This window comes from Gymnodraco acuticeps, unplaced genomic scaffold (genome assembly GCF_902827175.1).
Source record: "Gymnodraco acuticeps unplaced genomic scaffold, fGymAcu1.1, whole genome shotgun sequence".
In the NCBI taxonomy this organism is placed as follows: domain Eukaryota; kingdom Metazoa; phylum Chordata; class Actinopteri; order Perciformes; family Bathydraconidae; genus Gymnodraco; species Gymnodraco acuticeps.
The window spans coordinates 8,311,045-8,383,133 of NW_022990295.1; the positions used below are offsets into that span (position 1 = coordinate 8,311,045).

At 41.0% G+C, this 72,089-nt stretch overlaps 3 protein-coding genes across 3 annotated transcripts; 1 reads left to right on the plus strand and 2 right to left on the minus strand.

The window, feature by feature from the left end:
- Positions 1-5,802: 5,802 nt before the first annotated feature.
- rnf144aa (ring finger protein 144aa) lies at positions 5,803-51,404 on the minus strand. Its single transcript, XM_034222254.1, has 8 exons — positions 50,782-51,404; positions 16,923-17,073; positions 15,878-15,982; positions 14,904-14,964; positions 13,029-13,245; positions 11,582-11,729; positions 11,093-11,182; positions 5,803-9,591 (listed from the first exon to the last, which is right to left on the minus strand). Exons 2-8 carry the CDS (start codon positions 17,055-17,057, stop codon positions 9,460-9,462), a joined length of 888 nt encoding a protein of 295 aa, XP_034078145.1. The 5' UTR covers positions 17,058-17,073; positions 50,782-51,404; the 3' UTR covers positions 5,803-9,459.
- A 1,221-nt stretch (positions 51,405-52,625) lies between these two features.
- rsad2 (radical S-adenosyl methionine domain containing 2) lies at positions 52,626-54,788 on the minus strand. Its single transcript, XM_034222358.1, has 6 exons — positions 54,398-54,788; positions 54,143-54,304; positions 53,763-53,992; positions 53,519-53,668; positions 53,146-53,178; positions 52,626-53,020 (listed from the first exon to the last, which is right to left on the minus strand). The coding sequence occupies exons 1-6, from the start codon at positions 54,720-54,722 to the stop codon at positions 52,856-52,858; spliced, it is 1,065 nt and encodes a 354-aa protein (XP_034078249.1). The 5' UTR covers positions 54,723-54,788; the 3' UTR covers positions 52,626-52,855.
- A 600-nt stretch (positions 54,789-55,388) lies between these two features.
- On the plus strand, positions 55,389-59,919 carry cmpk2 (cytidine monophosphate (UMP-CMP) kinase 2, mitochondrial). The gene is made up of 5 exons (XM_034222357.1): positions 55,389-56,051; positions 56,809-56,923; positions 57,316-57,517; positions 57,724-57,957; positions 59,394-59,919. Exons 1-5 carry the CDS (start codon positions 55,467-55,469, stop codon positions 59,512-59,514), a joined length of 1,257 nt encoding a protein of 418 aa, XP_034078248.1. The 5' UTR covers positions 55,389-55,466; the 3' UTR covers positions 59,515-59,919.
- The last annotated feature ends 12,170 nt before the right edge of the window (positions 59,920-72,089 follow it).

Sequence of the window (72,089 nt, forward strand, 5' to 3'; positions counted from 1 at the left end):
GTTAGAAAGAGAGTGGAGGAAAATATATTTGACACTGTGGTGACTTGAAAAAACACGTTTTTGTCTAATATGAACATTATATATTTTTTCTTTTATAAAAGGAATAATTTTAAATGTTTACGAAACATATTTTGCTCGCCTGATTCCACTCCTATCTGTCCGTTTAAAATGAAACTTCAGCTGTAGCTTAGTTTAGCTTTGCAACAAGATTGGAAACCAGAGGCTACAATGTTAACACTTGCCCAGTCTTATCTTCAATGTACTATTATTTCATCCATCAAGCTGGAGGAACACATGTGTTGTTCTATTTAGGTACTAGATTACCGGCACCTCCAAAGCTCAGTATGTTTCTTGGTTACCTCACAAGACCTTGAGACTTAAAATACGTTGTAACTATGTTGTACAGGTGCTGATCGGTGGGCTAGCCTAGTTGTTTTCTTCTCCTTGTAGTTTGTTCTCAGGTAAGCAAACTGTCAGCATGATATTTAATTGACACAAACAAGTGGTATTGATCTGCTCAAGCTTTCAAAACATCAAACTATTCCTTTAATTGGATACAATCTTGCTCTAATAATTTAAAACAATCACACTGCTGTTCTGTGTGCCAGTGCTATTTGCTAGAAATAAGGTTTTTCCGAGTCACATCTCACCAACTAATGGTTAGAACTACAACATCCTTTGTTGTCGGTTTGACAGGTCAGAGTTGTGTCTTGCTGAACCACAGGGAGCTAATGAGAGCTAATAGGTGTCCGTAGGCTTAAGGGACAATGAGCATAACAAAAACGTGCTGTGATTACATAGATCAGAGGCGGTAACCTGTCATCTTATGTCAGTCACTTGCTGATGTACAATGGCCCCTGGTCACAATTAGAGTCCTGGGGGCTGGGCGTGCAAGTATGAGCAAATGCACATGCCCATTATTAACCCTTAACCCCCCACCGAGAGCTCTTAGCTTGAAATGTCAACGTGCGTTTACTTGAATTTTTCCTTTGCAGGGGCTGATGCTGCCCATCAGCGTGACAACTGAGAAAGACCCTCTAGAATGGGCCTCAATGCTCAGTGGGTCAGACAACTGTACTGTACTGCTGTATACTGGGCTGAAGACTGCACTCAGTGACACATGAGCAAACAAATAAGATTCCTTAACCATACAGAATAACCCCTCGATCTGTCTAACCCTAGCTGCTCGCAGTATCTGATGTTCCAAAGTCAGTGTGTGGATTATTATTATTGACAAACAAACTGTCCTGTTTTTACAGCTCTCTAGTTCCCTCTTCTGGCAAGCAGATAACCAATCATGTCACATAAGTTATAATATTACCCAGTACAACTATTTGATGACTTTCAGCTAGTGCTTATGAAAGTTTACCTTAAGAATCCCTGTGGGTATTAAAATGTGTCTCACTTCTGTATTCTACTCAAGGAACAATCATAGAGGCAGCTAACAATACTAGCACACTATTAAAATGAAGCAGAGGCATTGGAACAATACTACATGTTGCAGATAATGAAGCAAAACCTATGCGGAATGTAGACTTGAATAGTTAACTTATAGCATCACAAGCACTGTAGTTACTACAACACTGACGAAGCCATTAATTAAGACTACAACAATAGTATATTTAACTCCATACTCGCTGAATAGATTCCAGGACGAAAGGTGTTTCCGTCTTTCACGGATGTCACTGAATTTGTTATATTATTCTATACAATGTTGTATGTTATTAAATACTGTATCTCTTTGCGCTTCAAAAAAGTAAAATAAAAGAGTCCAGGAAAAATGTGCCTTCATTACAGCTGTAATAAATAGATATTGCTTCATAATAAGGAGTCAATCAAAAATAATTTCTGGAACTACTGGACAAGACCGTAACAGTTTTAACATGCAAGTCCAATCCACTCAAAATGAAAAACCTGCCGTTATGACGTCTGACTGTGATAAGATTTTCTATATTCTCCTGCATTGATGTTGAGGTGTAAGAGTTAAAAGGCTAAGAGTTTGTTTGTTGGATTGTATGTGCAGAGCAGCAGGGGGGGGGGGGGGGGATGCTGATGGGGAGCAGGAGGAGGGTTTGGCAGCAAGGTGTTGGAAGGTAAAGCCAGAGCAGACCATCCTGATCGGCCTGCAGCCAGCACACGTGTGATAGCAGAACCCTGTGTTCTATACCGAGCAGGTGCAAAGGCCTTGTCTCTTCTCTTTTCATCCATCCCTCTCTCAGTTTTGGCTCTTTGTCTTTTAGGCGATACATTCATCCTGGTTTCTCTGTCACATCTCTCCATTTCCGTCCCTACACCTCCTTGCCCCCCCCGCTCCGCCTGTTTAATACTTTATTTGCTCCAGATAACACATCAGCTTCAACGCCCATCCACAAACTCTGTCACCATGATGCCCACAGATGGCAACTTCCTGTGGTCCTGCCCAGTGATTGGTGGAGAGACTTCCAAACAGAGAACAGCTGGTGAGGGATGATATATCACCCAGCGTTTGCACTTTCATTTTCAGGGTTGTCTTGTTAATGCTCCCAATCCAGCATCTGGCAGGAAATAGACACAAAGGCAGAGAGAGGGAGAGAACAACCTGTTCTTTGGCAGACCTTAACAAAAGGCTGACACATGCCTGATGAACACACAGAGCTGCAAGAGAACATACACAACTGCCATGAATATGAACGAAGAGGCTTGAAGCAAGTTTAAAAGAGACTAGATAAGAGGATGTAAACATTTTCTGCAATAGGTCATTGTTAAGAGAAGGACATCATAAATAGACCACCACTACTTTTTATTGACTTTTTATACTATGCTGTTTTCCTGACATTTTTATTGTGATTTTATCTTAAAGCACACGTTATGATTTAAAAAAAAAAACTTTTAGAAAACATTACCACTATGATTTCTTTAATTGACATTTTTAACTGTGACTCTTTCAATACTATGACTTTCTTTTGACTATTTTAAGACTTACTATACTAGTTTTATATTGAAAAAAAAATCATAGTACAGTATGTCGAAAATATTGAAAAAATATCATTGTATAGTATGTCTGAAAAAGTCATAGTATGGTATATCGAAAATATTGATAAATAATCATAGTATAGTATATCGAAAATATTGAAAAAATATCATTGTATAGTATGTCTGAAAAAGTCATAGTATGGTATATCGAAAATATTGATAAATAATCATAGTATAGTATATCGAAATATGTTGAAACAAGTCATAGTATAGTATTCGGAAAAATGTGAAGAAAAGTCATAATATATTGTAAAGTTTGAAAACAGGCCTAGTATGTTGAAAAAAGTCATGACATAGCAGGCCTATGTCGTAAAATAAAGTCATATGAAAAAAGTCAAAATATAGAATGTCGAAAAAAAGTATATTGGATTTTGTTTTTATTGTTATTAAAGATGACCATAACAATAGGGGCCGGTGTGTTAGTGCCATTATTTTTGTTTTTATAAAAAGGGTCACCAAATCGTGACGTCTGTAGTCAACAAAGTATAAAATACTAAAACCCCACAGCGCCTTCTCTAACAGAGACAGAGATGGGCAACCTGTCAGAAAGACGCCGTCGAGGCAGTTTTTAACCGTTCAACTACGGTTTAAGTTACCAATAACGTTATACAAGCCTTAACATAGAAAGAAAGAAAGAATACCTAAGTTGTTTATTATTTTATTTGAGTTTTGCCTCTTTTGTTTGATTTGTTTTGACTATTGTAAAGGCCTGTTTTCTTTATATCTGTGTACAAGTTTGTTATTTTATTTTTTTAATGATGCCCTCCTGCCATTAACAATTAGGGGCCGGTGGGTTGGAGCCATAATGTATTTTGTTTGTGTTATTTGATCTGCACAAGTTGAACGTAACATGCAGTTCAGACATTGAACACAGGATGGAGCATTCATTTGAGAGTGCATATGTAATCACCATAGACTGTATATGGTAATCACCTGGTGGTCAGAATCAGCTGTGTGGGACGGGAAGCAAACAGTTACTGACCGTGTCGAGATAAGCTGTGTGTTAACCTGTTTGTATCCAGCGTGACTGGCATGCATATATTGTTCTCTGAATGGTAATGTGGATACATTCATTAAGGTGAATGTATTGGACACAAAATAAATGGATCAATGGATTCAAAGATATACGACTCATATGGACATTGTTTTATAGTCTGGAACACGCGTCCGAACAAGTTCTCCCGTTCGCATCCCTCAGTGGTTTGAATATAGATTAGGTTTTAAAGTCACTACAGACGTGTTCATGACTTTTTCTATAACATAGCCTACTATACTATTACTATAGTGGTTTTTTAAAAGCTAGACTATAATATTAATCTTTAATGACTTATTTCATTATATCCCTTACTTTGACTTTGGGTCATGATTTATTTTGTGACCTACTATACAATGTTTTTTTGATGGCATACTCGATAAGGACATTTTAAGTGTGACATTATTACTTTTTTGATGACATACTGAAATAAGGGTTCTTAAAGTGTTATGACTGAGAGTAAGGGAGCCTTCATTTAAGGGTGCATTGGTTGTATCTCTCTATCTATATTAATAGTTTAGGTGAAAATGTCGAAGGAGCAACCTTACATTTTTATGTGGACGATACCGTTATGTACTGTGCAGGTCCCTTGATTAACGAGGCTGTTTTTAACATTATTCAGGCTCAGCTCTCTGAGCTTAAGCTTCTTTTAAATGTGGATAAAACCAAGGTAATGCTCTTTTCTAAAGCTAAAGCTAAAAATACACCAGAGACTGCTTTGGATATTGTAACGCAAGGAATACAACTTGAAGTGGTTACCTGTTACAAATACCTGGGTATCTGGCTTGATGATTGTCTCACTTTTAAACTTCATGTCAATAACCTGCTTAAAAAGCTGAGGGTTAGGCGAGGTTTCTTTTTCAGAAACAAGTCCTGTTTCTCGCTTGAGGCCAGGAAAAGGCTAGTCACTGTGACCTTTTTACCTGTGCTGGATTATGGTGATTTGTTATATATGAATGCACCTGCCAATTACCTGAGCAAGTTAGATGCTGCGTATCACAGTGCACTGAGATTTTTGACAAATTGTAAAGCACTTACGCATCACTGTACCCTGTATACCAAGGCGGTTTTGCCATCACTTACTGTACGGAGGCTCAGTCACTGGTACTTTTTCATTTACAAAGCCATGTTGGATAAACTACCATCTTATATCTGCTCCCTGATCTCTCTGCAAATTGAAAGTACTTATTGCCTGAGATCGCATGCTGTGGTTTTATTAAATGTGCCAAGTGCTAGGACTGTCTTAGGGAAGAAAGCTTTTAGATGTGCAGCTCCACTAACATGGAACAGTCTGCAAAAAGAATGGAAATTACCAAGCTAGTACCACTACATGTTTTTAAAGCTCGGTTGGATGCTACTCAATCAGATGCTGTTGGTACCTGTACATGTGGTTAGATATGTAAATTGTAATCCCTGTACATTTTGCTGTATGATGTCCTTTTGTTGTTCTGTTTATGTTTTTATGTCTTCTTGTGGAACCTACTGCTGCAGGTCTCCCTTGAAAAAGAGATCATTGATCTCAATGGGATTTTACCTGGATAAATAAAGGTTTTGAATTGAATTGTAATCGTTTGTAACTGGAAGTGTTAATGAAGTTGTTAAATGTATTTAGGTATTAAATTATCTCCTGCATTTCCATCCTAGGTCTTCCTGTTAATTGAAAGGAAAACGACCCGCATTGAACACCAGAGGGAGCTACTGGACAACCAACTGGACCTCAACGCTTCAGTAAATTGGTATCAATGAAAAGAGCCGACTCACAAAAAAACAACAACCTTTAATACCTGGTGTCACAGTGTTAGTGAAATTGTAGATATAATGAGATGCTGAGTCTAAGTTGTCCAACTTATCCAAATATGCCACTTTACAATGTTGATATCTTTGTCCCAGGTCAATTAATTTTCAATTACTGACTAAACAAGAGACATTGTTTAATATCTCTAAATACAGAAGTCTGGCGTACAGACAGCATTTCCTCTGACAAAAATACACTTACTGATGTGACTGAAATGTCATTGACCATTACACCTGCCAACCCTGCTCTTAAACAGACAATGCATACACAAGAACCTATGACGTAAAACAGGTGTATACAAAAATCAACAAAAAGGTAACAGACAAATGAAGCCAACCTGTTAAATATAGGAAGGCAAACCGCTGTATATCATATGGCTGAACAATACAAATATATTGTTCAAAATTAAATGAAAACCGGACAGCTGAATGATAGTGACAAAGCTACCATTCCAAAGATCTTTAGAGGCTACAATATTGTTATATTTAACATGTAGAAGTCAGAGAAAAATCATGCAGCTTCATCTCTTGACACAACCGGTTATAAAATATAAATTGCTGCTTGTAACCAAACTTGATCTTAGAATAGTTGCAAAGTAGACCTTAAGCTCTTGTAAAACAAACTTTATCTTGCTTCAAGGGCCAAATCCTAGGAACAAGCCATTTACTTGGTCAAAGTGTCCTTTTTCAACACCTGTGCTGATGTTTCACCTGCTCCAGTATAGGGCTTTATATTGAGCCCTTACAAGCTTCTATTGTAGAAAACAATATGCAAATGCAGTGATTGTAAAGTTTGCCGTTTGGCCCTTTTATGTGTGTTGCATAATAATACCTGTCGAGTGGTGCCAGCAAACCTAAGTAAAAGAGAATGTTGTGTACAAAAATGGAAGTGGCCATGATTTTGATCGACTTTAGTTTGTACCTGCTGAAGACTTCGATGGTGGTGAAAGTTGTGTTTAAATTAATATTTTTGTACTTTTGCTATCAGAGCCCTGATGACAATAAAAATGATAAAAACCCTTAAAAAGTATGGTTTCAATCTCTCATATATATTGACTTCTTTTGAGTATTGTTTTCATCTGCTAATCTCCCCTGTTAAACACAGCAGGCACCATACCACGCACATCACAGATCATATCAAGAAAACAATGAAACCCAGATACAGTGAAGCGTTTACATAAAGAAGCATTAAAACGTTTTTTCCACCCTGTAAAATACATTACAAATACATGGTCAAAATGCACATACAGTGGACAGCTGTTTCCTTATCTGTTCCAGGAAATCTGCTTGGCACGATTGTCATTAAAACAACAAAAGCTTGAAGAATTCAACTATAATTTTGGGAAAAGCACCACACTTTAAAAGTAGAAAATTGGACTGGCTTGAATATCAAATGATCATGCTCATACAGTAGGGGAGGTCAGTGAAAGCAACACAGGCTACAGGAAAAGTATTCAAATTGTAAGGCTACTACCAATAAAGAGGATTCTCATACAGAGCAACTTAGTTAAATGTAAAAGGACTGGAACGAGTTGCAGACTGGCTACTCACTGTTCATCGTTTTTTGGTAACTGTAGCTCCATTTCTCATGAAACGCTACATAAAAAAGCAGTAGTAAATGGCTTGTCAGAACATTAAAATGGCTGGTATGAAATGCATGGTAAGAAAAAAACAAGAACACAGGCAGTCGTAGTGAGATAATTGGTTTATAATTAAATGTGTTCACCTTTGTTCCCTTACTTACTTAACATTGTTTTACTGAAGCAATTTCCCCTCACTGAAATGAAGATGACCAAATAAAAAATGGCCAAACCCTGTTCTGGTTTACAAACTTCAAATATAGCGAAAAACAGTAACATAAGACAAGGAAGATGAAAATAAAATGGATATTTTTCTGAATAACTCCCTGATTAAATAAAAGTCATGATATGCAAATATATGGTGACATTCTGCAGCTTTCACTATATAAACCTACTCATGACATAAAGTTGTTTATGATAAATCCATAGCCTTTTAAGAATGTTAATGTACAAACTTGCATAGATAAAGTGATATAGTATAGAGCAGCTTAATAATGACATGCCCAAAAACAGAACATTCTTTTATAGGCTCTTCTGATGCCCCTTGCAGGGAATAGCTGCTTGTTGTTGGAGTACCAACAAAACAAAACATCGACACTTGGACCACTAACATATGCAAGTTTGCAATTTGGGCAGATATTTGTTAAGTCTCAAAGAGTGGGAGCTCTGAGTTAAACTGTGAGTTATTTTGCAGCTCTCCTGCTCAAAAAGACTTAGGAAATACAGGCCATACAGTAGGTCACACAAAACATCAGTTTAGGACAGCTGTTTTTTTTGTCTTCCTTTAGTTTTTTACAGTATGGCTATTAACAGGGTGGCATATGGATGACATCATAGACTCATCTGAATATAAAGGGCTTCACTGACTGTCTGTAATGCTTTTAAACATGCTTTCCCTGGGATTATTTGGACTTTAATTATTTTTAATGCACAGAGGAAATGCCTGATTCTCTGTCCTCAATTTAAGGCTCTTCATTTCTATTTGGCTAAACCACCACCTGGGGACTGAGAATTACAGGAGTGACATCTCTGTTATTGTGGTATTAAAATGGTTCCACAACGCGAGGATACAATGTCCTCGAATAGACTTAACGTTGAACTTAAAGGGGAGTACCACTCAATTTGGGAAATGTCTGGATCTAAGAACAAAACAATCTGTGACAGTTTTGGGAAACACACTCTTTCACAAGCATGTGCATAATGCCTGGAGGTGTGTTCAAGAAAATAGTAGAGATAGTATGAAAAACTTAGTTTTAGATTTGAGTGGCAATCCCCTTCAATAAGTGTACATAACAATTTGGAAAACAATCAAAAAGTACAACACAGACACTACTCTGAGCACAGTTCTATTAAAAGCAACCGGTTATAAAACATTGACATCATCAAGAGGACGTGCTGTACATCGAGTTGAGAGTGATAACAGCCTCCCATCTCCTCTACCTCAGTCGTGAACATGAAGTAGAAATCATGTTCCGTGTGCAAATCGAGTGAACACCAAACATGCGTGGTGCAACTCTAATGCTACTGACTGAATCTGTAGAGCTACATTGAAGTGTGGTGGTGGGGAAAAAAGCTTTTGTTGCGTACGACCAACCGACAAAACAGAGTGATAAAGTAAAAGTTCTTTCTAAGCTGGCTCCTGCATTATATTGTCCATACAAGAGAAAAGCATTTATCTTCTTCGATTCTTCCTTTGTTTGCAGTGACGCGTCAAAATTCCACATCACAGGAAGGACTTCTCGAAGCAGCCCGGACGTTCTCCTCATCCCCAGACCACCAATGTCTGACACACGGACACAGTGGTCCTTAGACAAGTCTGACCTCCTCTGACCTTTAACCGTACAACCTCTCTTCAGCCAGGGTGTAGGTTCGCTTTCCTACCATGCCTCTCTCATGCAGAGCGATGGATCCCGAAGCGGCCGGGGGCTGGAGCGGGCACAGCCAGAAAAAAATGAAGCTGGTGGTAGGAGAGGAACGAAAAGGGATGAAAAGGAAATAAAACATGGCCTATCCATGAAGCATCCGGCTCCGATGGTGTGTTTAGGTTGGCAACGGGTCGTCATCGCCTTTGCTGCACTTGCACTTACAGCACAGGACGATGGGAGTGGCCAGAAGGAGGAAGGGGGAGGCCACCAGCAGGAGAAGGCCGAAACCAGCAAAAATCCCAACAACCTGCAGGGAGAGATCAGAAAGAGTAAATACATATGTAAATACAGTAGTTTAAACAAAAAGACAATGGTATTCCCTTCCATCCTTGAATCCTGCAATTTGCCCAGCTGATGGCACTAAATGCTCAAACGACATATCTTTAAAGCATAGTTGCTTGAAGACGCATCAGAAGCTATTTGAATACTACAGGGGATGTTGGCAATTTTTCACAAATGTATAACTGTATATTCTTTACTTATTGCTTTTTAAAAGCTCTAAATATACCATGTTTGCTGTTACGGCCTCTGTTCCAGCATCAACACTATTAAAACTAATTGGTTTAGTAGACCATATCAAAAATAAAATATATACATTTTTACTGATGGACTACAAAAACACTCAGCAATTCTCAACATTATTAGCTTCAAACTCTTTAATGAAATAAGCATGAATGTTGGTGAATTGCCCACATGGGGGCGCCAGACACCAGCAAGTTCAGAGCCCCAAAATGGAATACATAACATGCAGTCTCATGCAATAGTGACTTATTATAGCACAATGCTTTCCTCACGTTCTGAGGGAACAAATATGCTTTTCTAGGGTATTTTATTGGAAACAGTTTTCTGCTTTTAAGCACACATACCTAACTAACCTTCTCCCAGCTTGTATACAGGCTGTGCTGTATTGGAAAGCACAATGTGCTCTGAATCATTGATGATGCTTACATGTTTCGAACATGACTGTCCTTGTAACTGACGGTAGACATGGTGTAGACAGGGAGAAAATATTTGTTTTGTAAGATAGGTTTGCCCTGGTACATCTTGTAAGTGGATCTTTTAGATGTGGATGAGAGCGGGGAGTGAAATGAGGAGAGCAAGAGAGAGACAAAGACACAGAGCAGTGAAGCTATAGCCGTCTTCCACCAGCTGAACTGTAATCATATGACTCAGCCTGCCCCACTGGGCAACAGATGCCAGTTTATATGCTAATGTTGACAAAATAACAAGTATGTTGGACAAAGGGACGTGCCAACCCATAATAGGTTATTCTGCTAAGGAGGGATACTGAGGAGAAGTGAACACCAGAGTCGGCCTGTGTGGAAGATTTAAAACACATGTCATATCTAATCCCGATCATGTGTAATCCACCATTTTTCATGTGGAAAATTACATGTCATATCCAATCCTTTGTGTAATCCGTCATTTCATTTGCTAACCCATCGGTAAAGAAGGACCTTTGTTATGTAAACGTTTTCTCCTTTTTTTTGTTTGAAAGGTGTACATAATAGGCTTAGCTGAACACAGCAGGACTCCGACCACCAGGCACTTGGCGCTGCACGTGGATCGAGTTGTCCTTTTTCGTATTGTGCAGTCAAGATCATTTTAGCCCGTCACAGAAGGCTAGTGTTTGAGCGAGAAAGAGGCAGAACCCGGGAGCATGTGTGTGGCCACATGCTGCAGTGTGGTGAGTGTGAGAGAAAGGAGGGGGGGAGAGAAAGGAGAAGGGAGGAAGATGGGTTTCTCACCTGTGTTCTGTGCCAGATAACAGACGCCCTGGAGTGGCCTAGTTTGTTTCGACAGGGCCCTTTGTCATAGTGGATCAGGAGAAAGTCGTCCTGTCACACACACAAACACACACACAGTACAGGTAAAGATTGACCATTAGCAGCCTAAAGGACAAGGGCAGCTGTTCTGAGAAAATCGTTTTTTAAATGACCCACGTGGCGCGGTTGTCCGTGCCCACACAATTAAGATGACATAACGTACCACTGCTCATAAGTCATCCTTATCCAAGCTCAATTTCTCGAAAGAAAATCTAAAACATCTCATCCCTTTCTTATCAAGACCATGGTTAAGCTACAATTTCCTGTTAATAAAAGCTATTGCTGTCAATATGCAAATGATGTCTACATTTGCGCTTATCACATTGTGCAAACGGTACAATAATAAACTGTGGGGGCTTTTAGTCACGCTATTGCAGTATACATCAAAGTACAAAGAAGAGCGAAACTCACATCCAGGGACTCCAGACAGTACCAGCAGAAGGCATGTTTGCAGTTCTTGCACATCATCTGTGCACAGCCCTCATCCCTCTCGATGTAAACTTTACATTTAGGACAGCGCTTGATTGGTGCATCATCTTCTTCATTCTTATAAAAAGAGCTGGGAGGAAGAGAGACACAAGCCTGATGGGATTTGTATTCCAAACAACATTGAAAAAAGAAAATCACTCAACATTCGCTTTACCAAAAAGTGCTGGGGATGAGATTGCTTTAACGCAGCAATCAATACTTACAATCTCTGGCCTAACAGGATCGTGTGATCGCTAAAGTGCAGGGGCCGACAACTCTTCTCAAAACCACCAATCACTAAATGGCATCCCTCCAACACTCTTACCCTTCCATCTCTTGGTGTTGGTTTGTCTGTATCTATTTGTCATGTGTCAGTAAGGTGCTGCTGACCCTTGATAATATGGAGGTGAGCAGGTAGCGGTCATTCTAGGCCCTGTCCTAGGACCACGCACAATCCCACTTATTTCTAGTGAAGGATCCAGCTTTGAAAGACTTTGCAGTGAACAAGTGTAGCTCAAACCCTCTTTACAATTTAAGAGTAGACCGGTTAATCCTCTGTCTCTCTCCACGGTGGCCTTTGAGCTCGGTCCTGAACCTGCGCTGACAGAAGAAAGCTCTGCAGAGTTAATGAGGTTTCCAGAGTAAGAGGATATCTCAAAGAAACGGGTCAGCTGCATATGTCTCTACAGCAACTCTCTACTTACCTCACAGGTAGGTCATGTTTCCTTGAAAGGAGTAATAAGCCAGTCTCAAAAGGCTTTTATAGGAGTTTATATATCTGCCTATTAATTTGAGCTTAAACCCTGGTTGATGCACAGCAGAGCAGAGTCTGCAAAACAGCTAGCAGCTGTCGATACATATTAAAGGAGGCCCTGAATGAATCCTCCTGCATATTGACGGGAGGATCAGAGCTCCAGTCAGGCGAGATGAACATGGTTTATGATTCAGTTCTATGGGGTTGCATCTGCAGAAAGTCATATAGCAGCTCATACTGTCACAACATGACAAAACGGGAGAAATTCATATTATTTAATTGTAGAAAGATCATCATACATAAAATGTCAGAAAAAAAAGTATAAAAGCCAGGTTGAAACAATTTCTTTGTTTGATTTGTGCAACTAAGAGTCCAATAACCTAATACTTTTAGTTTGTTAAACATAAGTTCAAGACACCAGCAAACGTTCAAATGAAAGAAGCACAAAATACAGATATCTTGGCAATTGAGATAAAAAAATATATAAATGTTCTTATTAATTAACTGTGTAATATATTAATGCTGAATGCCTCCTTGATAGAAGCGTGTATGCATGCAGAGTATAAGGTATACATTCGGAAAACATGGATTTCAAAAGCAACTGTAAAGTAGATGGTAGAGGGATAAAGGCAGTACCTGTTTTCTCCTGGTAGGAAGGAGGTGATGGGCAGGTTGTGCTCCTGGCAGGCCTGTCCGGGGTGCCAGTTGGCCTTGCAGGCGGAGCAGAACTCCAGGGCACAGACGGCGCACTGGACCAGCTGGGGCAGCGCAGGAGAATCTGCTTCCTTCAGCTGGCACACGGCCTGGCAGGTCGAGGAAGGGCACCACGTCCGGCATGGGTCCAACAGCACCTCTGATGGAACAAAACAAGTGCCAGCGTCATGGAAAGCAGCTCTTTCAAACGGTTAGTTAACCAAAATTGTTTTCATTGGGAGGTTGTTTTCTTTTTGGTAGAAGGTCTTTCAAATAGTTTACCTTTCTTAATAATGTTTGGCCACCATGGTGCCTTGGCCGCTGATGTTTCAGAGTGGGAAAAACCCAGAACAATGTGCACAGAAAACCACAGCATTTCAAGTAAGGGATAATCAATTTACGACTAGAGATGAGCTAACCTTGCAAATCAATAAAAGCCTTTCGTCTAATACATATTTAGTTTAATGTACACTTTTCAAGGTTCAAATGTGTACATACTTATGATGGAAAATAGCTTTAATACAATAGGTAACTTTTGTCTTGATGCCTCTCACTCATTTCCACGACTTCTCCAAATGCTTTTGAATACGTGTGAAAGACACCAGATTTTGTGTTTTGCCAGTTATTTTCTAAGTTGGTAGCGTGATGCACTTGCCCTTGTATCCTCTCCTTCCTTCCCCTCGCCTCTCTGCCAAGAACTCAGAGCCCACATTCCTCATGCACTCTTGGCTCAGGCTGAGAAATATGGAACGGTTACAGCAACTGTTCTGCCCGACTGGACTGGGACATTGATGAGACGGCTGACTGCTCTATTGCAGGGGCTTTCTGAGGATTTGTATTCATCTACAGGACCCCCCAGTGTGTTCTTATGTATATTGTTTTGTTTACATGTATTTGTGCAAGTGAGATCTGCATGTTCTGTATACAAATTGAGCCCGTGTGTAGGTGGAAAACCTGCAGGGCGAGTACCATCTGAAAGCACGGCTTGGTTTCTTCATTCTCTGGTAGCGAGGGAACTCTAATATTGCCGATTAGCACGTCTGCACTGACAGCCAGGAGCGACACAGACACATCATCTATCCACCAACGATATCCAAGCCTATTACCAGTCACTTCACATTTATCCTACAAACAGTGTAAACCGCAGACATTGAATACATAGCGGCACACTGAAGCAGGGATAAAAGGATTTAACTAAAATATCTTGTCATGCTAAGAGACCTGCCGCATCACAGTCAGTCAGACAGTTTACGAGCAGAGAGCCGAACCAATCCAATTAGAATCTCTTTAAACAAAATCTAGGAGGCTTTCCCTTTTATGTATATTTGATGGGAGCTGGGGTTACACTTTGATGAGGATGACAGGGTTGAGTAGGAATACTACAGCAAGGTTTAGTACCTGTTGCAAGAATATTTCTTCCCTGCAGGATTGTTTGTGGTTAAAAGAAAATCAGATTGAATCCATATTTTTGGTATCAAAATCAAATGGAAAGACTTAATTCTAAAGCTGTTCAGTGACATGGACAGGTTTGCTGAACAAACAAGAATACTTTCTATTAGCTCTCCGCAGATGCCCCACAGCGTAATTCAAGAGGAAACATGTCCACATGCGTCAAAGGATATCTGACAGAGCGGCATCTTGGCTGCACTTTGAAGGTGGGATTGTCGTCATTCTTGCGTGTCATAATAATATACAGTCTCCTTAGAGGACAGGAGGGTCGACGTGAGTTTGTATACGACAGCCTTTGCCCACACACCACGCAGTGAGGAACGCTGGAGATAACACTGACACACTGCGGCTGCTTCTGCGTTGACTCACCCCTTTCAAACTGAAGCTTCTTGTATCTCTGCATCATCTCTGTGGCCACCATGCACTCGATCTACGGGGAGAGAAGGGATGAGAAGTGGGAGGGAAATAAGCAGGTCATTGTGCATATTAATAGACAGAAGCTGCAGGAAGCAATTGTGCATTCCGTATGTGAATATCATTTCATGTCAAATTCATATTCCTACAAGATCAGAACTTGCTACTACTTATTACACTTTCAGATGGAAAAAGATAATCCAGTTCTCAGAGTGTATTCAAAGTGCAGACACAGGCCAACCCAAGGTCAAAGGCACTCATTTATTGGGCAATGAAATGAGCATTGAGGGTTTGTAAAATAGCAGTCAATTACAGGGTGAGGACACCGCTGTCAGAGTAGACGGGATGATGCTCTGCCTGACTGGCAGGAGTAGCACGGGTTCCATTAGGGCCAGTGACACTGATTGATTAGAAACATAAGGACGGTGTGTTGAACCATGCGGTGCCTGAGGGCCTCCGTGAGCAAGTGAGAGGCTCGGTGAGTCCATGAAGCAAAGTGCCTGGAGAGCGAGGAACGCTTAGCCCTCAGAATGACCTCAGCTGCTCATTATAAAATAAACACACTGGCAGGTGGAGCACAGTGGTCATCTGGAGCTTTGAAGTATACCAAATGTTAGTTTTACCATTCTTAGCCTTTTATGTGGACCAAAAAAGCAGCAACATTGTAGAACGATTCTGAAATGAAAATAATAACTTTTAGGGATAAGTTTGGCCTATTTCAAGCATCCAGAATTCTGTAGACCATTGTGTGTATATACAAAAGTTTAAAATGTTTCTGGAAATTGCTGCGGTTTTGTCTTTTGGTCCTTGTCCGACATGTTGACAAGCTTGATTGTTCCGATAATGGCAACCAGTCACCACCAAAAGGGCAATTTAATAAAATGATGATCAAAGTAAAAAGCTGACATTTCCTTTTAATCAATCAATACCTCATTTTCCAGCAAGTGTCCTCTTTTGGGACAGGCAGAGTCTGGACAGCTAATTGCAGTTTCAAGGCCTTCTTTGATCAGGAGTTCAACATACTGCTTCAGGCACTGAGGAAAAAACAGACAGGCAGGCAAATAAGACATTGACCCAGTTCAATATCCAGTCAGTTGGATGGCAAAATTGAAAGTCAAATCAAACACAAACAACAAAGTTGGTAAACAAACTATAGCCTTAGTGTCTCGCTCTGTCACTATCTCTGTCTGTTGCATTAGAAAAAAGTAGCTTGTTGGTGAAGAAAATTAAGAATTTAGAGTTTAAGATTGATATATTTGAGTGAATATTTGACTTTCTATGTCAAGAAATACAAAAACAAACACAAAGGATGTTGCTGCCAAGCTGGAAGTTAAAATATACTGTTCAACTTTATAATGTTATACAATGTTGTGTTTATAGATCTTAATTTTTTTTTACATGAAATGAGCATTTGAAGCATATCAGTGAGATATATATGGTTGCAAATGTACAATTATGGAAAAAACAGATACTTAGAAAGGCTGAAAAATCATGAAATGTGTGAAAAAAAACAGCTTGAGATAAAAGTAGCTTGAGTGAGATAAAGGCTGTTTAACCTCTTGTGAAATAAACTGAACCACTTGAACTTTGGTGATTTCTGCCACCGCCCAAACTGAGTTCTAGGAAGTGGCTTCTATTTTTAGCTCTTGGACATTGTTTCCTCATCTCTGGACTAGATTGGATCTGACAGCCAATGAGTGTTATATTGCTTTGTCCCAGCCTTTTCACACGGTACCACCGTAACACAGTAGGAATGGAGATTAGATATAGATCCTGAGGTCATTTCTACATTTTAAATCAGGAAAATCCCGTGTGGCTCTGATTAATTAACTCTACCTCTGAAAAAATCAAGTTGTAACATCTTTCAATATCGCTAGACGGAAAATAGTTTTGACTTTTAATCAAATTGATTTGTAGATCCTATATTTCTAGTATACAGGATATGTGTTACTGTTTCCAGAGCGCCCTCCTCACCAGTGTACAGAAGACACATTGGCACTGTGTGATGGTGGTCATCTGCTCCAGAGGGAACTCTCCAAGGCACAGCTTACACGACACCAGGGGGTCCACGGCCAGCTCCCATGTGGGACGGTACCGTGCCGTGGTCATCTTCACCGCCACTGAGCTGCAACACAGAAAAAAAGAGGGGAAAAAGGTCAGAGGGCTATGGTTAATGAAGCGACACACACACACACACACACACACACACACACACACACACACACACACACACACACACACACACACACACACACACACACACACACACACACACACACACACACACACACACACACACACACACACACACACACACACACACACACACACACACACACACACACACACACACACACACACACACACACACCACACACACCACACACACACACAACACACCACACACACACACACACACACACACACACACACACACACCACACACACACTACACACACACACACACACACACACACACACACACACACACACACACACACACACACACACACACACATCACACACACACACACACACACACACATTTATATCCATTCATTATTCTTCTGGTAAAGACAATAATTACTCCTGAATCTCTTTTGCCTATCAGCTCTCTCAGCTCCTTGTTACATTTCCACTTTTGGATTAAACAACACTTTTTTTTTCTTCTCTACGCTACGTCATGACATTCAGAAAGGGTTATTTTAGGCCTTCTCGTCTCACTCTCCTTCCCTCTGCAGCTGAGAGCGAAGAGCACCCACTCGGCTGTTTACAGGAAGTGGTACCGAGCACACAACGTCAACACCGTCATGCTCCCCCCGTGCTGCTTAGCAACCAGCTGAAGGAGGATTTTCAGAGGTGGAAGGGGCAATGGCTAGGAGGGAGAGAAGCAAGGCCGAGGAGAAGAGACAGGGTGACATTTCCTTTCACTAGTCATGGTATAGTCGGCCTCAATTTGCAGCTGCTTGATCATAGACATACAGGAAGTATGGGAGCAAAGAGGTTGAAGAGTTCACGTGCTGCCTTCATTGACCATTGTGTTGTATATATATGCCACCCAGAGAAGGGAGTGGAGAGAAAAAGAGAGACAGTGTGTTCTGGTTTACCAGTAATTATATCATTTCATACCACAACGCATTTCGAGGGTAGAATAAAAAGCCATCCACCATGGATGAACGTCAATAGGGTGCGAGGTGAAGGCAAGCCACACATACACAAATATACATAAAAATAAAGCAGAGAATAATCTGCTGTGAAAATGAGGCGAATGCAGGGAGCCATGTGATAGGCTGTGGCCTTTGGTGTTAGCCAGATGGTGTGTCTCCATCTAATTTCTTTTATCTCATATCCTATTCTTGCTCCACACCAAATACAGAACAATATTAGGTATTCCATTCAGTAAGGAAGTCTCACTTGTCTTAATGCAGCTCAAGGAGAGAGGAAAGAGGAAGATTCCCAATGGGTACTTCAATGAGGATACATGAGTACATCCTAGTGGGAGTCTATTATTAGACAGACACTCATTGGAAATCTGTGAGCGATCGAATGCTGCAGCTGATGAGGTGAAGCATCACTACACTTCACTGCGGTTAAACTACAGGAAGTGACAGAAGAAATAGCAGCAGAAATGTAGGTATGGGAGGATGTTTCTTATTCATCATTTGGACATTTGCTGGATATATATAGTACGTCAAATGAGAGTTTTAGAAGAAAGATCTGCTTTTTTCACAACATGAATCTTGGCATGGTCAAAGAAATGTAATGTCCACTTATTTTTCCCAGTTTCCCCTATCATTTTGGGCAGAAACAGAATAAACTTTTTTTTCGCTTAAGAGATTCTTCAACACATAATGACAGAGCATCATCACCCACATTTAGCAAGACAGGAAACTATAAATATGTGCGAACAGCAGGTGCGAATATAAAAAGCCAATTAATAGGAACAAATCGGCTTGTCAAAAATCGCTGATTTATCAGATGACATGCAAAGCATTTCATGACATTGTGGTAACAAAAGACGGTACAGAGAAGCTAAAAGCCTATTCTCAGGTGACCCAGCTGTGTTCCCGGTAAATGATCCTTTTAGATCGTGCTTGACCAGGAAAAATGTCCTACTTGATAACATGTGATACCCTCAATTCTTCCTCCTTTGCATCTTTTCATCGTGTCAGGTAGGAGGACAGAGGAGAGTATTGCAAAGTAGGAAAACATGAGATGAACCTCATGTCTGACTCACTCAAATCACCTGGCATTCATCCATCTATCCACCATCCATCACACTGACCAGAGTGCTGAGGAAGCTTTATTATGTAGGTGCGCAGCTCGTTTACAAAGGCTTAAATGGCAATTTGTTATCAGGATGGAGCCACAGATTTAAAAACATGATCCTCTGGGGAGTGAATGTGCTTTGGTGGTCCAAAATATGACATGGAGACGGCCTTTACAACCGAAGAAGTCTAATCACAGTTGGAAAATAGCCATGTTTAGGTATTTCAGTGCAAACAAGTGGCATGTACGATACCATAATACTTTAATGGTCGGATCAAGTCTCAAATTTGACATGCATCACAGCAGCTCCATTTGCAACATCAACATGGACAAATAGCAAGACACAATACATGAACAAACTAACATTTAAAGGTCACATATTATGCAAAATCCACTTTTTCATGTCTTTTATACATAAACATGTGTCCCCTCACTAAGTTCACTCACTTTTTGTCCTGATCCATTTATATAAAAACCTGTCAGATTTTGGCCACTTTATGATGTCATAACGATTTTTTGGGTTGTGTAACCATTAGCCAATAACCAACCAAGGTAACCCCCCCCCCCCATATTATCACCTGAACAATCACCATTGTGTTCTTTTTAACCAAATATCTCTCATCCAAATATTTTCATCTAAAGTAACAGACAGAGAATCAGCACTTTTGAAACAGGGCTGAAACAGAGGGGATTATGGGATGCTACAATACATGATCTGTTTGGTGTTTCAAGCCAAACACTTCAGAGACATGTTTTCTTTATATCTGAGACCTTTTATATATTGATGAAAAACAGTATAATAAGGGACCTTTAACATAACATCACAATCAGTGAGAGAAAACATGCTCAAAGACCCTTTAGCGTGCATTTGATCTGGGATTTAGCTCTGTATTTACTGTGAGGATTGACTGGTGCACAAAGGAGTGCTTCAGTCTGACTTTATTGAATTGTGGAACCCCTGTATCTCAGATTAGATGGTAGCAGTTCATATTCGCTGTTCAGAACATGGTTTGAGTCAGAGATGATGTTGTTGTGACAGCCTCACTAGGTTATTATGATATAGGCTCATCCTCTGACCAACAATCTTTGAGCATATTTTTATCAGGTGGAGCAGTTTTGATTTTAAAGCAGTTGACAAACACATGTACAAGGTAGTATTACAGTACTGTAGAACAGTCAAATTCAGAGATGTAAAGTGGAACAGAAGAATGTGTCTTTTCGTCATGTGTCAGTTTAACACAAGTCTGAGAGGCAAAGCAGCATAAAGGTAGTCACAAAGGGGACAAAGTGCTGGTAACAGGAGCAGCAGTCGTTAAATGTCAAAATGATTGAATGTTAATGATGAAGTTGCAAGTTAAACTTCACTTATGAGGAACGTGACAGACGACATGTGCTGAAAAATACAAATGAAGGCCTGGGGAGCCTCAATAACACAGCAGAGTCTTAACTGACAGCTGACGATTTGACAGACAGCATTTCCACACGGACTGAAATGAGTGTTTCTTTATCTGTGTCCTCATGCCAAAGCCGCCGAACTTCATTAGCCCTGTGGCAGGAAAAATAAACTGACGGTAGAAAGTAATTTGCACTGTACCATGCAGGACTTTCTAATGGACTATCAGTGTGTGCTTTTACATTCAAATCAGTTTCTCTCCCTGCAGACTTTATATTGGCTTTGGCTAATAGTGACAGACCGGGTCGATGAGGACAAATGAAATAGTTTTGTAAGAATGTCCTGAGGAACGATGGGGAAGGGAGAGAGAGAGCGAGAAAGCGAAAATTAGTTTTCATGTGAAAAGGTGGTGCAGTGCATCCACTGCTGCATTATTAACTAGATAGTCCATTATCACTGAGAAACACACACACAAACACGCTCATAGACATTATATTCTGAGCACTGGAGATGTGCATGCAGGTTTCTAATGCTGTGTGCGCTCATTTCAGATATAGCCCTGCAGAATACTATACGTCTAGGAAGGTCAGGTCAGAGAGCTAAAGATGAATAGAGCGGGAGTCATGAATGAGTCACAAGTCTTAGATCCATCCTGAGCAGTGGTCACCATGTGTCAGTCACCAGTCTGAAGGCTCAGAGTTTCACTGGCTACAGCAGCACTTCCGCGATTATGGCTCCATAACTGGCGTATACACTCAGAGACGACCATTAACTCTCCACTGGGGTGGAAATGGGCATGGAGGAGCAGTTGAGGAGAACTACTCCAGTGTGAGAGATTATTTTGCTGCAGTATACATGATACCATCCATTAAGCTTTCTTATTTTTATCTACAGCTACGTCATGTGTTGTATGAAATATAGGTCAGTTACAGCACACATAACATCAAATATTAAAAACACTCATGGCTGCATACGCCAGCAAAACGTATAATTGATTTATTATCACCGCAAATGTCAACTCTAACAATTGTCTATAATCTTTTGAGTACTGAATGATTCACAAATGAAGTCGATAAAAAAAACACTTTTAATCAGCTTTTTGGTAGAACTGAACATATAACGATGTTTTGTGAAGGATTGTTGGTGCTCAAAACTTGGCATACATATTTCAGGCTCTGGACAATAAAATGTCGATTTAAAAATATGTTTATTCAAGTCAATTGAGATCGATACTAGACTGTTATTTAATGCTACATCCTTGTATTGGCTGTTACTCTAACAATGCTTACACAATATACAGCCTCTTCTGCATTCAAATAAATGCTGCTTTCTAACATCCAAAGGAACAAAATGCAAATTCTCACGAGAGTAGACTCAGACAGGGATACAGCAGGAAGCCTCACACTGCAGTGCAGGGTTCACCAGGAACTAAGTGCTCTCACTGCACCAGTGTGTACACTCTATCTCGTCATCTGCTCCTTCAACATATTTGAGAAAGAGGAAAATAAAGAGAGAAACAATCTTCAAGCCCTTAACTTTCACCTGGTCTGGCTTTACCGTTCGTAATTATATAATGTCACATCAAAGCATTGCATAAGTCCTTATATACCTCACCATCTATGGCTGAAAGAAAGATGCAAGCAACTGTTAGCTGATCTGGGAAAGGGAGCAGCCCACATGTTTTTCTATTGCGAACCATTCTTTCAATACGTGCACAAAGCTGTCCTTCAGCAAATTCACAAGAATGTGCTGTCAACCACTTAGAGAAGTTAGAGAGAAAAGAAAGTGAAGGCCGGCTAAAGACGAAGGCAGGGCTTAAAAAAGGACAGACTATGCAGATAATATTCTACGTTAAGTCTGGGGACAAGCCAACCCAGAAGATGTTCGATTGGTTATAATTACTGTAGTGAAAAGTACCATATGATACCAGCTGACTCAAACAAACGTTGTTCCGACAGGCCTTATCAGCGAAACTTAATCTAAAACCAAGTTTACTCTTGTCAACATTTCTGTCAGACATACTGCAAATAGCATTTGCTATGGTTTAACTGGACACACCCCAAAAACACATGTATGTTAATAAAGCATGTGATTTCATTCACCTCAAATTCTACATATTCAATCACCTGAAATCACGGTATGCTGAAGAGCAATTTAATCAGAGCGAGCTCAGGGTCTTTAATAAGCACTTAGTTATCCTGAGGTCTGCTCCCCCTGCCGTTTAGCCCCCCCCCCCCCCCCCCCCCCAACAGCCCAGCCCTGCTCTTCATGGCCAATTAGTAGGGCCTTTAAGTTTCATTTATGTCATATCCTCTTTCTGTCCACTGCTGCAGAGAAAAGAGGAAAGACAGAGTCAAACGGGAGGGGGCAGGGGCAACCTGCCAATTTGGTCCACTTTTTCTGACTCCCTTGGCTCACCTTTACTGCCTGCGAATCATTTGTATCAACTTGTTTTGAAAACTCTCCCTGAGCAGCAGAAAAACAGGCAGGAAAAAAAACATCCATGCAATTCTACAAATTCTACAAAATTCGCAGGGGGTTTTGGATTTATTTGGAAGATATAAAGTATAAGAAAATATGATGGTGCCCTGATGATAATTTGAAATGATGCACTGCGTCGTATTGTAGCATGTTTCTACAGTAGCCCAGAACGATGGGTTACGTATTGTAACCCTAGTTATATATGCACAGGCGGAGCCCTCTACTGGACTCTATGGGTACTGCCCTTGACCTTACTATGCGAGCGTTCACCTACTGAGATATTTATAAACGTAGCCGGCCCCCGGGGGTGGGCTTACCTGAGTGCGCGCGCAGGCCCACAGTATGTAAGGCGGCCTCGCCTCCCGACTGTCATCCTACACCCTCTTCAGCGAGCAGCATAGGACAGACAGGGCCCCTAGTAGAGGGCTCCGCCTGTGCTTATATAATAATAATAATAATAATAATTCCTTACATTTATTATATAACTAGGATTACAATACATAACCCATCGTTATATCTCACAGGCTCCGCCCTCTACTGGACTCTATGGGTACAGTGGGTAGAGCCCTGATGGATACACGCCCCCTGTCGTCCAACAACCCATCACACTGCCCCTGACCGGCTTTCTGGTTAGCAGCCACTGCACCGCAACCTCTCCTCCCTCGGCCATGACCGTGGAGGAGTCGGGGCCGCAGTTTACTTGGCTGATAGAGCACACTCAGACACGCTTACCTCATGAAGAGTGTGCATGGAAAATAGTGAGGAAGGCTCCCCCTATGCCTGCCTATAATCCTTCCGCCCTGTATGGGGCTCACTGCGCACCATGTTTCACAGGTCCCTAAGGAGCATGGGAAACCATAAGTGCATCATGTCTAGGGGGTGGGGTGGGGGGGGTCAGATACCTACTGACCCACAGCCCGCCTCCCCCCCCCCCTCACCAGTCCTGTGTTGCCCCAGCAAGCGCAGACGATGAGAAGGAGCCAGACATGTCAAAGAGATCAAACCTTATGAAGGGGCCTGGCGTGGACCAAGACGCCGCTGTGCATATGTCCTTCACACTCACGGCGCTAAATAAGGCTGTTGACACAGCCATAGCTTGTGTAGAGTGCGCACGGACCCCCGTGGGGAAGGCTCTCCCTGCCTAACCGTAGGCATGTGCAATGCACTCGCAGAGCCATCCTGCCAGGCGTTTCTTGGACAGAGCTTTACCGGCCACACCCCCCCTGAAGCACACAAACAGCTGTTCAGTGCGCCTAATGACAGCCGTGCGCTCCACATAACATGCCAGCGCACGCACCGGGCAGAGGAGGTGCAGTTTAGCCTCCCTGTCCCCAATATGGGGTGGAAGACTAAAGCCGCCCAGCTGTATAGCCCTTGACCTGAACAAACTCCTTAAGTTCTTGGGAACAAAGGAGGGGTTCGGCCCGAGTGTCGCCCCGCTACGGTCACCCCAGATCCACAGGCAACTCACTCTCTTGGCTGAAGTCAAGGTAAGTAGCAACGCTGTCTTCCATGACAGTGCTTTCAGGGAGGAGAGCTCCAGAGGCTTCTGTGACCAGAGTCTCGAGCACCAACGGCAGGTCCCATTGCGGGGAGGAGGCGTGGCCCATCTGTGTCACCTCTGCGTACCACGGCACGGCGACCTGGGCCCACTAGGATGACTGACAGACGTTCTCGCCTCACCCTCTCCAGGAGGGGGAGAATGAGACACAGCGGTGGAAAGGCGTAGAGCAACTATCTTGGCCATGGCTCGTGTGCAAACATGTCCACCCCCAAAGGTGGATTGTCCTGCCGAGCCAGGGAGAACCACCATTCGTCTGGCAGGGGCCCGCCTCTTGACATGAGGCCGGTCGCCCTGTTCTCCAGTCCCGGAATGTGAGGGGCCTTCAGAGATAAAAACATTCTCTGAGGCCCACAACCACAGGTTCTCCGCTGTGCTAAACAAGGCGGCGGAGCTGACTCCGACCTGCCTGTTGATGTAAGCCACTGTGGTGCGTTTGTCGCTCCTCACCAGGACATATTTGCCCTGTAGCAAGGGTTTGCAGTGCTGTAGGAGCAGTACTACTGCCCGTAGCTCTAGAACAAGGGGTCGGCAACAGGCGGACCGCGGTCCGGATCCGAACCTATACGGACCCAGACCTATAATCAATACATTAATAGGGGATTTCAATTTTGACGGGGCGATTCTATTTTAACCGCTGCCAACAGGGGGCGAAAGAGACGAGTGAGCGATACAGGGAGAGAAACACAGAAAAAGAGACGAGATAGCGGCAGAGAGAAGTGGAGAGGAAAGTGAGTGAAGAGAATAATTAGCTCTACAGGGAGAGAAGCGGAGAGGAGAGTGAACAGGCGTGTTAGCGGCAGACGGGGAGAGACAAATAATTACACATGGCACTCTCCAAGAAGATGAAAGTGGACAGTGAGAACAGAGCTTTTGACCCTGAGTGGACGGACTCATTCATGTTCATCCTGCCCACTGGGAGCACAGAACCAGTGTGTCTCATTTGTTCAGAGACCGTGGCGCTCATTAAAAGTGCCAAAATGCCACTATGAGACAAAACACAAAGTGTTTGACCAAACATTTCCTCTCAAGTCAGAACTGAGGTCACAAAAAATAAATATCGTTCCAGGGCAGGCTAACCAATGAGCACCTGCATGTGTGTATGATAATGGCCCTGACACCATTTCAGCCCAGATTTAAACTCCTGGCAGGACACGCTCCAGCTCAATTCTCGCACTGAATAAAAAAAAGTGAACGAGGGGCTGCAATATAAGAGGGAAAGAAAGAGAAACTTTAAAACTGTTGAATTGTTATGATGAAACTGTTATGTCATGATGTGAAACGGTTAACAAATAAAAAGAGAAACTCAAGCTGCTGCTACACTTTATTTTATTGATCTAAAATTAAGCACTTTTAAGATGCACACATTTTCAAAAGCTATTTTGTTTATTTTCTCTATTTTATTTTTAAATGCAGCCCGAGAGGAACATTACACATATCCACAGTATTTTACTATATATCTGTATAGTTCAATGTTAATTGACAATAAATATTGTTGTTTATGAATTGTACTTTCTTTATTTGATTGGCAGTCAGTTGTTGATTACATGCAGACGTTGATCTCTACAGGCTACTTCAATATATATCACACTAATTCATAAAGCAAGTTAGACATTTTGAAGTTCCGGACCTTTGCATGTGGAGATTTTCTCCACATGCGAGGGACCTCGTTGAATTTTAGTTGAATACCCCTGCTCTAGAAGGTTGATGTGCCGAGTTTCAGAGGCCAGCCACCACCTATAGCTAGGGTTGGGTACCGAGAACCGGTTCCAAACCGGAACCAACATTTTCGATTCCAACGGCATCATTTAGACATGTGAATTTCGGTTCCGCTTTTCGATGCCTGAGGAAATGTTTCTCGCCGCTCTCCGTAGCCTAGTGCAGTGGTTCCCAAACTTTTTGTGCCCAAGGCACACCAAAGGACAAGTAAAAATCTCAAGGCACACCTATTGTGCAAAATAGCCCTTATAACACGTGTTATCACTCATACCATGTAAAATATCTGTAAATGTGCATACTTATTTACTAATGCCAAATAAAATGTGACAAAGACAACTATAAAACTCGTGAAATATTTATTAACGAAATATTTCAGAAATTAATTTGAAACTTTATCAAATTAGGCTTCATCAAAGCAGCAACACACTCATTTAAACCAGACAGGTCACACAATAAAAAATGAGGCAAAGGAAACTCAGCAGAAATTCAGCACAGAGAACTGTCAATGCAAGGAAGCTGCACGGTCCATGGTCCTGAACTACAAATTATAAATGTAACATTTCAGCAATCAGCATTGAAACATGTGCTATTGTAAATATTTTGCCGACTTACAAATTAGTGAGATACATGTGCCTGTCGGGGCGCGCAGAATGTTTTAATCCTTGGTGGCACTGAGGAGAGGGCCACTCGCAAGTCCTGTTCAACAGAGAGCCGTGACCTCCTGTTGTTCTTCATGTAAACCAGAGTAGAGAACGCCAACTCCAGAGATGGGGTCGTTACTAAAAAATGTAATATATTACATATTACTTTAAAAAAAGTAATATATTACACTACTTCGTTACTATCTACATAAAGTAACTCGTTACTTTACTCGCCGAACACGTACGAACTGCGCATGCGTGAGTGGCAATAACTTTCCTTACCAGCAGGCGGCGCTAGTGTGTATTTGTCATTCAAAACAGGCAACAACCGGAAGACAGAGAAGAAGAACAGACTACGTGATATAAACAAACAACAAATAGCGTGTGCGGTAGCTTCACCTTAGCATGTGTTCTTTGCAGGTGCTTGTTGAGGTTTGACCATAGGGTTTGACGTGGTGTTTACAGCAGTGGATAACAGCTTCTGGCCTGGGGGGTATACTACGAAGCAGGATTTTCGTTTAGCAAGATAACTTCTGGGATTTCCGGTACTACGAAGCTGGTAAACTTTTTAGCGGGCTAGATCTCCATGGTGACTTATCCTGGAACCTAGTCTGTGCTCCGAAGCAGGATAGGTTCCAGGATAAGAGATCAACTCAGCGAAAGCACCACGCCTGCTGACCAATCAGAGCTCAGTGTGCGGAGGAAATACAGTTTAAACTGCGGTTGCAGGAAAGACGGCAGGCCAAAATCACCGACTGTGTGAACGTGAAAATGAATAGAATATCACCTCCCATCTTCAGAGCAATCGGACTATTATAACTATTATACTATTAGGCTATGTTAAGAAAGCTTAATTAAATATCTGCCACAACATAAGTAACCAGATCAAAGTAAAATTACGTTGCCGACAGTCCGCGGCACTGTGAGTGCAGACGTCGATGTGTATCATTCATATCACATGCATCATAATGTATCATATATTTCCTTATCTGAGTCAGCTGAGCCGTATCTGGCCGCGCAACACTCACAGTGTCACATACTGTATGCAGAAGTATTATTTTAAGCAACACATTACAGTTACATAGCAGTGAATATAAACAGACTGATTAATGTGAATATTACTGTAAACTAACCTGCATAAAAGTTTCTCGAATAAATGTAATTTTTTTAGTGGAAGAAGCATGTATCATTTTTTTACCCGGCCCCTCAAAGAATCGGAATTGAGAACTGTTAAGAGCCGGAATCGAAAAGTAGAATCGGAATCGTGGAAATTCAAACGATACCCAACCCTACCTATAGCTCTCTCTAGGCAGGTCCCCCTCCCCCCCCCCCCCCCATCCTGTCACGGATGCATCTTGACCCTGTGACGTAGGAGGTCACCCGCCCTAGCGTAGTTCCCCTCCGCAGATGCTTTGGGGACCCCCAGCATCGGGGGGGGGGGGGGTGGTCACCAGACGTCGTTAAGGCCTCTTGGGATCCAAACGAAGGCCGTCAAACCACCTCTGCAGGCGAGTAAGTAACCCCAGCGGTACCACAAGGTGACAGTATAATTGACCAATCATATCTTCCCTCTTTATGACAAGGTCCGCCCGCTGTGAAGCTTTTCTTGTTTCCATAGCAACAACATCTTCCTGTCAACAATGTAAACTCACCTTCAAAATAAAAGCAATCCAAATTACACTTAAGACATACAACTGTAACAAATACAATGCAATATCCTTTTCAATTTCAAAGATCACAAATTGGGTTATTTACAGATGTTGTTTTGTGTGGTAGAGGGTCGCTTTCATTGATACGTCTGCACCCCGTTGTTTTGATATTCCGCTGAAGTATACGCTGTGACGTAATAACTCTTTTTTTTTTGAGAGAGAGAAGGGGTGGGGGTCAGAGGGCCTAGGTATAAAAGTCACGGCTCGCCACTGCCACACACCCACTTCTATACATAACTATAATTATCTTGCAAGAAGACATTCATTAATCAGCACCGTTTTACCTTTCAACGGCCGCCTGGAGTATAACTGATGTCAATCAACTTTGAGTACAAAAACATGGTACGATGTTAACTAGGGATGGGAATGATTAATAGAATAATAACAAAAATGTTTATGGGAGGGGTGCCTAAGTTGATTACATATTATCAAATGGATTAATTCAATGTCCTGACTGCTTTTCCGTTTTGTTTTGTTTCTTTTTGGCTTTGTTTTTGTTTTGTTTGTCTACCCTCCCTCCCAAATGTAAAGCGTCTTTGGGTTCAAGAAAAGCGCTATAGAAATAAAATATATTATTATTATTATTAATGTATACAACAATGCCATTTTAAACATCTTAAGACAAATATCAAAAATAACTTGGTTTGGTGTCTATATTTATTTTAAAACTTTTCTTTTTTTGAAACATTTAAAAATAGTTATGTATATGATATGTAAATATGGTTAATCGGTTTCTTGGGGAGTCAAATATTCGAATATTAATTTGCTTTCAAATTCCCATGCCTATTGTTAACAACCTTTACCTGTATCATATCAAAACATATTTGGAAATTAATTTTGTTCTCCCTCATCAACAGTCTTCCATATTTTAGCCTTACAAAAAGGTCGACGGCACATCGCCAAAAGTGAACATTAATTTAATACGCAAATCCTGCTCTAGCCTGGATTGTAATCAACATTTTCTGCATTATTCATACCAGTGTTTCCCACAGATATGAAATATACTTGGGCGGGTGGTGGCAAGGAGGGGGGGGGTGCGCGAAGAAAAAAAAAAAGTTTTAACAACATTATTTATTGACTTTTCATTCCGGTATAATCATTTTGCGCAAAGATGGCACTGTTTGTCAGAGCACTTCATCCTTCTGGGATTTCATGAAGAGCTCCAACGCCTGTGTGTATGGGAATGCCTCTGGTGCTGGTCCATTAACTGCCAGTGTTTCCCACAGATCTGAAATATACTTTGGGGGGTGGTGGTAGCGGGGGGGGGTTGAGGTGACGTGCAACAACATTAACCTTTCTGTTGGTCGCTTGTTAGCAGACCCTTCACGCGATGGCAGAGCAAACAGGTACAGGTACAGGCAGGGCCCATAATGATAGCCCTATAGTTTAAATCTACTACCCACACATGAACATATGGAAATGGGCTACTATTTAAAAAAATAAATGTATTTATTAATGTATTTAGGAACTGTAGAGTTATATTTGTATTTATTCATGTTAGCAAACTATGGATAAGCTTAAAATGGGAATAATTTGGGTAAAACTGTGAGCTGCATTTGGGGCCTGTTGACATGTGTTTTTGAGGACAAAGGAAGATGGGGGAAGGTGAGAGCATGTCCTGATTTGCATTCAACTTAGAACAAGCTACAGTGGTTGTAATATTAAGAGAGGTCCCTTGGGTTTCTCTGGTGCTTATCAATAGTAGCAGTTAAGTGAATACTGTTCAAATAATACCTGTGTTTGTGTTTTATATTGATTTCTCTGTTTTATCCTTTCATAAATGTAAGGACTACAAATGGCTATAAACATTCTGGGCTGGTTGGAGTAAACAGGGTTTTATTGCTCTGTGGGGGAGGTGTAGGTATGCAGGCCTTGAGACCTTTGGTTGTAAGGTGAGCCTGTTTGGTTTCCTGCTGGCCAGCGTTGCGTCTCCCAATGAGATGACCTGAAAAGATGACCAGCTGACCTAACACCAAACCCCTCCTTCTTACTCTGGTATATATCCGGAGGATCCCTGGCGTTCGGCCTCTTCTTCACATGCTGCCCTCGGGTGAAAGTAGCTCTGCAGTATGCGAACCAGGGCAGGAGTAAGCCGGTATTACTCCTTAAGCATTACAATATAACTGTAATATATCATGTTGTATTGTAATGATTGTATTGCATTGTCATATTGCCATTAAAGTAGATTATTGTTAACGTTTACTTTGTAGATATGGATTCCTTCCTGTATTATAACCAGCTTCATAGGAACGCGCGGAGATTTGAAAAGCGGATCAGATATCCCTTTTAATCTCTAACAAAATGGTGACCCGACGTCTAGAGATAACGAAGCTGAGGAAGAATTCAGACGCTTTCAAACATCTCAGACAATCAGCAGGACTCTGCAACTTTGCAAATAAGGTAAGCAGACGATGAAAGTCGCCTGTCTGTAATTGGATACGCTAAAACTTTAGGATTGTCTGTAGGCGTTTCACAGTGTTTTTATAGTTTAAATGGAATATACAATGCATATTTTACTATGTTAGGAAAGTTATATACAAAACGTAAACGTTGATCGACAGGTAGACGAAAGTCCTGCGTGACGTAAAATAGAGCAGTTTGGCGTGGATCTGCAGGTAGATTATTCCTGAGTGGCGTAGAGATGGTGCAGTTTGTGTGAATGCGAGGTTTGAATCCTGCACGGCAAAACCTGGAAACTCGATAAATCAGATCGATTCGCCGTTTAAAACTGGGGTTTAAATAACAGACCAATGCTAAAAGCTTAAAGCCAGAGGTCTGTTATATATTAAACCAAGGTAGAGCGTTTCCCTTTGTCTGGAAACTTCTGCTGCTGCCATCTAGTGGCTGAAAGGGGGTATCACACCCTTGAAACTTCTGCTGCTGCCATCTAGTGGCTGAAAGGGGGTATCACACCCTTGAAACTTCTGCTGCTGCCATCTAGTGGCTGAAAGGGGGTATCACACCCTTGAAACTTATGCGAGCTTAGAGTTTAATCATTACATTGCTGGCCGGTATTGAAGACGGGAAGCACGTTCCCAGTATATTAATTATAACTGATTTTGGTAAACTGGTACAAAACAATAAGGGATTGAACATTTTTTACAACGACAGCACCAGGAGATGAGTAAACTCAAGAATCTGTAGAGTGTAAATACATTGTGCAAAACACATTTTACACTCGAACTGTTTGCAAATGTAGACAATATAAATAAATGTTCAGAAAGAAGACATAGGCCTACACTTGATTCAAATTTCATTACTGTGATCCGATTGGTGTGCTCTGCAGGTTTACTATTGTTCGAAGTAACAGTGGGATTTAAAATGAGAGAAGATATGGAGATGTTCTTTCATAGTGTGTGGAATATGTGATGCTGGAAACATGTAAGTATTTCAGAGTTGTGTTGGGTAAATATGTAACAATGGATGAAACAATTTTTGGAGTTAGTTTTTGTAATATCATAAGTAGACATTAATTATGTTGTTTAGATGGCATTTAACAACTAAGACAGATAGTATGATTAGAAAGAGACAGAGTGGAAAGGGTTGGATTTATTTAACATCAGTGTGCTAGACTTCTTATAGGTAATGTGTACCGGGACCTGGACTCCCCCTCTGAGTTAGAAAGGCTTTGATCCCGACCCTCCAAGCAGACAACGAGACCTAACCCAACAGGAGACTCCTCCTTCTCCATCGTACAGACAGAGAACCAGAGCTGAACCAACAACAACAACAAGACTACATCAAGACTGCAGCCAGAACTATCTCCACCTGTGGCATCCAGAACCAAACCAGCATGCTGACATACAGAGAGATACTCTCATCAGCCCCTCAGACAGGACATGAGAGCAGAATCCGCCCTCCATAAAAACAGCAGAGAGACTGTAAAGGAGGAGTGCAACAACAGTGGCATGATGGGGCTGCAGATGTGACTGGGCCAATGGCTGCCTACAAAAGTTACAGTGGATGGATTCAACAGCTGATGGACTGAAGAGAAGACAGAATCAGAGGAGTTGGCATGGTCGATTAGAAGTGAGGAGGCCGGGGTCACGGCTTGAGAAAACCAGGGGAGGAGGAAAGGAGACCGGGAATGAGTGAGTTATACATAAACACACTTATTCACGAAACGCACATTTAAATAACTTGAATTAACTTCATAAAGACAGAAAGATTTATTAATCATTTGGTAAATTAAAAATAGCAGTAAAGAGGAAACTATTAAAGTAAAATGATAATCATCCTAAAACACACTGACAGAGTATAACCATATTCTTCAATATTTTCATCATGTTAACAATTCATTCTTTAAGACATTTTTATTCACGTGTGAATAAAGTAGTGATCTCATTGGTTACAATATTGATCACCATTAAAAGGATAGTTTTAGGAACCACTCTATAGGACAAATCTTTGTTTGTATTAATGGCTAGTGCCAAGCCACATATTAAATTCCAATCTAAAGTGTTGATTTCACCATTGTGGCATAGTTATTACCAGACTTCGGTTTTAAATCCTTGATAAAGGAGGGAGTAATTGTTGCATGTTCGGACACCCAAGGTTCCACACACTGCTAAAGAGTTTAACATCGTTTTTTAAGTAGACCAGAATTATAATGAGCTATGAAATGCAGAGCGACACAGATCCTAGTAATGTTTTGACTCAAGATAATAGTTATGTACAAAAGTTTCTGAAATAGATCATTAGACATTTTAATACTAATTAGGTGTAATTGGATTGCAGTAGTAGTAGTACTCGAAGGAAGTGAGTTTTGTACCAAGTTTCAGGAAAAGTGGGAGGCGGAAGTCCCAATGACAAGTGAGAATCATCTTGAAAATTATAGTTGAAATCGTGACATATTTTTGTAGACAAAGGATACTGGCCTATGCTGAAATGTCAAAGTCTCTGCAGAGCACGACACATGGCCAAAAAAGACGGAGACCAACTGACCTTTGACCCTGACCGACAGTGTAACTTGACAAGGCACTGTGGATGACTGACTCTGGGGTGTACCTGACCAAACTTGACATGACAACCAGACAGTGTGAGTGTGAATGTATGCCGACATGTGATCAGTGTAACTGCATGATTCTAAAACAATAACTAACCAAGCATGTTTTTGGACTAACATATTATTTTGGAGCTCCAAGGGAAACGAGAGGTTTCCTAAAAATTCCACAAAAAGGGGAAACCGCACATGTGATATTTTCCTCTCACATGAGTTGGCGGTTTGCAAATGTAAAACTACAATCTGAAGATTCTGTTTCTTTTAGGCCTGAAGGACGGAGAGGGACACTTCTTTTCACTGAAGTGTTCACTGTGGAAATAATGATAATAATGTTCGTTATGTCCCTAACCAATTACCTGACAGTTTTTGTTCCCCTCCCATTACAGGCTTTTGTTACCCATTATTTCATGTGTAAAAGGGGGGAGTGAGTATAATGTATAAATGTTAACATGGCTGTAAAATTCACAATTTAAATTTTTCTTTTAAGGATTGACAGAAACCTTCCGCCCCAACCCAGATGTTCAAACTGAGCATTGAATGTAATTAACCTGCTCCATATCTGGGGATAAGATACTGTTTGATGAATGTTGAGATGTTTCTAAATATTGATTTGAATTATAACAGGTAACAAAGAAGCAGTGGCCAAGGGGCTACTGTGAAACCGAAGAAGTTGACCTGTGATAATGAAACAATTTTGTAATATTTTAACAGACATTAGAGTAACTGAGGTTTGAAATGTAGAAAGAACATATTACAGTTAAAGCTAAAACATAGTAATGTAATGAGACAGAATTTAATTTAGACAACATCATGTAACTAGCCTGGTAAAGAAGTAAAAGCCATAGACTTTATTGTTTAGGTCATTATGGGGATATACATTTCATCTAAATTTATAATAGAAAGACATTTGATGACAGTTTGTTGGAATTCTGTATTCATTTTTTCAGCGTGATAATATCTAAGCACTGACAGGTAGAAGCAGTATCACCAGGAAATCATTCACTTTGTTAGCATCGTGATTTTGGTTGTTTTTGAATCCATAACATTAGTGTGTTTCTTTACCAGAAACATTAGCAGTTCATATTAGATTTGGATTTTAAATAGGATTTCATTTAAAAATAAACACGGATGTTTGTCAGAAATTCAGAGCTATTGAAATATGTTATTTAGTTTACCTAAAGATGTTGGGGTTCTTATTTAGTTGGCACAATCCAAGTATTAAGATTCTGAAGCTGCACTGGCAGATAGGAGGTCTACAATTGATTTAGAAAACCTGTTCACAGACGGCTGTTGTTTCAAGACACCCCACCAACAGGCTCCAAGTGGGTCAAAACAGCTGAGCGTAGGCTTGAGGGAGTTGTATCAGATTTCTCCACACAGGTCGCTGGCGCCAAAAGGGGGACCCGAGAAGCACGAGGCCGACACAGCGGTGTTCGTCTGGCTGAAAGTCATCAGGACAAAGTGGCTCAACCCCAGGCTCTCCGACCCCGACCGAGTGACCCAGCGGACCTCTTATGCCGTCTGCCTGGGAGAAAAGGGGGACAGCTCGTACCACGGGAGCCAGTGTGCGGCGGGGAAACCACCTGCTAGGACCAGGGGACGACATCAGGACGGACGTGGCCCTGGCAGACGTGGACTACTCGGAAGCAGCAGACTGGAGGATCAGGACCCTGGAGACATCCTTACAGCAGACGACCCGGGAGGCATCATCAGCGGGCCGGAGAAGGAGGACCCTGGAGACATCTCTACAGCATCGACCCGGAAGCCGCCATCAGCGGGCCGGAGGACGAGGAGGAGGAAGACATCTCTCTAGCAGGCAGCCCAGAAGCTGCCGTCAGCGGATTGGGGGACAAAGACACGGCAAGCCAGGACGGCACAGGGGACTTTTCGAGGCAGCAGAGGAGTCTACTTCGCTCTGATCAGTTCTACCCGTGAAGGGAAAGCTGCATCTCCCCCTCCCTATTAGCTGTCCTTGTGGGCTATTCCTCCGAGGGGGGGGGGGGCTGATGATTCTAGCACTCAGCTACCCCCTCATGGTTCCTTCACTGCCATGGAAAGTGGTGTTCTGTCTCCATGAAGGTTTCAAGTACTCTAAATACCAGCTTCGGATGGATTTACGGACACAGTAGAAAAGAATGACAGTGGGTATATTTCAAAATGCCTTGTCTAAGTTTATCTCTGGAGAAGGAGATAAAAAGGGGGATTTGTAGAGTTATATTTGTATTTATTCATGTTAGCAAACTATGGATAAGCTTAAAATGGGAATAATTTGGGTAAAACTGTGAGCTGCATTTGGGGCCTGTTGACATGTGTTTTTGAGGACAAAGGAAGATGGGGGAAGGTGAGAGCATGTCCTGATTTGCATTCAACTTAGAACAAGCTACAGTGGTTGTAATATTAAGAGAGGTCCCTTGGGTTTCTCTGGTGCTTATCAATAGTAGCAGTTAAGTGAATACTGTTCAAATAATACCTGTGTTTGTGTTTTATATTGATTTCTCTGTTTTATCCTTTCATAAATGTAAGGACTACAAATGGCTATAAACATTCTGGGCTGGTTGGAGTAAACAGGGTTTTATTGCTCTGTGGGGGAGGTGTAGGTATGCAGGCCTTGAGACCTTTGGTTGTAAGGTGAGCCTGTTTGGTTTCCTGCTGGCCAGCGTTGCGTCTCCCAATGAGATGACCTGAAAAGATGACCAGCTGACCTAACACCAAACCCCTCCTTCTTACTCTGGTATATATCCGGAGGATCCCTGGCGTTCGGCCTCTTCTTCACATGTTGCCCTCGGGTGAAAGTAGCTCTGCAGTATGCGAACCAGGGCAGGAGTAAGCCGGTATTACTCCTTAAGCATTACAATATAACTGTAATATATCATGTTGTATTGTAATGATTGTATTGCATTGTCATATTGCCATTAAAGTAGATTATTGTTAACGTTTACTTTGTAGATATGGATTCCTTCCTGTATTATAACCAGCTTCATAGGAACGCGCGGAGATTTGAAAAGCGGATCAGATATCCCTTTTAATCTCTAACAGAACCTATCCATGTGATTTTTGGTGGGGGTCGACCTCAAATCCTCTAGGGGGGTCCAGGGGCATGCCCCCCCCGGTAAGATTTTATTTTTTATTTTGGAGTTAAATGCATCAATCTGGTGCATTTTGAGGGGGAAATAAAGAGACTAGATCTATGGAAACACCTATATGAAACAGAACTGTATACATTTCAATAATCATAAAATCAAGGCCATAACCAATAACATACCATTTCCAATATGAAAAAAACACTGAAACTTATTAATTTATTTTTGGTTCATTTATAGTTGTGAGTGTGTCTGTGCTCCTGAATCAGCCTCTCCTGTCTCCCTCCTCTCCCCCCCTCCTCTTTGAGGCAGCAGCAAAGACTAGTTTTCTCTCAACAAGTTTTAAAAGTGTATCTTACCTTTTTTCACCTAGTTAACTTTTTATTTATTTATTCATGCATATTTTACAAATCACATTACATTTCATTTAGCTGACGCTTTTATCCAAAGCGACTTATAATAACCGATTACAGGGACATTCTCCCTGGAGTAACTAAGGGCTAAGTGCCTTACTCAAGGGCACACTAGTGGTGGTGTTCCTGGCGGGATTTGAACTCACAGCCTTCCGATCTTCAGCCCACCTCACTCTCCATTAGACCAATCACTACCCTCTCAAATGGAAATATGTGTTTACATAAATGGTGACGACACCGTTTGAGACCCACTGAGAACTTAGACTAAGTTAACTATCTAAACACTCAGAGAGTCCTTTACCTCACCTGAGCTGAGGTTATCCCGAGCTTGAATGACACACAGAGACCAATCGAGGGCTTTGATTTATGATCTGTATGACAGTGACCATGTCGGCATCATGTGGACAGCCAGTCACCCTGTGTGAGGCAGGCCACTTAACAGGCCAGAAGGAGGCGAGATCAGAGCAAGGGAGCGAGGGATCATTGTCTACAAGTTAATCGATCGCAGATGGCGTCGTGGTCACGGACGAATAAAAAAAAAAAAACATTAAAAAAAAACTTTATAAAAAAAAAAAAAAAAAACTAAATGGGTCGCGAAATATACTTGGGCGGCCGTTAATATACCTGGGCGGCCCGCCCAGGTATAGTCTATGTGTGGGAAACCCTGCATACAGTATTAAACTATTCCTCTTAAAACAATCATGCACATGTAAAACCAAGAGGTACTTTTAAGTTGACGATCAAGTCAGAAATATTCAAAAAGAATTACCTGTTAGTAAATGTACTACTCTCAATATATCTCCTTCTAGATACAACATTGGCGCACCTTTCAAATAAAGTCGATGTGAGACACGTCACTATCAGTAAGAAAACGTCAATGCCGACAACTGATGGAAAAATAACATTGATAAATTATGCCAGTGTCTATTTTGAGAGGGTTTATTTTTAAGCAGGAATTAGGTCATGGGTGTATATGGGCCATAGGTTGATTTAGATTATACAATACAATACAAAGACATGACTCCAGCCACTCACCCACATTCATACACCTAAGCACTCTCATAGGGGTTTTATATTTGGAAATCTTAATCACTGACTGTGAAAGGTTACATGCCTTCATGGAGGGACAGTGGTTGGTGACAGTCTCCATCTGTCTTTGACATGGAGGGTACGCTTAGGGTAGCCGAGAGGCGATAGGCCTACTTCTTCGTGCCCTGAGAAGTTACACAATAACCCAGTTGTATTTTAGCATTGTTAGCCGTGTGGAGAGGCTACATGTTTATGAGATGAGGTGAAAATCAAATCAAAGCCTGTTTGGCAATTTGGGTCAGAGGTCATGTCTGGGTATAACCTGTACTTTCATACCTACTTGGACCTTTGCCATGTTTCTTTAGCAATACAAGAAAAATATCAACTCTCTTATCAGAGTACACAGGAAAAACTAAGATTGGTCTGCTTGATCTGGTTTGTATTTACTTTATTTTTATTTTGGTTTGTTGGTGACCACAAATATCAACTTTGCAGGATTCAACGAGTCAGATCAGACCTTATATTGATTCAATGTTTATCAAATTTTCAACAGTCTCTCCAGGTTAAAAATGATGAGCCCTGTGAACGTAGAAAAGCTATATCACATTTAGCAGAAAACATGTCTGCCAGCAGAGATAAGAGTCTTACAGCGGCAAACCCAAGCAGAACAGAAACAGAAAATGAGTTGGGCCAAAAAAAGAAAAGAGGAAGGTAAGAAGAAGGGGAAGAAAAGTTCAGGGATAATGCAAAAAAGGGAAATTGGGCAAAAGTTGTTTTTTTTAAACAGACGAAATGGGAAAAAACACCAGAAATCCTCTGAAATTTTTATAAAAAAGGAAAATGTTCTAAGTGTCCCCTGTAAGTGGAGCACTAACAAGCTGAGGCTTTGACAGTGCTTATTGATATTCAGTAGCATTTAAAATTGTATGAGTTTCTTTCTTAACTTTATACATTCCATGTGTGTCTCAATGGACCCCTGGTTAGCTAGCAACCAGGGATAATACTCCCTGCTGTTCTGCCTTCACACCAAATAATGCCGTTTTTGATGATATATTTGTGAGCAAAAAGCACAGTGCAAAACCTTTGGCCAAGTGGCTGAGGCAAGAAGCAACTTGTCCACAATATCTTATTGTTTAGAGCGTAATAGCCAGACTGTGCTGAAAAAGGGTGACAACATTCTGTTCTCTACAAAACAACAGATAACGAAAGAACATAAAAACACAGAATAACAATAACAACTCTTATTTTAGTCATATATTGCCAACTCCTGCTTAAAACAAGGCTTTGAGCAGGGACAGTAGGCTTGCACCCCCCTCCCAAAAAGCCACCTAGCCTTACTTTAGTGTCTCAGAAGCTAAGTGAAGATGACAGGCGAGCCACATTGAGCCTATTTCTATTGACAGATGCGGAGAGCCAAAGAGGTCGACTTTGGTGGCTATCTGTTGTCACTCACAACTTCAGTCATTGTGTTTACATGCACACCATAGCAAGATGACAGTAAAAAACTCTGATAAAGCTCTAAATGCATTAATGTGGATGTTGTGACAACCTTGGAAGAGTTACCTGTACTGTAATTATAGAAGCAAAATCTTTCATACAAACAGTCCACAACTCAACTGGCTGTGAACAAGTTTAGACTCAACTGCTCTCTTCATTGTGTTTTCATTAGAAGCTATTTTCCTTTGTACTTCCATGCCAAACAGAACCCAACACATATAACTGGCAGAACCTACTGTTTAAAAACTCAATCAGTTTTGTTTGTTAATATTGTTGGCTTTTTTTTAGATTATTTCATAAGTGGTTTGACTGCCAGTTTTTTTCCAGTTTCATCTTTGAAGTAAGCCTCATTAGAATCTCCTTGAATCAGCGCCCCTTCTCCAAAAATAAAACTAAACAAACAGGTTATTTATTTATGGCATAGAATAGATTTACTAGCTCTCACTTGTAACACAGCACAACAGACAAGGTCACACCCACCGAGGGCAGTGGCTGAAAACCAACAAATAATGGCTGCATTCACAGGCTGTCTGACCGAGTGAAGAGTGACGTAACGGGTGGACACTTAGCACACTGTTGGCAGCGAATCTGAAAAAATGAGGCCTTATGGCTGCTGGCCAAAAAACTGTGTGGCAGCCCATATAAACCCTATTATTAGAGCCATCAAAACAGTGGATAAATGGGATATTTTCTGATTTTTAACTAATGTATTCTGTATTTACAACACCACTGGCCATTATACCATTTACATGTAACACTGCATTAGTCAAATCATGAATAATGCAACGACTAAACTAACTACTAATCTCCTACCCTGGGTCCAGGCTCAAGGGCGTATGGCACTCTCAACTCTTTCCAGGACATGCCAGGGCCCTGCCTGCCAGTAGCTTTGCCGATATCTGTGTTGATAGGTAATAGATTAAGAGCGGTGAATCAGCTTAGAAACAGGAAGTGCTCAAACGTTTGTGTGAGTTTATCAAATTTAGCAGTGATTCCATGTCAGCCACAGCTTGTCACAAACAATCTTACTGATAGTGTATCTAACAAACTTAAACTAGCTTTATTAAATGTCAGGTCTCTGGCAGGAAAAACATTTTTAATCAATGATTTTATCACTGAGCACAATCTTGATTTTATGTTTTTAACGGAAACTTGGATTGAACAAAATAACAGTGCAGCTGTTCTTATCGAATGAACCCCTCCCAACTTTAGTTTTATGAGTCAGGAAAGAATGCATAAGAAAGGGGGTGGAGTTGCTATTCTGTTCAATGATTCCCTTCAATGCAGGAAGACATCTTATGGGAACTTTGCTTCTTTTGAATATGTGGCCCTTCAGCTGAAATGCTCCTCTCGAGTTCTGTTCCTAAATATCTATAGACCACCCAAATACTGTGCAAGCTTTTTTGATGACTTTACTGAACTGCTGTCTATAGTGTGTATTGACTTTGACCGTCTAGTCATTGTTGGTGATTTTAACATCCATGTTGACAACCCCCAGGACAGAGGGGCCAAATAACTGTTTTGTGTTCTTGATAACTATGGACTGACTCAGCATGTGACGGAGCCCACGCACAATAAGGGGCACACTCTGGACTTAATTATCTCAAAGGGTCTGAATATCTCTAAGGTTGTGGTGACTGATGTTGCACTCTCTGATCATTCCTGTGTGTTCTTTGAGAGCTCTATTTCTGTTCACAAAAATGTTCAAAAAGAGGTAACCACAAAGCAATATTTAACTGAAAATACTAGAGAAATGTTTACTCAGAACTTGCCCCTGCTAACATCTCAGTAAATGAGCTAGTAGATCATTTTAATTCAAAAATGAAAAATGTTATAGATGCCATTGCTCCAACTAAGGTAAAGGAAGTGACTGGGAAGAAAATATCTCCATGGAGAAAGGCCATGACCGTGAGAGCAGAAAAAAGAGAGTGTCGAAAAGCTGAACGTAGGTGGCGAAAAACAAATCTCCAGGTTCACTTTGAAATCTATAAAGAGAGACTTGGCCTTTATAATTTGGAATTGAAAAATGCACGACAGTCTTTCTTCTCTGACATCATTACCAAAAACAAAAACAGTGCACGTGCCTTGTTTGCTACCGTCGACAGACAAACTAACCCCCCAGTATCAGTAGCCTCTGAATTTCTATCCACCAGGGCATGCAATGATTTTGCCTCCTTTTTCACTGACAAAATTCAGAAAATCAGACAAGCAGTCAGTGCCTCTGCATCAGGTACAGCAAATGTGTTGTCCCTATGTCCACCTAATATCAATTCAAATGACACAATTCTATCAGATTAATGATAAAAACCTAGAGGACATTATTCAACTTCTGAAATCCTCCTCCTGCTGCCTTGATATTATTCCAACAGGATTTTTCAAAGATGTTTTTCGTTGCATGGCCTCAGATCTACTTCATATAGTAAACAAATCTCTTCACTCAGATATTTTTCCACAGGCCCTGAAAACTGCAGTCATTAAACCACTCTTAAAAAAGAATAATCTAGATGCTTCAGTAATGAACAATTACAGGCCCATATCAAACCTCCCATTTCTATGTAAAATCATTGAAAAAGTAGTTTTTCAACAGTTGAGTAATTTCCTGCATTTAAATAGTTGTTTCGATGTGTTCCAGTCAGGCTTTCGTCCAAACCACAGCACTGAGACTGCTCTTGTAAAGGTCTTCAATGACATCCACTTAAACACAGACAGTGGCAGAACTTCAGTGTTAGTATTATTAGATCTCAGTGCTGCGTTTGACACTGTTGACCACAGCATATTACTAGACCGACTGGAAAACTGGGTGGGACTTTTGGAAACAGTTCTAAATTGGTTTGAATCCTACTTAAAGGACAGAAACAACTTTGTTTCTATAGGTAAATACACATCTGAGTTGACAAATATGACATGTGGGGTACCTCAAGGCTCCATCTTGGGACCTCTTCTCTTTAACATCTACATGCTACCAATGGCTCAGATAATGAAAAACAACAAAATAAGTTACCATAGCTATGCAGATGACACACACATTTACGTAACAATTTCACCAGGAGACTATGCTCCAATTCAAACACTGAGTAAGTGCATTGAACAAATCAATGACTGGATGTGTCAGAACTTTCTCAAATTAAACAAAGATAAAACTGAGGTAATGGTTTTTGGAGCCAAGAAAGAACGTATAAAAGTTAGCGCTGAGCTTCAGTGTGCAATGTTCAAAACAACAGATAAAGCCAGAAATCTAGGTGTAGTCATGGACTCTGACCTGAGTTTCAACAGTCACATTAAAACAGTTACTAAATCAGCCTACTATCACCTAAAGAATATATCTAGGATTAAAAGACTAATGTCACAGCAGGATTTGGAAAAACTTGTCCATGCTTTTATCTTCAGTAGACTGGACTACTGTAATGGTGTCTTTACAGGTCTCACTAAAAAATATATTAGAAAGCTGCAGCTAATTCAGAACGCCGCTGCTCGAGTCCTCACTAACACTAAGAAAGTGGATCACATCACTCCTGTTCTGAAATCTTTACACTGGCTTCCTGTGTATCAAAGAATAGATTTAAAAATACTGCTGCTGGTTTATAAAGCACTGAATGGTTTAGGCCCAAAATACATTTCTGACCTCCTGCTAAATTATGAACCATCTAGATCTCTCAGGTCTTCAGGGACTGGTCAGCTTTCTGTCCCCAGAGTCAGAACTAAACATGGTAAAGCAGCGTTCAGTTATTATGCTCCTAATATCTGGAACAAACTCCCAGAAAACTGCAGGGCCGCTGCAACTCTGACTACTTTTAAATCCAGACTAAAGACTTTTCTTTTTGCCACTGCTAATTGAACTATTCACATCTTAAACTGCACTAACTTTTATCCATGTATTTTTTCTTTTAATGTTTATTTTATTATCTTTTCTTTTTAATGACTGATTTTAAATGCCATTTTCTTAATGTCTTTCGTTTTTTGTAAAGCACTTTGAATTGCCTTGTGTTGAAAGGTGCTATATAAATAAACTTGCCTTGCCTTACCCTAATGTGAGGGTGTTCACCTGATGGACATGTTTAAAACATGTATAATGATTTGCATGATATTAAATGGACAACTAACAACATGATCTCTGTCCAAAGAATAAAGGAATGTTTCACCAAATGCCATAGTCAGAATATTCCTTGCATATTTTTTCATAGGAGAATGGGTCTCTTATGAATACTTCATATTAGTGGAGGTCACTTCAATGTGTGTGTTTACTCTCACAGGAATGAGCACATGCAATTGATTTCCTTTACACGCCGTGAGGAGGTTGAATGTCAAGGCACTTGATTGAAGGGAACCAGTATGGCACAGATATGTAAGGTATCTTTACACAAGTGGGAAAGGACCTGCAATCAGTTTGAACATAACACGGCAAAAAGTAAAGTACAATATGTGCCATTTCACTTCAAAAGTGATTGTATGCTGATTGAGACTTAAATGGAGTCATATCATGTCAACAGTTGTGTCCTTGAAATGGCTGGTGAGAACACTACAACACTACAGCACTAAAGTATTTAGCAAATACTAAATTCGAGTGTGACTGCTGCACGGTCAGGTCTGCCGTCACTCCACTGGACAAAATAGTTTTCATTCAGAGAGCCACTCCAACAGAGAGGCACTCAGAGCCTAATCTGCAGGGTACGGTGACACTCTAACCAGCAGTGAGCAGAACAATTCAAAAAGTCATTTTGGTAATCGACGAGCTGGGGCAATGTAGACAAAAATCAAAACTACCAGACTTAATAATTTTCACGTCCTGTGTCATACAAGGTTCTTGTTTTGCTACCTTCCTTCAGTCTCCATGGACACTGCAACACATCACGTTCCACAGAGAGCTCTCTCACATTTTATATAATGCTATCTCACCACAACAGCACAATCTGTCTCTCTCTGCCCCTCACCCTCATCCATGCTGTTTGGTGAGCTGCTCCCACCCCAGTTTCTACGTTTCAATACAAGAGAACGGGAAAGAGGAAGTCAAGAACTACCTTAGGAAATACGCTGGCGTCCTGTTGTTGGGTGTGTTGCAGATATTCAAAGGATGTAAAGCCTATAAAACTGAGGAAACACTCCAAAAGCAGATGTCTCTTTGTGAGTTCACACTTCAAAAGAGGGAGGCCAAGAGAAGTTACAACACCATGGTGGCACATTTCAAGGGAGTGGTATGAGCAATACTTGCATTCTTCTACTCATCTTTTTCACTGATGGAATTTCAGAGCATACACTTTTCTTGTTGTTTTGCCCTATTAAAGACTCTAATCAGATGTGACATATTCTCTTTTTAAAGGTTTAAGTTCGTCAGTATGTCCGATTGTAGGTTGTAGATCAAAATGCGACACTTGCTGTCAGGGTTGGGACATCAGACAATAATTATAATAATAAGCATGGTAGGAAATTCTCATCGGAATAACTGATTCAACTTTTATTTCAGATGTTATGATAATGTGAGGCGTGTGGCGCAGTGGGTAAATGCGCAGTGTGTTAATGGGCTGATCTTCGAGTCAGAGGATAGCAAGTTCGAGTCCCACTGCAGTCAGCATGTTGTTGTGTCCCTGGGCAAGACACTTCACCCCAAATTGCTCCTGTGGGGATTGCCCATAGTATTGAGTATGTAAGTCGCTTTGGATAAAAGCGTCTAACAAGTAACATAGAGCTGTGATAGAGCTGTGGTGTTTTTATCATCCATAGGCCATGACATTGCAGGCAAAAATAAAATAGCTTTCTATACTATAGGCTATAGGATTTGAGTAAACGAAATTATCATGAAATCAAACCTGATGTAACATATCGTCAGCTGTTTTTTCTTTAAAAGGTTTTAAAGGGGACCTATCATGCAAAATGCACTTTTTTATGTCTTTTATACATAAATATGTGTCCCCGGTGTGTCAGGGAACTCACACAGCGTCAGAAAATAAAACCCTCTCTCATTTCCTCCGTACCCAAATCTCTAAAATGGGGCTACAATGGAGCTGATCCAGATTTGCGTCCAATGACATAATATCGGACATGTAGGCTGGCTTTACACACACGTCCCTATCAGAAACGTTGCTATCAGAAACAATGCCCGACTGTTTTGGACGTAATATGGTCTGTGCATGTTTACATTAGCATCGCTAACACTCAGAGCTAACCTGTACTGCACAGAGCATGTGTGTGAAGAAGCAGGAAATAAAAAGGAACTCACCTTGTGGTATAACCGGCAAGAGAGAAAGCCTTTGAGCTCCATAATGTTGCAGAAATAATCCTTGATAATCCATGATATGGCGTTTCATCACAGCAATATTTGCCGGTAGAATCTCCCGCATGAGTTCAGCCCCTTCCTTTTTTTTTAATCAATTTATTTAAAAAAAAAAAAGAAGCTTTATACCCCAAATCAGCACTTTTGAAACAGGAAGTGAAATAGAGGGATATGAGGCATGGCTAGAATGGCTGATCTGTTTGGTATTTTGAGCAAAACACTTCCTAGACATGTTTTTTATATATTTGTATATATCTGAGACCTATGCTATTGCCTAAAAATAGCATGATATGGTGCACTTTAAATGTATCAGAAATAAGAAAAAGAAATTCTACATCGTCGTTTGTATTGGTAGTGGCGACCATTTTCATTTGAGTTTGCCTCCCCTAGGAGGGATCCAAAGAAAATGATGCATGAATGTAATCCACTATGTTATGATAACAGTCTTACTGTTCACTTTAAGTTACTGCTTATGCAAACAGAACATTTGCTTCTCCTGCTGCTACCCTTTTATTGTGGAACAGCCAGAGGAAAATACAATGCTTTTGTCACCATGATAACCGTTTGGCTCTTTTTCATTTTGGACAGAGGAAACAACTCCTCACAGCTTCACTGTGTCCTGCTGTTGTGTGAAAAACTACACAAAGCAATACATCAGATTGCATTTGGAATTATTTTTGTGACCGAATTCTTAATTAAGTTGTCAAGAGGTAATATTCTATTGTATTTCTGATAAAGTGCGACAATAACCTACTGGTCAGGCCCAAATACTCAAGGATTACAACTTTTAAAACAGACCAAACCTTTTGTCTCGTTAACATGCTAAAAAGTTCCTCCAGCATTTAGACTGTGAGTCATTTCAAAGTATTAGTCAGGATCTTCCAAAGAGAGACAAATAACCAGCAACAGATTTAGATTTTAGGAGGATAGGTCCAAACAACGGACAGCATGCAAAGTCATCACTTAGTAATCAGATCTGTTCCTCCCTCCTTTACATAGTCGTCTGTTTTTCTTCCCTTGTGGCATTTATACCAGGTTGCTCCAGCTTTTAGCTCACCACTGGCACTCCCAGATCCCGGCCTTCTTTCTGACTCACCTACTTTGATTTAAGTTAGTGATATCCAACATTTCAGAGAATAACTTTCAGCAGTTTTCGAGCCTGGACATGTTTATTCTGCCATTTCTACTGTATGTGTAGGTTGGAAGAATCAGCTATAAGATATAGACATAGTAAGAGCAAAGTGTTGGCTTATTCTCAGTGGAGCTGGAGTGTGAGTAGAAGCCCTTTAATGAACATGAAACATAATTTGTTGTTGGCCTTTAGTCAATTGCAGCTAGTGTCGGTGTGAAAACTACTCTGTCCTCGAAAATATTCCTTCCTGTCTTTCTCCCAAATGAGTTACTTTAGGCGGAGGCGTATGCAGTGTAATTGTGTGGGATGGACGGCAGAATAGGAACAAATGTTTTAGAAATACTTCTCATTTAGAAATCCATCACAGCTGCACTTTAAATATTTTGACATAATGATGTTGCATTATCTATTTTCAGAGCATTTTCCTCAGGAGTCAGTCAAATCTGCCACCACATAAAAGTGAATCCAGAGTTGCACTGACATCTGCTTCTAAAAGCTAGTTCACTGGGGCCCTCATTAGGAAGTCAGTCATTATGTTTGGAAGGATGGTGCTAAAGTATCACAGCTTGAAGGCCATACGCCTACGTATGACGCCTACGTCTGTTTTAATATCCTAAGAACATGAGCAGAAAAACATGAGCTCATTGACATTTTCAAAAATGCAACCCTTTTTTCCTTGAATGATTTCACTCTCGCTGCTTGTTTGTGACACTCACTCAACCCCGGGGGCTTGCTTCAATTGACCCATTCCTGAAATGCTCAATTTTGGAAAGGGTCAGACGGTCAGCAGAATCTGTGGTTCACTTATTATTACATAACGGTGTCTCACTTTACCAGCCCTACCTGAGAAAATGGAGCCTGCAAGAGCATTTTAAAAGGCCAAGCAGCCGTCTGGAAGAATCACGGCACACACGAGCGACTCTTAATGCTCATAACAATCCCTATCTCAGCCGAACGCAATTTAACTGGCTGGAGACAAGCCATAACACACAGAGATACAGCGCTCTCTGAGCAATGAACATCATTTTCAGGATCCATTTAGAAGTCAAGTGATTGCTTTGTTGACTGTCTGGAGATTAAACTACCCTCCACACACACAAACACACACACTGCACCTGGAAACCAGCATGAACACTCATTCCTAAAAACCCTGCTGCTGAAATGGCATTTAGGATGTTGCATAATCCTTGGCAGCCCAACTGCACAAAAGACTCCAAGCCCTGGAGTCAGATTACACCAAAATGACTTTGCTAAACATGTAAATGTTACTAGAATAAAAGGAGAGATTCAACAAGTGTTCACCACATTGATGTTCTGTATATACGAGACAGCTGAATGTCTTTAGAAATGCCAATTAACTAACCACAGACGATTTAGATTCAGTGCCCTTAAAAATCCTCCTCAATTCAGGAAAACCACTCTAATACGACTTTACGAGGAGCGGACACTAATTTGAGTTTTAATTACTGGTTAAGAGTATTAAAACAACATGGGTGTCACATGTATAGATCAACTCCTTCTCAGGTGGACTAATCTCCTTAACATGAGGTGTTGCTGTGTGATCTACGGTAGAGTTATAGCTCTTAAAAACGCGGATGGATTCTTCAGGACTGGAAAAAACCAAAGCACTTCCTTGTTTATTCCCCAGACACACTTGTGTGATTGCAACAGAAGTCAAAATGACATCCTACCGCAGGCACAAGAAAGTATCTACTTTATCTGCAACAATACTCAGTCATAACTCTTACTGTATTATGTCCATCATTAAAACTGTAAGTCTGTCAGGGGCTTTGTTTTGCTGAAAGACTGTTTAAAGATTGCTTAAAAGGCCCAACCCAAATTTGAGTCTATGTAAAACAAACCCAGATACAGATTTCTTGGAATCAGAATATCTGTTAGTTTTACTATAGTGCCTTATCATCACCATCACAATAACATATTCAGCAGAGTCTTTTCAATGTTTGTATGTGATATGGACCTTGAGTCTGGAATAAAGATTGGAAATACACAGCGGGAATATTTATTCAGCACATTGCAATGCCAAGGTCAGGCAGCCCCTTGAAAGGCTTAGATAAACATTAATTGTTTACTGAGAGAGAGCCATTGCTTTGTGAGGCACACCAAAACAATCCAATATCCTCCTTGTCTTTATACAGTGCCTTTGATAATATGTGCACGCCTGTATACATCTGCGTTTACGTACATTATTATGTGTGTATTTTTGACCTGTACTCTCTCGGGACTGCAGTGGCACGCCGAGTTCTGGGCATCATAACCTCATTCCTTCTCACTCTTAAGTAAACTCATCTCTACTTTCCTCTGGGAGAAGGGCTGGCTGCTGCTGGTCACTCTGAGGAATGTGTTACTGCTTTGTACAAGACCAGCTTTCTCTTGCTTTCAACAAATCTGCAGCAGCAGCAAAGTTTTGCGGCTTGATGCATTTATTCCCCCGATGGGAGTTGCTGTTTCTGTCCAGAGTGGAAAAAGTGCATCACAACATCCCCCTGCATGTCACTCAAACTCACAAGGAACTAGATGTGTGTTCATGAGTGTGTGAGAGAGAGAGAGAGAGAGAGAGACAGAGAGTGTGTGTGTGTGTGTGTGTGTGTGTGTGTGTGTGTGTGTGTGTGTGTGTGTGTGTGTGTGTGTGTGTGTGTGTGTGTGTGTGTGTGTGTGTGTGTGTGTGTGTGTCAGAGAAAGTATGTGTTTCACTATGTAGCTCCTGTGATATAGCGAGAGGAAAGAAACTGTAGATCAATAACACACAAATATTGACCTCTGTCATTTAATGGACATAACGTCTTTACAGAAAGATGATATGCTATTTTGCCTAAAAGGATATGATACAAACATGTAACCTGACAGGAGATAACAGACATATAAGAATTATACATTATGTACAGGTAAGACATCCATTGGAAATGAATTCACACTTCTGAGCAGCTCTATTTGTCTGGTAGCCTGGTTTCATAGCTTTGCCTATAATCTGACTGACTGTACCCTGAGGGAGGACTTGCTGCTTAAAATGGAAATAGCAAGACACTGAGTGACCTTTCAGAGACATCCATTCTGAATGTTATGCTGGGAGTTCAGATGCAACACTCTGCAGCTGCTGTATGAGAAACTAGGAAGATGTAAGGGCTGTGGAGAAAACAATCACACACACACACACACACACACACACACACACACACACACACACACACACACACACACACACACACACACACACACACACACACACACACACACACACACACACACACACACACACACCACACACACACACACACCACACACACACACACACACACACACACACACACACACACACACACACACACACACACACACACACACACACACACACACACACACACACGTCATTATGAAGCATCTACCTGCAGCCAGTGCTTCGTCATTTTTTCACCACATCGGTTTACTCCAAAATATACCAACAAAGGGTGCACACTCACAGCGTTACAGTATGTTGGCTATACCCCAAATTAGTACAGCATAAATTGGTATGAAAAACGAAATGTCGATGAACAATAATGAAACGACCCAGCAGTTTATAATGAAGCCAGACCACAGGCTGCTACAGCACCTACTGTGTAACAGTATAAAAGCAGGACACCTTACCTGGCTTTCTGAGATAACGCCGTCTCGATGGTGTACCCTCAGCAAAAAGGTTGGAATTTGATCTCCTAAATTGGATTAAGGAAGAAGCGACCAACCAGTCAGGCAGAGGAGGCGGTGGAGGATATATCTGAAGGGGTGATGCCCATGTCCATTATGTGTCCCTCCAACGTCGGGGTGGAAACATTTGACCTGCTACTGTCGCCTACAGCGGCTGAGACCAGGCCCTGGTGAAACACTCACACCAACAACCATCGGCTGAAAAGATAAATAAGCAAACCGGAGGGGAAGCGAAAGCTGCGGCTGACACTCGCCTATCTGTTTTGCTTGACACCAGGGTTGTTTGTACACCGGTCTAATCTCGATTACTGAAGAACGCAACGTCCAGCCGGCTCTGCTACACGAATTCTGCAAAGGGTAAGCGGCTATCTTGTTGCAGAGAAATCCGGGGGCGGTGTGTTTACCTCCCCATCGTCCGTGCTGCCGTGCTCGGTTGGAAATCAGCTGCTCCGCACTGGAGGGACGCCATTTGTTCGTGAGAGGCTTCCCCTCTGCTGCCACTTACCGGAGAGCTCAGCACCGACCAGCTACCCATGAGCGACAGCGCCCTCTGCTGCCCGAACACCGTCATCGGTCGGTTTCAAATGAACACATTTCCATACTTCCCTCTAGTGGTGGAATCCATGTAAACAGTGGCGTTTGCAGATATTTATTTTTCTAGATAAACAATACAACACTAATGTAATTCAGATGATTGGAATATAGTTGTTAGTTTCATTTTTCAATGTGAGCTTCACAAACTGAAAACCATCAACACTAAAAACGTTTATTGAAACAATGTATTTTGGGTGAATTTGAATGTGAAATAAATTGATGAACAGACAGTGTAACTTTTATTATTCTTGTTATGAACCTTTGCAAGTTTCTTGGACAATTTTTACACAAACAAATACAAATAAATAAAGCTGCAAAGTTATTTCATTTTAGGTAAACGGTACATATTTTATAGAATGTAAATTATTCTCCTTTTCTATTTTTAAACGTCTTTATTTTACTTTACTTTATTTTTTATTTAATTTAATTAGATTTGTTCTTATTTTTGTTTTGTGTACTTGTATTTCAAAAATGAATTCCTTGTGAGTTATTACCTACTTGCCAATAAACCAGATTCTGATCATGTAATCTTGAACTCCATGTGCCCTTGAGTCTAGAGATAGTCCTCATGCAAAATAAGGTCCAGTTGAGTTTCATGTAATTCACTACAATGACATACATAGGCTCTCAGTTGCAGGACTAGAGTGAAACTCTTGTGAAATTTAAATTCTAACCTCACAGGAATGTTTTATTTTAGACAACATTCATCTATATTTATAGATAACAACATATTATTAATCCCTTTACTCACATGCCATTCATAGAGCTAATGTGACTGGTGTTTCGTTCTACGTTAGTGGTATAAAAAGTCAGGACAGACATTTGTCATGTGCAACATGAAGTTACATTGAAGTTGTTTAATCAAAAGTCATGTTATTATTTTTACATCAGCATATTGTTGTTTATCTAATGCCTTTATACTGAAATAATATTGAAAATATGTATTTTTTTGCCTGTTATACAGGGATAGGACAGATATACTGAAAAGGGGAAGAGAGGGGTCTGACAGGTAGAAAAGGGCCGCAGGTTGGATTCAAACCTACGACTCTGCCATAAGAGCTCAGCCTTCGTAAAATGGCACCGTGCCATCAGGTGAGTAACAGGGTTGGCTACAAAGTTACTTTTTTACGAGATCACATGCTGACCCAAATAAATTGCAACAAAACACTGGATAAAATCCTTTTATTTTGTAATTTTTTACAACAAAATTATCTGCAGTGCAACATTATATATATATATATATATAAAACAAAACATGTGCAATATCATATAAACTTTTATTTAATATAACGCTTTTTTTTTCAAAAAACAAAAGTAGTGATGTAAGTAAGAAACAGAAATAACAATAAAAACATACACACACTATAAACATCATCTGTACAACCCCTCATCAAAGGTAAATCGAATTTGAGTTGCAGTGTTTTCACCACTCCAGCTTCATGTCGGCTTTGCTCCACACATATTTCCCTCCTCTCTCTTTAAACATCTTTTCATCAAAGCCACTAAAACAAATGGCTTCCTTCACACCCACATCCAGGATGGACTTGGACGGGTCCTTCCTTCCCTCTCGACAGTCCAGGAAACGCATCTGAAATTTGATTAAAAAGTCAATTGGTTACACATTTAAATACTCATCGGATGTGGTAAGCTATGTATAAAACACTTATAAGGCAACAGGGAGGCTTTACTCCATAAGTATCACACAATACTTACATATTCATCGAGGATTAAGTAGGAATTCCTCATCTGTAAAGACAAAGAAAAGCACACGTTTGTCTTGGACCTGGCATCTATTTTTGACATGGTAACACATGCTAACAACACTGTTGACATGGTTACAGTCTCAAAATTAGTCCTACAGTAATTTTCCAGCTTCATCAGGCTGTGCACCAATGAACATGGCTGACATTTAACTTGGTTGTATAACACAACATTTGCGAATACAAAAATTGATTTACTGATTTATATGACAGTGTCAAAGGTCACAATGCCTATCCACAAATTGAGTGAATGGGTATACGTTTTGGCATGTAAACTTACTTAGATTAATATCTGTTCACACACTGATAATGATCTCCTCTCATACCTTCTCATTGGACTCAGGAACAAGGCAGGGGACGCTGCTGTGTCTATCCAGAAACTCCTGGAACAACTCCTCGCTGATGACAAACCTCTCTGCCTCTCTCAAGGCTTCATCTCCTGCATTTTCCCCGTCGATAAGCAGACACTGGAACACCTGATTGCAGGAAAAACAGACAGCGTGAGTACTGTTAATGTGTCACGATGTCATTTAAGCAAACATACTACACACTCTCCCTTTCTGTCATTACCTTCCAGCGGACTGGGTTGAGCTGGAGGATGTTCTCCGTCATGTCTTCGTCTATGTTGAAGGTGTTGATGACGGAGTTGATTTTGAATGCTACTTTGTACTGCTGGCACCAGTGTCGAATCTTGTGAAGGTTGTCAATGTGGCTTTTTCTGCCCTGAGTTCTGCCAATTAGCTGGTTTGTTGCTTCATCAAAGCTGTCACAGGAGACGGCCAGGATGTCCAGATCTTCCCCTGTGGGACACAGAGCATCATTTTTTAAAACATGCATAACATTTGCATTTGTGCCAGACTAAAAATATCCCTCTATCTAGGGTGCAATATGGTAATAAAAGAAGAAGGATGCATTTGTCCTACAAAGCTGAAGCTAATTTGGAGCCTTACCATATTTCTGGAACCATTTTTCTTTGATCATGCTTCCATTGCTGACGATGCTGACACTTGGGAGCTGGAGGTCCTGTTTGCAGTACTGAACTAATTTCCCCAGAAAGTCTCCTTTATCGTGCAGGAATGGCTCTCCTCCAGAGAAGTTGATCTTTTCCATGCCTAATTAAAGAAGCAATTAGCTTAACTGTAAACAACATGTCTTACACTACACAAACAATAACAGAATAGATTGATATTTAAAATGCAGCCTACCTGATTCCTTCAGGAGTTTGAGCCCCCTTTTGGCTTCATCCAGAGGCAGAACGAAGGATGTTTTTGCAGTGTGGAAACAAAATCCACATTTGTAGTTACACTGTCTTGTAAAGTGATAATTTACACTTGTTGGAGCCGTCGCATTTTTGTCTTTGCTTTGGTCCTCTTCTTTGTCAAGTTGTGAGACAGAGGATGTCAACGGGATGCCGACTCCGAGTGTCCAGTTAAAAACTTTAGAAAAGGCGCTCGTAAAAATGTGGCGCAGGTTGCTGATGCAGAGCTGCAGCAGCAGCATTGGAGAAGCGATCAAATAAGAGGTTTTCATCTTCAAACCAGCCGTATCACTCTTATCAGTGTGAATGTTGAGGTCGGCAGGGCACTGGCTTTATATAGAGGTAAGGAAAGTCGGTCAGCTGAGCTGTTAAGTTTCTGTTTACAAACGTCGAAAACGGAACTCAGCTGGGTGCAGCTCACGTGCAGCCAGGCACTGATCAAATGTGACAGTGCAGGTGAAGTTAAAATACCTCCAATATGTTTTATTATAGTCATTATACAGATGCAACAATGATACGATATAAGACACTTTATTGGAGGCTTAACAGATCTATAACAATAATATGGGTTTCAGTAAGATTGCATGCCATTAAAGATAATAATAAAACGTGGGTTGAGGCAAACAAGTGAAATGCATGTTTATAATGGATTGCCTGCTCTGTTCTGTTTATTATTTGTCAGCAAAGTTGACTTTTATGTTCTTCCTAAATCTTCAATAAACACCTGGGTTAAGAGATAACTGACGTCAAAGATAAACTTAACAGTGACTCAACCAGAAGTTATTTCTTATGGTGTGTCATACTTATCCATAAACATGACTTGGAGCCAAGGATTTCATTTCTCGGAAACAACAATGCAGTTTTCTGATAACCCATCTGACAGTGAAGGATAAGTTTCGTTTCTCTGTTTAGCGGAGTTAACTTTTGTTTTCCCTTCAGCGGCCAGATGATGCAATGCTACGCAGTTAGTATCCTTGAACCAGACCGGAAACAGACCAATGCGTCTGGTGTAAGAAATGGCACGGCGGACAATGTCTCTTCTTCCTCACTGGTCCTCTCGTGTTTCTTCAGTGGAGCTGAATGGAACCCCCTTTTACTTTTCAACACAAGAGAAGCACCGAGGAGACGAAGTGCCCCGGGTGTTTAGAGGAAATGATGGCCGGTGTTATTCTCTGCTTGTCTGCAGCAGCGACACAATCAGACGTGCAAAGTTTTACGCGGAGCTCAAAGACAAACTGTTGACAAACCTGCCTCCAGAATGTCATTTGTCTCCCATGTGCTCCTTTCTACCAAATATCAAGGATTCTCTCCTCAAGGGTTACTTTTTGAAAGATACTTCCGAGAGTTGGTCCCCTACAGAGCGTCTTTTGCGAGATTTAACACAGCGTGACCCGGTGCTAGTGTGTTCATACTTGAGAGGAGAGACAGGTGGAGTGTGGACTCAGCACCTGTGGTCTGATGGAGACAACCACACCATGCATATGCCAAAGGACTACTATGTGGTACCAGCAGAAGCACCAGAACACCACCCATCCACTCTCAACATCATCAACTCGGATGTTTTCTACAGTTTTGAGGAGGCCTACCAGGTTCTAGAAAAGGTTATTATGACATTATGATATAAATCTGCTTTATACAGTATAGTGGAAGGTAACTCTACTTGTACTTTGCGCGAGGACTTCTACTGTATCATATACTCAAATGCTTTTACTCCACTATATTTTGGATGCCATTATGCCAATATTGTACTTTCTACTCCACTGAATGTACCTACTACACAGCTTTCGTTACTATATTTTATACATTCATATTAAAAACTAATACTAAACATATGCATCAAATTATAAATAAACATTCACATAATATTATCATAGGTTAAGCTATCCATCACCAATATACAAAGCATTTCAAATTAGCTCCAACTTTATCAGCTGTGATAGACACTTTGATGCATCAATAATTAAAATCAAGTTAATATAATTGTTTATTAAATGGGACACTTGTGGTACACCTTTGTATTTTTACTTAAGTCAAATTCTGCTGGATTTGTACGTGTAACAGAGTATTTTTACATTTAAGTATATGGCTTCTTAACTTAAGTAACATATCTAAGAACCTCTTTCACCACTGCTTGATTTTAAGAACATAAAGTGTTGATTCATTTGCAAGCTATGGCTAACATTGCACACTCTTGTGGTAAAGGAAGGTATAGCAGTGTGTCCAAAAGGCCTCTTAATGCTTCCCTTTATCTATCAGTGCCAGGTGGCTCACAGTAGAGTGTGTGTTCATGCGCACCACAGTCCCTGACTCCCTCCTGCCTGCTCTCTCAGCAGCAAACTGACTCTGTCTGTTCTGCAGTGTGGTGACATCATCCCAGACGCCAGGGCTGTGCTGGAGCTGCTGCCCAGCCGAGAGGAGGCCAGACGGAAACCAGACTTCCCTGTTATTGTCATAGAAGGCTTGGATGCCACAGGTTAATGCCATTACTTCATAAATAAATATGAGATCAGCTTGATGTATAGATGTCTCGCTAAAGTGATGGCCAGTTGTTCTCTGCTAAAGCCATTATCTGCCAGCGAGCCTCGCCTAATGGAATATCATGTATCATGACCTCAGGAAAGTTACATCACTGTGAAAATGGTTTATTGAAGAGCTCGCTCATCTAATACTCTTCTCAAACCTCATAAAACTCAACCTTGTAGGTAGGATGGGAGTTTTGTATTTTCAAGAGACTCTTAAGCCTATTATTACATTTATAGAAAATATGACAAATTCTTCTTTCTGATCTCTAAAATCTCTCTCAGTCTTTGTGTGTCTTCTTTGCTTCTGAAGTAACTATTTCTTTCCTCCCTCTTACCTTCATAGGTAAGACAACTCTGACTGAGTCTCTGCGGGATGCTCTCGGGGCCTCTCTTCTGCGGTCCCCTCCCCATTGCCTGTCCCCCATGAGGGCCCGCTTTGATCGGGAGCCTCCCCTCATCCGCAGGGCTTTCTACGCTCTGGGGAACTACATCACAGCAGAACAAATAGGCCAGGAGGGTATGAAGACACCTGTCATCGTTGACAGGTAAAGAGAGCTGAGATGTCACAGGTGTTGTGACGTTTGCCAGTTTTGTGACCTGTTTTGAGTCAGAGGGGACAATAGACACATCCCACTGGGATCTAGACCTACAATTCAATGTTAAACATTGTGTGTACTCCACCTGTTAGTTACCTGATCATACATCAATCCATCATTCCCCTTTCAATCCACCATCCATTAACTGTTCTCAGATTCTGGCACAGCACAGCAGCGTATGCCATTGCCACAGCAGTCAGCGGTCCAGTCTGCAACCTTCCAGCAGAGGGGTCCGAGGTCTACTGTTGGCCCAGTGACCTGCTCCAGCCCAGCCTGGTGGTCTGCCTCACGCTGGACCCTGAGGAGAGGAGGAGGAGGCTGAGGGACAGAGGGCAAGGAAAGACTGAGGAAGAGCAAGAGCTGGACCACAACCAGCTTTTCAGACTCAAGTGAGACATATTTATATGTATAGTGTGCAGTACATACACCTTTGAGCTGATCATTTGGCATTTATAATACCAGATAAAGCTAATTATTTTCATAATAAATTCATCTGTTGATTGCTATTTGAAAAATAGATTTTGTTGATGATATAAAATGCTGGGACAAATTCCCAGAAACCCAATATTATGTTTTAAAAAGCTTGTAATGTGTGTCCAAAAGTTAATTAAAAGATAATTAATTTACTGTCATACAAATCAGAAAAAAGCAGCAGATGCTCAGATTTGATAAGATAAGAAACCCAATTTTGCTTGATGTTTCTTAATAGTTATTTCATTTTTAAGCATTGTTTTATGAACCATCTTTTGGGCGCTATTAATGGTAATATCCTCAATCCAAGGAAAAACCTGAAGTACTTGTTTCTGACCAACCTACACTATAATATAACAGGAGGGTTAAAAGATTCCTTAAATTGTAACAATCATACCAACTCCCTTATTAGAAAATCCCTGAAACAGTGATTTAGCACTAGAAACAACTATTTCATAAAAAATGGCCACCTGTTTTAGGACTGAAATCAATAAATCCCATATACAGAAAGCATTAATAAATAATTTGACAAAAAGAAAATCTGTAGTAGTCATGCATTGCAACATAAATGTAATTCTTTAGGAGTCTTTGAGATTACATTATACAAACATTCTATTAATCTGACCTAGGTCCAGCATGACAGAACAACAGTTTGTTACACAGAGTGGGTAATGACTGAAACACACTCAGCGATGTGACATGTGGACAAATGTTCCACAGTCTGTGATGAAAAAAGTTCCCAGTGAGTGTGAAAACATGAAACCACAGATGGGCAACAAGCTGTACTGCACGTTCCAGTGAGTCAGGTCAGCTCAGTCTCAGTCAGATCTATCAAACACTTAACAATCAATTACTGTCCCGGGGGGCAAGCAGCTGATGAGAAAGAACAGGTGATTAGTTGCTGAGCTGTTGTGCTCCATTAAGCTGGTCAAAACTCGCAAGGCACTGGCTGCCCAGATAGTCGCTACGCAGACAGGTCGATGGCTACTTTCATTCATCCTCTTTCCTGACATAATGGCCTTTCCACACGGGACAGCCAGATGTTGGGCCAGCAGAATTAGAAAAAAAGGGAGGGAATGGACTGTCTTGGGGCTGAGGAAGTGAGAGATTCTGCAGACTTGGTCAATCACTATCACAAGGACTATTCTTCATTTGTCTCAGGAATGGCTGCGCTATAAGCCATGTGTGTTGTTTCTTGGAGTAAATGTTGTGCACTCAAACAAAACATTAGCATTCAAAATACTCAAAGGTGTCATGAAACAGATTATTCACTGTAATGATGTAGAGTGTAATTTGCTGTGTTTATATGCTTGTTTTCTTCACTTGTTGACCAATGTGTTTGTGTGTTGTGCAGAGTGGAGAAGGCTTATCAGAGGATCAGTGGCCCAGCGTGTGTGACTGTGGATGCAGGTCCTCCTGCAGACCTAGTGCTCCAACAAGTGCTCCTTTTAATTAGGGGCAAATGCCACTTGTAAACAGTTCTCCATCTCCCATGCTGTCACCCATGCATCAAGTGGATGCAGTACCTGCTGTCAGCACTGGGTGCCAGTAAGGTGTTGTGAATGAGCTAGTCGGAGGAGTATTGACCAGAATACATTGTAGAGAAGAGGCTCTTTTCAGAATGAGTAAAGGTTGAATGGCCAGGGGCCAGAACTGAAAGCTACCATCAGAAATACATATTCATGTAGCCACACACACATGCATGCACTGATTCTGACACACATTTACAAAAGTATTGTTAAGAAGAAGTGTGCACTGCCGTTCTGACCTCCCAGAAATCAGGCAAAAAGGAAAAAACTGAAAAAGGATTCAATTTACACTCAGATACCACACTTTTAATTTGTTAAAAAACGTTTTAAATTAAAGAAAATTACACTAAATATTTGCTTGTGGTCTCTTATTATCTTACATAAGGCAACCAAAGAAGTTATACACACTGTACTGTATGTGCTTATATAAGTGCATATTAACCCTCTGTGAACACAATGTTTTTCTTTGCACAAAAAAAGTCTTTTTTAGAACTGCAGATGGCAATTTTATATAGTTTGACTGTGTGATATTGACACAACTGATGCCACTTGTATTGATAACCTGTGTGTCTGGCAAGGGAGCTATAGAGTACACTGAGAACATATAGCGCTGTTTGTACTTGATGTTCTCATGGGCACAGACCCTCACAAGTGTGCACACATAACTGCCACTTGTGTAAACACACACACATACAAGCATGCACATTTACTAAGAGCATATACTGTAACTCACATATACATGGAGGAAGTGTATATTTGGCCTATGTGATGGGAAGATTAATTGGTGGTTTTAGTAATTATGAGCTTGGCAAAGCTGCGGGCTGGAGAAGACAGAGTGACCCATCTCTTTTACTGTGATGCATCAGCAGAGCGCCAACCACTGCAGACCCTATTCATATGGCAATTAATGGAGCGCTGTATATCAATGTCATTCCAGCGCTCCCCCACATAAGCGCATGGATTACTCCTACTACCAATTACGGCAATCCAATGTTTTACTGAGTGGAGAAAGGCTGTGGATGCAAATCATACCATCACATGTAATCACATAAACTAAAATATGGTGTCATTATGTTTATGGTGTATAGATTCCAACATGAGGTAAGTATCTCAGAAGGGTTTATTGAATCCGTAGGCCCTCAGCTGCTGGGTGACACTATGCATGGGCTGTATGACACAAAATGAATGGAGCACAGAGCTGTGTGGAATTGTGATTGCCATTAACACAGTAGCCTCTGTCTCAAGAGAGTCCAACATGTATGAAGTAGGAGAGTAAAGCAATTAAACATTACGCCATACATCATACCTGAATGCAAAGCTGTGTGCCTGTGGTGTCAGCCATATTTCCATGTCAGATGTTATGCTTTGTTTTTCTTGGCAACAAAAAGTGGGTGGTGACACCATGCCATTACTGCCCCTCAACACTACTGTAATATGACATTAATGGCCCATAATCACAGTACATTACACATGCACTGAAATAATTCTCTTTACATTTTCTAATAGTGTTTTCCCATGTTGAAACGTTAAGCAACTGTTCGGTTGTTTTTGTCAGATGGCCAGGATACACTCAGAGGTCTTAACAATAACAACAACTCGCACATTGAATGTTTGTGTTTTAAAGTTGAACTGCGGTTTGAGAACAAAAAAGTGAATAACTAATCTGCTTCCAATTTGTGACCTCACTACTGAAGTTGCAAGATAAAAGTCCAAACCACATTTATGGGAAAGCTTAAGCCTTACACACACATGCCCGTCCACCCAAATATACAGTTCACTTGAACCACACAGCACAAATGCACACACACACCTCACCCTGTATGGGGCCACTTTGCACTACACTCCTCAACTTCAATATTTCATCTGCACAACAGAGAAGGAGCAGCAGAGAGGAGGAAGGCCCTCCATGAAATAATTAAAGATCCAGCAGGGATGCAGCAGCACAGCAGCCGCCGTCCCATCCTAAGTAATAGATCAAATGAAAGCTGTCCCTCAGATCATTAATAATGAGTGTGGTACGGAGACTGAGGGTGTAGGGGTGGGAGGGGAATGGGAGGGCATAGGGTTGGTACAGGTTGGGGGAGGGAGCAAGGGCACCGAGAAAGCACAAGGTGTTTTTATGTATGTGTGTGAGGAGTGTGGCCGGGTGGGAGGCGGGGGTTAGAATAGTAGTCTGGGTCCCCTGGCAAAGACCCCATTGGGCCTCACTTGGCAGCCACATGAAGCGGCATGGCAAGAGGAGTCATGCATATGATTTGGCACCAAGTGTCTGCCAAACTCTTAAGACCCCTACAGCAATGTCTATATACATCCCTTGACAAATAAACAACGTTTTACAGAGTGAATGAGCAGGTTAGCAGGGGCTAATAATGCTCCTTTCAATCAGTGGGGCCTCAGAGCAATACCTGGATGTGATGGGGAATTTTTGGGGAGAGCTCTGTTGACTAGACAGGCAGGGATGGGTCTCTGTTGGGGGATGGGGGATAAAAGAAGGAAGAGGAGCTGGTGAGGAAGACTGAAAAAGAGGGCGAGGATAGAGGGGGGAGGCAGTGAAGGGGGATGTTGTGGATGCTGTCATCTGTGGGCTAAAATCCCTCCAGATTCCTCCAGCTGGCAGGTATAGTGTTTTTTCCAAACACTATTCTCACCCCTAAATGCAGTATGTAGCGTTCCCAAAGCAGCTTTAAACACCATCCGAGGTATTTCCTAAATATCCACCAACCTCTTTAACATCCCAAACAAATGCCAGGGTTGGTGTGTAAAGGAATTACATCAAATTGGATTAGAACTAATTAAAAGAGAGTGACTGCATAAACTAAATATGTTTAAGAGGGCATTTAAAAATGTGGATTTGGATCCAAGTATACCCTCATATTTTAAAGACCTTTAAACACGATTGAGGGGCAATAATCTGATTATATTATAGAGTTTAAGTTATCCAGTAGACTTAATTAAAGTACATGGGCCTAATTACAATTCCTTAGCCTTTTCTTGATGCATTACCACTATTTCCTCCAACCAGCCCAACCTCCTCCAGCATCACACACATGCATGCACAGCACTACCCCCTTCTTCTAAACACAGCAGGGGGTGGAAGACACCCCAGCCCCATTCTCTTTGAATGACGGGTGGTGGGATGTAAAAACATGAAGGGTGTAGGAGTTGAACTGATCGGTGGTGAAATGTTTGTCAAAAAGCACAAAGCAAAGCTCAAAATAAGGTGGAAAAGGTAAAAAGCGAGGTAGATATGGGGGGGATTACTTTGTGGGGATAAAAAATAAAGTTTTGAAAATATCCCATCAAAATTCAGATGTATAATTCAACAGCTCTTCATCATGATGCTCACCCTTTGTCATGGTGCGTGAACACCTATTTGCAGGGGCGAAGACAGCCTCTCTGTCGATAGGTGCGGATATTAGGCACAGCAGGCTGTGTATTCAGGATGCCATTATAGATTCAGGTTGTGCTTATTTTCTGATGTTTTCAGGGGAAAGGTGCTGTATAGTGTGTGATGATTGCATGAAACCTCACCAGTTTTGCCTTGCGGCTGTTGGGGAGGCTTCACCAGGAACGGTTAAATATTTAAACACTGCTGTGAGATCTCATTAAAAACGGCACATCAGCCCCCATAAGGCCCCTAAAGCACTCCCTCACACACTCCCGAAAACCCAGTTAGAACTCGGTGGAGTGTGACAAAACAGTTATTGTCTATTTACTGTGGAGAACTTGCGATAAATCATCATATCCTGTCAAATAAGGCAGCTGGCAGTAGTGGTAAGTCGTCATATGAGGGAGGGAAATGATTGAGAATTCAGTTCTGTTTTGACAGCTGCAAACATGCAAAAATATGCCTAAAACAAAACAACATGACAACTAGACCAGACTAATATTTCCATAACACACATATGAAAACAAGACTGAGAACAAACTTTGGCTCTCTGGAGTGTTCTTGCCTTCTCACAAAATCTGGGCAATTAATTTCAACTCTATTGTTTGGGGCTTCTCTATTTTTAGCCTGGCTGCCCTCTCAAATAAATTGATTTCCTGTGGCGAACTTGGAATGTTCCTTGTGTGCCATGTTTTTTTTTCTCCTCCTCCAAACACACAAATACCGTCCTTCTTCCCCCGGAGGAATAAATCAAAGGCAACATTGCCAAGTTCTACGCAGCTGTGTGTGTGCATCTCTTTTTATACTTGAAATAGTTTATTTTTGTTTCAGTTCCATTAATGCTTAGGCATGTCTCCTACTTCATCTGGCATCAGCAGACAGCTGAGATGCGACTTGCTTGACAGAGGCTGACTGACTCTAAATACCTAAACTGACTCTCTCTCTCTCCCTCTCTCCGGTTCTGGACTAACTCTTTGATTTGATCTCTCATGAGACACCCAGGTCTGGTTTTTTGTGGTCCTTACCACAGAAATAATGGCTGGGTCAAAACAGGCTAAGCTCTGAGATCGCATGAAGATATTTAAACACATGGCACTACACATAAATAAAAGTAGAGCAACTTGATCTGGGATTCTTGTAACGGTGTCAGGGGAGCCGCTGGTCTTTGATGAGCACTACTAAAGACAGATGTTGGGGGAAGCTGCGCTCACAGGGGAAGAAGAAATTACAATGTGCACACTGACAAAGAAAGTGAGCGTAATAATGAGAAATATGAATCATTAAGCAGAGCAAATGTTTGGCCAACTTCAGTGAGACAAGACTCTTCAATTGCAACACACACTGTCATATATCAAATTACTTTTTTAATTTCAACGCTGTTAACAATGCTTGCTTAAGTTAAGGGACTTCATGAGTGCATTTTGTAAAATACATGATCAGGGATTTGTCAAGGCTTGCGTTTCAATGTCTGCATCCCACTGCCGTTGTCACAGACTGCCGTGTGAAAGTTAAGGATTGTAAATAAGGCCTTAGGGGTGTGAAAACCAATAGTGATAAAGAGAGAGAGTGAGAAGATGAGAGGGAGACAGAAATGAGAGAAACATACTGCGAGATCCCAATTCCTTATCCTGACTAAGCCATCTGAATCCCTCTACACCCATTTAGCTTGCTCACTCTATGGCTCTCCTGTGAGAGAGGCATTTGCCTACTTTACAGTCTTCTCACCGCACCTCGGAAAATATTGAGTTTATAGCCGCTCATCACTATAATCAACACCATATACCCAGCAGCCTACAGCAGGGACTGCGAGGTCACAGGGGAAAAGGATTGGCAGTGGCTTTACCTCCCAACTCTTCCCACAAGTCACTCCTCCTGCTTTCAGAGCGGAGTTTAGCAAACGTCCTCAGGGCGTGATATAAAGAGCAAAAAATGTCTCAACAAGTCTCATACTAACTCACTTTGAAGCACTTCCAATGCTGTCCATCTCTGATAAGAAAACATTTAAACTCAAGCCTGTGGTCATCCATGTGTAGAATACAATATTGAGAATATATTTTTTTTAGGAGGGCTTCTATCTCAGCGTTAAAGGGCCAGTATTAAGGGGAATTCATTTCTGGTTATTCATTAGTCTATAATCACCATATATAAATGATCATTTTTATATTAATGACCATAAGTTCTTGAAGAAAATGTAGTCTTTGTTGCTGGCCTTCATGATAAACTAAGAATAAAGAAAGAGGAAAGTCTTAATGAAACAAGGTAAATGGGGGCCACATCTAACAAAAGCAAATATATATTAAAACAACAGTTCATGAACTCAAACACAACCTGTGTAGTAAAAATCCAATTTGTTTCCATCACATCGTATGCTCACTAATTTCCAAGCATATTCACAAAAAGAAATAAAAAATGTTTTGCAGTCTTGCTCTTGTGTATGCATGCTACTCATCAAAAGTATTACATGGTAAGGTTTAAGAGAACATTTTTAGTAATATAGTTTTTATATAGATTTGCTGTTGTTTAAAGCAGTATCCGTTTAAAAAAAATTAATCTCTCTGTCTTTTCATTCTTCGTTAACGCTGGAGACAAGCAAGAATAACAACTTTTCTTCAGGTATTCAGGGTAACACAGGGGGCTTATTGATCTAAATCACTTGTGTGTGCGCGGTAGTCCTATAATTAGCAGCCATTTAAACACACAAGATAAAGTCAGCTTGTTTTGATGATGTATGACAGAAATGCCAAGAGACCTCACTTTCAGAAAACAAGCCCTGAGATTGGATCAGTCCCACACAGGTAAACCCAGCTGTAAAGAGGCAAACTAAAACTGCACCAGTGACAAAAAAAAGAAAAGAAAAAGCAAGTCTTCCAAACACCCTCTACAAAGCCAAGTGATGATGTAGCTGGCTACAGCGTGGCTGGAGCAGTTATCCATCTCGCCCTGTGCTGCCAGCTGTCAGAGTACACAGCTCCAGCTAGCCGCCAGTGGCAGGTGTAATCAATATGGACTCCACAGAGAGTTGCACTACCAGAGGCCAGTCTCCACTCTCTAACCCATCTCTGTCTCTCCAGGGGAAACAGTAGGCAGGCAGGCAGCGAGAGTACGTTTGATGTCTCCTGCGGGCCAAGATGGAGCAGCCCACTATAGCAGCTTTATGATTAATCCTGCCTATTGGATGCAGCATCATGTTTGGGTAGAATGCTTTTTTATCAAGCTGAGGTGGGATTTGTGCTATTGCAAAAGTCATGTTAGAAATATAGTGAAGTAAACAACTCATTGCAGTAGATATAAAAAACCCAAGCACATACATGTGTTGATCTTTTTTTCCTGATCCATTTATATAAAAACCTGTCTGAAAATGAGCTGATCAGATTTTGGCCACTTTGTGATGTCATAATGTTTTTTGGGGTTGAGTAACCATTAGCCAATCATCAACCAAGGTAACCCCCAATCACCTTATCACCTGAATCTCCTCCTTTTTTAACCAAATATCTCTCAGAGGGGCGTGGGGAGTGTCACCTTTTGTTCATCTAAAGTAACAGACAGAGAATCAGCACTTTTGAAACAGGGCTGAAACAGAGGGGATTATGGGATGCTACAATGCACGATCTGTTTGGTATTTGGAGCCAAAAGCTTCAGAGACATGTTTTGTATATAACTGAGAACTATAATATATTGTTGAATACGAGTATAATAGGGGACCTTTAAAAAAAAAAAAAAAACTCTGCATAACAAGCAAGTTAGCATTACTAAGATTATAGTTATGTAACATTTCCAATTACAGCAGCAATGTTTATTTTTTCTACATTTAATGTCACAAGCTAGTTAATATTTGTTCATGGTTTTAAGTTTGGGCAAGGACTTAATTACATGTAAAATGTATCCTGCTTATATAATGTAAAGTCATTAGTATTAATGATAATATATGGTACCAACAGTATACACCTATTAAAAATGCACGATGCTGTCAAGTTGTGTAGGAGTTTTGACTGATGCATCATTAACACTAATTTGAGGGAGGGATAGACAGACAGTCATATGAACACACACACTAAAACACACACACACACTCACACACACACCACATACACACAGTAGCACCCCTGAAGGTATTCACTTCTCCGCCTAATTTAAAGTGCTCTCAAAGCAGAGCAACGGAGAAGAATAAACAGTGAATTTAAAATGATCTTTCATATTAATGACTTGTTGTTGTCTTTAAAAAATCATTTTCTCAAATGTTTTCCGGGGATCTGTGGAGGAGTCAGCTAATTTAAAATAGTGTAGATCTTGCCAGAGGACAGAAATCTTAGGTATTTGCATGCACTATGCATTTTTCAGCACATTCCACTCCATATGCACATATAGAAGCACTTACGGGAGCGAACTATTTAGGTAAGAGAGCTGGGATTTTCTTCCTCCAAATTCTAGTATCTCTGAGGCATTTGTACTGTAATTACTACAGTCTTGGTTTTGCTGTTGAGCAAGAAAGTGTCTTCTGTTTGTGTATAACTTAGTTAGCATTTAGTTTTTAAAACAGTTTTCAAGTTTGCGTGCCTAGGAAATTAAGCTAATATGTTGTATTCTATCAAATTGACCCAGCATTCCAAAAGAGTAAGGTATACGTTCAAAAGCAATTGAGTAATCTTCTCCAAAAAGGGTTATCAAATGTAACTGGTAAGTTTCAAAAACACATGACAAAGACTGACCTCTGGGTTACCCTGAAGGAAGTCTAGCAACAAAAGGCAGAGATACTATTACAAGGTTAAGCCTATCTTACAGATGCATGCACCCCTACCCCTGCACTCACACTCTCACACACACACTCATTCATTACAGGGGAGGAAATGTGTTTGACAGCCATTCCATTGCGAATAGAGATGGGAAACATTATAACATAAAGGAGTAATAATCTGGTGTAACATTCCTAACCATCTAACTGCTTTTTAATATGTAACCAAAACCAATTCTAGATCAACCGCCCACACTTCATGAATACACCTCGGGGTGTAATAGTCCTCTTGCTTGGTGTGATTAATATGCGTAGTGCAACATTTTAATTTGAAAAGTCACCGGTCCATTGGATTCCTCTGTTCCAGCCATGTCAGCCCACACTGCTCTCCACAAAGATCTGACACTGTGTTATTTAGCCAGAAAACACTCTCTTGTCTTTCCTTCTTTCTCTTCACATGTTTTTCTTTAATCCAAATAGTTGTTTCCAATTCCTTTATCTATCTATTTTACCCCGTCTCACCTTACTTTATTTCCTGACTTGTTGTACAAGACCTTGTGAAAGCTTCAGCGCGGAGAGTCAGCCAAAAGGAAATGGATTTTCTGCATGCGTTGGCGCGATCATAGAGTGAGAGGAGCAGAGAGACACAGAGATGAAGAGAGGCGAGATCAAATGGTGGTAAATTAGATGGAAAATGATCTATATTACACAAAATAAAATGTTCTTTTACAGTCAGGAGATGGAGACAGGAACGTGTGCCTTGGAAGACAAATGTGGGAACCTTTTCTCGTGCTTAAATCCTAGCCAAAGATGTCTTAATTAAAATATGATGTCACAGCCCTCCCTTGAAACTGATATTTAATTTACTCTGATGTATCAAAATCTGGAACAAATTCATCTATAACAGTTGATGACAGACGCCTACAGCCTACACTGATCAACAAAGTCAGGAGTTGCATGAAGCATCGACAATGAAGACCACCATAGCTTAGTGTATATGAAAGGAAGAAGGTACGTGACTTTTTATCACTTTCCCTCCCACACTCTCTCTTCTCTTTCCCTCTGACCTCGATTTTAAACAACTGATCCTCTCCCCTGACCTCAAACTAGTCACACTGCTCTGAGAATGATGGATTGGTGCAACACGTGGCCCATTTAAAGTTAAGTCCTCTACTTTACGGCAAATCTGACGCAACATAGCAATACGCCTTGCAAGTGTGTCAACTGCATCATGCATACAACACGACTCAAAGCGGTTGAAATGTACTTAAAATTCAGACAGTATTTATAGGATGATATTCTCAAGCTGTTGTTATACTGCAAAAAGAAGACCGTCATTTGGATATACTTCAAGGAGAATGTGTTGCTGCAGCCCGTAGCACAATCCTAAGCTTGATGTCTCTTATTACTTCCAACAATTGTTTGAAAGCAGAGAGGCAGAGTTCACACCTGTTCGCATGGCATAAAAAAACTAACTGGAGGGCTGTTCCTGGCTCTAATGTTTGTACCATCCTCTGCTTCGTCCCCACAGGCCACTGAAAACACCGTGGATTATTTAATAGTGCTGTATACTGATGGCAGGCTACAGTTTCACTGCCACTTTATGATCCAACATCGGGAAAACTATCTTTCAGCTCAAAAGACGGGGAATGAATAAAGAAGAGGTATCACTCATCGTTGTACACTGTGCTTTGCTCGCCGTCGCCAGTTCCTTATTCCGTTGCGAGGTGAACACAAGTCACGGGGCAAGACAACCTCGCTGTGTACATTAAATCTACGACTGCAGATAAACTGGCCAGAGCTTGGCCGGAGATTGCTTTGATTTACGGCGTAATTACAGAGTTTTGCTGCAGCATTGATATGCCCGACTGTCTGTGCCTCAGTTCTTGTGTATGGTTAATAACAATGAAGCTGTCAGGTCTGCAGAGGCAAGCAGACAGGTCTGATGTTACCGGTGGTATGATGTGTGTGGTGGCATATCTCATATAGCAACCACAAGTCATATAGGCATGTTATATTACACTGCAGTCTCCAGTATGTCTGAGCATCCCGGCTGAGAGAGTAATCAGATAAGATAATGTAGTCAGGAGAGAGAGAGAGAGAGAGAGAGCAATGACTATAACACTCATTGTCAGGCAGGCAGTGCATCCCTGGGAGGGACCATCTATCACTCTCAACACTCAAACTCACACACACAGTCACACACACTTAAACGCACACCCACACACAAAGTTAGGCTGAAAGGACGAGGCTGTGAGCGTCGGTCGCAGACAGGGAGGATGTTTATAAAAGCCTACCAGGTTCAGTGCATCTTTCAGGTTGCATTATGGGTGCTATCTAATTGGTGGTGGAGGCAGAGGTGGGCCTCATTGGAGGTTCAACCAGAGGCTAGCAGTCTCATAGCATCGCAGCAGCTCGTATTTCAATGCGCTCAGTGTGCTAAGAGGGTCAGTCTGTCTGTCGCTAATACACACACACGGGAATGTGAGCACGCGCACATGCATATAAGCAAATGTAACTGCACATATGTATAATAACAGGTAAAAGTTCACAAAATAATGGATATGCAGGGAGACCACAGTCACATATAATAACAGGCTAATATACAGATGTACTTTGCATGTGCCAAGACACGCATGCGCATGCGCAGACACACACACAGACACACACACAGACACACATTCCTTCTATGGTAAGAACTGGATTCAATTTAAAGTGCTTTGTTTCATCAGGAAGATGTTTAAAGCCCAACAAAAACATGGCAAGAACTAAAGAGATAATTGAAACAATAAAATGTGGATATGGAATATTAAATGTTTTATGCATTTTAGTCTTTAGAAATATCGACAAGTTAACCTCACATATTTTTTTGGGGTAAAATGCATATACTCCATTGAGCTTGCCTCTTATAAAATGTCCAATGCTACTAGTTGCGAATTGGTAACATATAGAATTGTAATCTTCATTTAACATGCCGCTTTGGAGCAAAAATCCCAACAACATGCTAAAGTAGAGATTTATATTTTAATAAGAAAGCTCATTGTTGTTTAATTTCAGCTTTAACAGCTTTCTCTTCCTAATACAATACAATTTACTTTTGCAGCTGAAAATAGAGAGAAGACAATATTTCAAATTAACCTGATGAGAAAAACAGTCAGTTTAATAACTGTTTGTTCATTAAAAAAAATGTATAAATATATTATATTGTATTTCCAACAGCACTGCCAGAAGAAGGTTTTTTTCTGGCTAATTTCCCTTTATAACAGTTGTTCGGGGGTACATTTGTTATACATCTAACCCTTTGAAATAAGGCTCAGCACCCTCTCATGCTTGTGCAATCATATAACAACAGACACAGAAAGAGATGAGGGGGGAGCTGGAGGCAATACAAACAGGCTCTTACTGTTTCTGTTTATGTATAAAGAATAAGGCCTTTATGCAACAATGTATATAGGTAACAGCATTTTAGATAAGCTTCCTTTCTTTTAGACCATCCAGTTACAAATACACCAACCTTTTCTTTCGAGCACTTTTATAAAGGTTCAATTTTCAGGGGCAGGATGTGTGGACAGAGGCCCAAATGAGAGAAATAAGCTTTGCAGTTATCACATTAATAGACCTCTGTCTGCATCTCCCCTACTCTCTTTGTCTCCTTTCAGACATATTCTCTAGTCTTCTTTTAACTTCTACTATATGGATTTTCTTTTGCATCAAATATAATACATCCGCTATGCCCTCTCCACCCCCTTTTCCTCTCTCCCCACCAGCTCTGCTGTAGTCCGAAGTGGCCGGCTCTGTCTGATCACTGGGCTGAGCAGATCCCTCTGCGAGGGACTTGAGGGGCTCGACTGTGTGATTAAGCAAGCCTTGGTTCCACCAGAGGGCCACCGGAGCAGATGTTCTCATTAAAAATGCAGGCTCAGTGAGCGAAGGAGATTGCCTTGTTCCAGGCAGAACCTGGCCGGAGGTTTAAAGCTCTCATTCCTCACTAGTAAGGCCAGCCCAGTTTCAATGCCTGTACACCCTCTAAGCAATGTGGCAACCACCAAAAATGAATTATTACAACAGCATCGTACGTTCTTGGGTTATTCTCTTTAGTTCGCTGTTAAAAGGGAAAAAGGGGATCATTCCATTTCTATGTTAGAACAATACATGCAAACCTTAGAGCTTATTGTTTGTAGCCTTTATTTAACCAGGTGAAAGCCCCTTGAGATCAAAAGATCTCTTTTTCAAGGGTGACCTGCAGATGCGGTTTTCCTCTGGTTTTGGCACCCTGGTCGCTTGCTGTGTACTTGTTGAACATCTCATTAGGTGACTGGAGAAAAGAGATGCAAACATTTTAGCATTTTCAGCTCAATACTATAGTGTACAAACTGAATATGAACACTGGGTTTTGGGGCTTAA

Excerpts from the sequence above, each read along its gene's own strand:
- rnf144aa (XM_034222254.1), bottom strand. The coding sequence starts at position 17,057 with ATGACCACGGCACGGTACCGTCCCACATGGGAGCTGGCCGTGGACCCC. Across the intron at positions 11,183-11,581 it reads ACTGTCTGGAGTCCCTGGAT|GACGACTTTCTCCTGATCCA; the intron begins GTGAGTTTCGCT and ends TGTGTGTGACAG. Across the intron at positions 9,592-11,092 it reads TTATCTGGCACAGAACACAG|GTTGTTGGGATTTTTGCTGG; the intron begins GTGAGAAACCCA and ends CTCTCCCTGCAG.
- cmpk2 (XM_034222357.1), top strand. The coding sequence starts at position 55,467 with ATGGCACGGCGGACAATGTCTCTTCTTCCTCACTGGTCCTCTCGTGTT. Across the intron at positions 56,924-57,315 it reads AGAAGGCTTGGATGCCACAG|GTAAGACAACTCTGACTGAG; the intron begins GTTAATGCCATT and ends TTACCTTCATAG. Across the intron at positions 57,518-57,723 it reads ACACCTGTCATCGTTGACAG|ATTCTGGCACAGCACAGCAG; the intron begins GTAAAGAGAGCT and ends AACTGTTCTCAG.
- rsad2 (XM_034222358.1), bottom strand. The coding sequence starts at position 54,722 with ATGAAAACCTCTTATTTGATCGCTTCTCCAATGCTGCTGCTGCAGCTC. Across the intron at positions 54,305-54,397 it reads CAAACTCCTGAAGGAATCAG|GCATGGAAAAGATCAACTTC; the intron begins GTAGGCTGCATT and ends TTCTTTAATTAG. Across the intron at positions 53,993-54,142 it reads AAAATGGTTCCAGAAATATG|GGGAAGATCTGGACATCCTG; the intron begins GTAAGGCTCCAA and ends TGTGTCCCACAG.